The sequence below is a fragment of the Onychostruthus taczanowskii genome, unplaced genomic scaffold (assembly GCF_017590055.1).
Source record: "Onychostruthus taczanowskii isolate IOZ18803 unplaced genomic scaffold, ASM1759005v1 scaffold39, whole genome shotgun sequence".
Classification (NCBI taxonomy): Eukaryota; Metazoa; Chordata; class Aves; order Passeriformes; family Passeridae; genus Onychostruthus; species Onychostruthus taczanowskii.
The window spans coordinates 7,214,898-7,286,986 of NW_024501348.1; the positions used below are offsets into that span (position 1 = coordinate 7,214,898).

A 72,089-nucleotide genomic window follows, 5' to 3' on the forward strand; every position below is an offset into this window, starting at 1 on the left:
CGGCTGAGATAACAAGCGCCTCCTCGCCACCCCGCACGCCCTCCGAGGGAGGAGGAGGCGGAGGAGGAGGAGCGGGTCCCCGCACCGCCCGCACCTGCTCCGGCCGGGGCCGCCGGGCGCCTGCGCGGCCTGGCCGCTCCGCTCCGCGGGGCCGCGCACCGAGCCGGGAGCGCCGAGCCGCGAGCACCGAGCTGCGGAGCCGCGGCCGCCGCCGCGCCGCCCCCCGCCTCCGCGCCCTCCACCCTGCCCGCGGGGCACCGGAGCCGGTGACGGGAGCGAGGCGGAGTCTGGAGGGAAGATACGGAGAGATAGAGATTTAAATCACATCCCCGGCTGTAGAAGGGGCAGCAGCAGCAGCAGCCCCGGCGCAGAGGCACGGACGCACGCGCCGAGAGAGGTCTGCCGGCTCCGCCGCTGCTGCTGCTGCTCACCATGGGTGCCGCCGCCGCCGAGCCCCCCAGCGCCATGGGCCTGGTGTCCAGCGTGGTGAACGACACCCTCGAGTTCTACCGCTGGACCTGGAGCATCCGAGGTAACGCGCCAGGGCGGCCGCGGCCCCGCCATCGCCGTGCCCGGCGCCCCCCGCCCGCTGCCACTGATGCGCTGCGGCTCAAAATGGCTCCATCTCCCGGGAGACGCGGAGCGCGCTCCGGCTCCCCGGGATGGGGCCGCGGCGAGGGCAGACCCCCCCAACTCCCGCCTGCTCCCCTCTCCCCTCCGGGTGCGCTCGGTGCAGTGTTTATTTATCTGCCGTAATCCCGTGTAGCGGCCCGGGGTGCGCGGAGCATCGATCCGCGGCAAGGTGAGCGCGTCCCCCGGGCGCCCGCGGGTGGACGTAGCGAAATCCGCTTCCCAGAGCCCTGATGCTCCGGTTCTCTGCCGCCGCGGCGTGCCTTGGGGTTGTCATACGGGGCTCTGATGTCGGAGGTAAGCGAGGCCCTCCGGTAAATCGTGCCGGAGCTCAGGCGGTCTTTGGCTTCTGCGGCAGGTGGGAGCCCCGCGTCGGCATCGCATGGAGCTCAGAAAAAAAAAAAAAAAAAAAGAAAGAAAAAAAAAAAAAAAAGAGGAAATGATTGTTACCGCCAGTGCAGCAGCTTTTAATTTTATATTAAGTGTGTTTGGGTCAGTCCTGCTGTTTTCCTTTTCCAATGTGCTCCACTCCTGTATTGGCACTCCACGACTGCAATGTGGCAGATGCTGAAGGAAGAGTAAATGTCTTGGAACATGGAGAAATGTGCAAAAGCGGCTTGCAGTGCTGGGACAGCAAATGAGGTGGTACCTTGCTGCAGTGCCCGGTAGCTGTGGAAGTGTTATTGGTCAGCGTGAATGGTTCTGTCTCGTGTGTCAAATGAAAGGAGTCGCTTTCACAGTTGCTATTGTGAGTAGCCACGCGCAGCTGGCAGAAGGATCATTTACTCCCCTGGATGTTTTCTTCATTTTTTCGTTGTCCACGCAGCGATGAGGTTTAGCTATTTTGAAACAGAGCAAAACTGGTGTGCATGTAGCTGTGGATGTATTTCGTGGCAGTGTGATAGGTGGGAATGTGGGGCCTTCATTACAGACGGGAAGCTCACTGCATCAGCAGTCTTTGCTTTTCCGCCCCCCCTCCCTTCTGCCATCTGTCAGATAATAAATTAATCTTATGTTATAGATGGAAGAAGCTCACTTTTTTTTTCACAATTTCCCTTTCCATAACTTCTGTGTATTGCTATATTTTAAAAATTGAGCCTGCATGTGTATTTTTCTCTTCTGTTTTTAAAAACTGCCACAATATGAGAGCAAATAAAAATGCTTGCAGCAGCACTGCATTGTAATCTACCAGTGTTTGCTCTCTGACTCTTGCAACATACAGTTGTCCATAGACTGCCAGGTAATGAATGAAAGAGATGCTATTCTAGTCAATCAATAGCATTTTCAGATGAATATAAATATAGATGTGAGTACAAAGTTGATAACCTTATAGATGACTTGATTTATTTGAAAAAAATACTACAAATTCTGATATGTTTCCTGAACTTCAAAAATGTTATTTAAGTCTGTCAATAGACCATGTCTATTGTAAGCAAAAATGATCAGAGGGGAAAAAATGAAGAAGAAAAAACAAGTAAATGTAAAGAATGTAAGGATAAGTAACTAACTGTGATACTACACATGGAGCAAACTTTTTTCTTTTGCTTCTTTGGAGGATGTTAAGCAGTAGTAGGATGACATTGTTATTGCCCCTAAAATATTGTAAGTCTTACTGATTTACTAATGGAAAATTTTTAATTTTTGCTTTAAGTTTGGCAGCACTGCTGTTAAAGCAGGATTCCATTGTAATGAAGTAATCAGTCATATTTTGTGGAGAGTTTCTTGTTCAGATTTTGGATTGCAGTAGGTCCCTGCAAGGCTAGTTTTGGGTAGAGCCTAAGCCATATGAAAAACACATTACAGTTCTTATTTATACCCAGTAGCATGTGGAACAAGGTTCTCCTGTAGTTTTTACAGTCAGGTAGGGATAGGTGAAACATGTAATATGTCACATTATAGTTACAAGGTAGCTGAGGATAAGAAAGTGTTATTCATGAGGTCTGTGGCTGTTCAGTGAAATAATTTTTAATGCCCCAAGTTCTGCAAAAATATCTGCTCAGTTTGCTGCTTTTCTGCGTGTTTCTTTGTTCAGACAAAAATAATTGTCTCCATTTGCCATCTCTGAGGGAACATACAGCATCCTTCCAGTACCTCAAAGGGGTGCAGGAGAGGGACATTTCAAAAGGGCAGGTAGTGATAGGACAAGGTAATGGCTTCAGACTGAAAGAGAGTAGGTTTGGATAATAGGAAAAAAATTCAATCCTGCAAGGGTGATGAGGTGCAGGAACAGGCTGCCCAGAGAACTTGTGGATGCCCCATCCCTGGAATTGTTCAAGGCCATGTTGGATGAGGCTCTGAAATTCTAGTGAAAGGTGTGTCTGCCCACAGAAGGGTAGTTGGAAGTAGATGATATTTAAGGTCCCTTCCAAACCAAACTATTCTATGATATGTTAAAATTGTGAATTCAGCACTGTAATGAGTTCATGCAACAACCTTTGTGTTAAGAGCTATGACAGTAGTGTTGCTCAACAGAAAACACAAATTATGGCATGCAAGACCATTGCCTAATGTTCAATATCATTAAATAAAAAACTATACCACGCAGCAAAGTTGCTCAACAAATGATGCTATGCAATAGCATTACACAATAAATCATACTGAAACACTACTACACAGCAAAATTACACAACAAAATGTGAAGAAATATTATTCCCACTACTACTCCTACACTTATTCTCTCAATTTCCCACTTCCATTTTTTTATTGAACACCTGTGTGTCTTTAGCCCTGTTCTCTGTATTCAGCAAGATTATCTTGCCAGCAGGTGTTTTCTCCTGCTGCCTTGGACTCCTGTGATGACACTTGTGTAGAACTGTGCCAGAACATCCCACTGAGTCTTGTGCTGCTTTATTTTTGCACATTAAAGATTTGATCGTTTTCCTCCCCTGCTTTGTGCTATTTAAAAAGCAACTGACCTTTTCTGAGACCAAAAAACCCCCAAAAGACCAAGTGTATAATGAGCCTAAATGGATTTTGAGTTGATGTTACAATTTCTTTTGGCATTAAGCATGCTGTCTAAATCTGATTTGTTTGTGGTTTTGGTTTTTTAAGTCTTGCATTTGGGAATAATAGCAGTGTTCTGTGACTTTTTCCCCAAATATATTATCAAATACATTTTCAGCATTAGCTTAATGCTTTTGCTTGTTCATTTGTTGAAAAACTACTTTTATTCTCTCCAGCCTTGACTATTCTCCAGACCCCTTTCATGAAAGCTCAAAATCCATTGTAACCATACATTCACCTAGGAAGCTAAAGAACATAACTTAGGAAGACATAGTCTTCAAGAAGAGCTAGAAAGGTCAAAAACATCTTCTTAGCGGTCATCAAGAGCAAAAAAAAGGTGGTCAGAGGAACAGTTACTATCAGGAAATATGATCTAGGAATTCCATGCCCTTATTTCTGTAAGGGCATGGGACCAGTTCCATGTAATTGCTAGGGCAGGGCTTCCTTCTTTCTCTCAGCTCGAGTAGCTGGTTGGGGTTGGATTTGCCAGGAAGGATTAAGGGTATGATTAGATGACTGAGCAAGTGACTTAAAGGGAGGTTCCAGGCTGAGTCCAGGGGAACTATTAAGATGAATAACTCAGGACACAATCCAGGAAAGAAGAGTGTGGAAATCTCAAAATGTGGGTGAAGAGACCATTGTCAGTTGGGGCAGGGGAATGGGAGACTGTGGCTTGGGAAGAACATTCGTGAAACACTGGACAAAAATATTTATTTAGAGGAGTTACTTAGTTTGAATGTACTGAGCTAAGGAACAGAAGGCTTTACTGACTTTGGGTGAGAATGTTTCTTCTTGGATTTCAAGAGTTTAAAGGAGGCAGGGCCATCCCAGGCCATGTGGGACTGCTTTGGAACAGCAACTATTTACAGCTGTTGCAGTTAATAAGATTACAGACTTTTTCCATCAGTAGGAAAGGAGACAGATACAAACTTTCACTTTAGTGATAGGGCAGTGTTCTACCTAGGATCTTGTTCAGGAGCAGCATCAATGGTAGGTTTTATCAGCTGGGTCAGTAGTGTAAGGCAGTGAGAATGGAGAAGATGGGAAACTTACAGCTGCTTGCCTAAAATGTGAACCAGTGGAGCAGATTGCTTGAGAACACTGATTGCCATGAACACTTTTGCTAGGAGATCTTGGGAATAATTTTAAAATTTTCCAGGAAGTTCAGGTTCATTTTCTTTTTCAGTCCAGGGAACAGAAGCAGAACAACACAGGTTTCTTCTTCCCTTGTACCTTCCCCCCATGGAGAACCCAAGTATGACCAAAGGATCCTGAGTGTGTATACTTGAGAAAAGTTCATGGGGGTGCTTAGCAGAACACTCTGAGTGCAAGTAGTCCCTTGCAGCTGAGGATTTGTGCCAAAGCTGGAGGCAAGTAGAATCCCAGTGAAAGTGCTTCAGAGGATGATGATGGGGAAAGAGAATGAAGGGTGAGATTAAGGTTCATGAAGTCTGTTTCACAGAAACAAAGCAGAATGTGTTCCTAAACTTTCAGAGCGCTGGCTGAGCATCAGATTTGGTGATTTGGCACAATACTTGTCTTGCAGATACAATATTCTTCTCAAGGGAACAGTTTTTTCAGGCTGTGGCCATGACTGGGTAAAACACAAAGATTAGACAGGGAGAAACGTACTGGAAATGGAAAAGCTGTCTAACTGGGCTGGCTGTCTTGTGGCAGAAACACAAAGAAAAAACCTGTGGCAGAAGGAGCATGTGGAGAAATTGACTGTGGAAGTAAAGAATGTTAATGCCTAGATCATATGAGACTGCTGTCAACTAAACTGAGCAATAGGAGCATCCAGTTTATTTGATTCATTTGACATTTAATTGCCAGTTAGTGAAGGGAGGGAATTTATTAGTGAAGAAAAAAAACCGTGCTTGGTATTGAAAGCAATTTGCTGAATGTTTGAGGGAAATTCTACCCCCATTTCATCATCGGGAGATTTTATCAGATTGTACAACTCAAAAGACATAATCAGAACTAAACAGATACCAAGCATTTTTGGAAATGGAAACATCATTCAGAAAAGTACATTAGGGAAGGGGAAATGTCTGCTTAGACATCTTAGGTCAGCAAACTTCAAGACCTTGGTCATAAGGGAGTAGGATCAAGCAAAATGAACTCTATGGATGAGAAGCTGAGTTACGAGTGGAAGACTTCTCTTGCCTAAAATGAAGGAGGAGAAGTTGTAGGGATGATATGCAAATCCCAGCTCCAGGAAAGAAATTAAACAGAAAAAAAACCTTCAAAGAGCACCAGCAAGAATGTAATACAAACTTCTGTTTGAACACTCATCAGCATATTCCAGAAGGAAAAGGAAATCTGTAGACAAAATGACAAGAACATAACTGAATATTTGAAAATTCATTCTAAAACTGTGTAGGTAGCATGTCTTGAAATCTTTGAAGGAAATAAGTTGTTATGAATACTCTTAAAGGAGAATCCATGAGAAAAGATCTGGAAATGGCTGTATACTGATTGCATGACCTTAATACCTACTGCAGAAGGCCAAATGACTAGATGTTTAGAATTCAGCACATAGCAAATTGCTGATGCAGAGTTCTAAGCAAATAATGTTTCTCAGCTGAGGCATCATGAGGTGTATATCAGTATCTGGTCCTGGAGCCCCATACTGCAACCAGACGTGAAGAATTCTTGGGAAGTTGAAATATCCTTGCTGTGAAGCAGATGCATTCATCGTGGAGACTCCACTGCTTAGGTAGCTTGATCGAGGATAGTGGCTGAACTCTTGTTTGTAGGCAGCTGTCTCTAGTTGCGGTGCCTTGTCAGGAGTGTTTGTAGTTGTCACCCTGCACTCGTGCTGTGCTCAGGGTGAAGAGGCTGTGGCAGGGCTGTGGTTATAGATATGAACCACCAGAAGAGGTTGTATTCAAAGCAGCTGTGCTGTGCTGTCCTGTGCAGCCAGGGAAGAGTGTCAAAGGCTGCACAAGGACAGGTAATAGAAGAAGCTTAGGGAACATAGGATGTAGTTCCTTTTAAGGTCTTGTAGATCAGAAGTCATGAGGAGTGGGTGAGGCAAGATTCCACTTTTTCCTCTGCCATTCCAGACAGGTTTTTTGAGATACTTGATTGATTGATTGATTGATTGATTAGGACAGCATTTAGATGAAAGGTGAATGAATGAGAAAACTCCAAACAGATATGGAGGGGACTTTGGGAGGAGGAATTTACTGGGATGCAAAGCTAAGGGGAGAGAAGAGGCTGTTGTGTGTACTGAAGAGTTTTTTTAGGTAAAGCAAGTGGGGTTGAATGAATGCCTGAATGGCCTGAAAAATTGGAGCTAAATGAGAGTTCATTTATCTAAAAAGAATTGACCATGAAAAGAATGACAGCTTTGGCTTTTAAAGAGTGTTGTTATGACTGAGGTGTTCCTGGAGCACAGAAGTTTGGCAGTGTGATTTTAAGGACAGATCTGATCCATAAGGTAGGACTTCTCTGACTAGTAAATATATGACAAGGCCTTGCTTTCTCAAGCTGTATTTGGAAACCAAGTTGGAGCTACCACTGCACTTCATAAGGAACACTTTGAGTGGGTCTGTCTGACTGACACCTCACTTAGGAGGATGTAGATGCTGAATACAGTTCCTGCATCTTGTGTGGTGACAAGTGGGTACAACTATGCTCAATGTTGTCAAACTCAAGTGCTTCTGAGTGTATGAACTTCAAAGTCTTGTGGAATTTTAAGGATGCAAATGAAGGCAGCTCTGAAATTCAGGCTTGGCAATACTTAGGTGTTAGCCCTGTTGGGGTTTTGAGTACTGCACCCTAGCTAGCAGGTAAAGCAATAAGTAGCTGCAAGGCAAGCCTGGAGATGAATAGAGTGCAATGTGGTTTGTATTAACTCATTTTGTGTGTGCTTGGATTTCAAGATAAGCATGAGCTAGATTACCTTTCTCTCGTGGAAGGTGAGGGAGAATAAGTTTGGCTTGCATTTGATGCAAGATAGTGACGCCTGTGGGCATCAATTGGTCTTGGTTTCATTTTGCTTGTGTGCCTGCAACTCAACTTCTTTCTTTAGGCACTTGAATAATTTCAGTGGTTTGATCCTTGACTCCTGTCCTGGAGTCTTCACTCTCTCTGTGGCATTGTGTCTGCTTGTACTATGGGATTCTTGCCTTGTATTGTGTTTGCATGGCAAGGGTTTTCTACTAGGGGGACTATACTAGAAGCTTCCCCCATGTCCAACAGAGCCAATGCCAGCCCATTCCAAGATGGGATTTCTGCATTCCTGCTGCTGGCCAAGGCTGAGCCAATCAGTGATGGTAATAAAATCTCTGTGACAGCAATTCCACCATCAAAAGTGTGGCCAGCAGGTTGGGGCAGGTGAGTCTGTCCTTCTACTCCACTCTTGTGAGATCTTCCACCTCTGGGGTCCCCAGCACTAAAAGGACAATGACCTAACAGAGCAAATCTAGACCAGGGCCACCAAGTTGTTCAGAGGGATGGAGCACCTCTTCTGTGAGGAAAGGCTAGGAGAATTGGAATTGTAGAGCCTGGAAAAGAGAAGGCTTTGGGGTGACCTAATTGTGTCCTTCCAGTATCTGAAAGGAGCCTACAAGAAAAATGGAGAGAAACTTTTTACAAGGGCGTGTGGTGAGAGGATAGGGGGGAATGGCTTCAAACTGGAAGAGTGGAGGTTTAGCTTAGAAATGCTAGGAAAAAATTCTTTATTCTGAGGATGGTGACATGCTGGAACAGGTTGTCCATAGAAGCTGTGGATGCCCCATCCCTGAGAATATTTAAAGCCAGATTGGATGAGGCTCTGAACAACCCAGTCTAGTAGAAGGGGTCCCTGTTCATGATAAAGTTGTTTGAAGTGGATGATCTTTAATTTCCCTTCCAAACCAGACCATTCTGTGATTTTACAATAATATATTTAAGAAGAGGGGGAAAAATGGCACGGAAGTAATTGCAGCCAGAGAAGAGAAGAGTGAGAATATGTGAGACAAACCACACTGCAGACGTGGAGGTCAGGGAAGGAAGGCGAGGAGGTGCTCCACGTGCAGGAGCAGAAATTTCCCTGCACACTCTGTAGACATGGAGGTCAGGGAAGGAAGGCGAGGAGGTGCTCCACGTGCAGGAGCAGAAATTTCCCTGCAGCCCATGGGAAAGACCATGGTGAGGTACCTGTGCCCCTGATGCCTGTGAGGTCCATAAGGATGCAGAGATCCATCTGCAGCCTGTGGAGGAGCCTCACACGAGAGCAGGTGGATGCCGTAAGAAGGCTGTGACCCTATGGAAAGGAAGCCCGTGCTGGAGCAGGCTCCTGGCAGGAAGGATCCCACACTGGATCAGTCTGTGAAGAGCTGCAGTCTGTGAGAAGGACTCAGGCTGGAGAATTTCATGGAGGACTGTCAACTGTGGGAGCAACCTGACACTGGAGCAGGGGAAAGACTCCTCCTCCTAAGGAAGGAGGAGCATCACAAACAGCATGTGATGAACTGACGGTAATCCCTATTTCCCATCTCCCATTGCCACTGGCAGGGAGAAGGTAGAGAATCAGGGGTGAAGTGAAGCCTGGGAAGGAGGGAGGGTTTGGGAGAAGGTGCTTTTCAGGTTTGTTCTACTTCTCATTATACAACTCAAATTTTGATTGGTAATAAATTCAAGTAATTTCTCCAAGTCACATCTGTTTTGTCCATGACCATAACCAATTTGTGACCTCTCCCTGTCCTTCTCACTCTCTACAACTCCCTGAAGGGAAGTTGCAGTCACATCAGGGTCAGTCACTTTCTCCAAGCAGCAGCTGACAGAAGGAGAGGACACAGTCTTAAGCTGCACCAAGGGAAATATAGGTTAGATATTAGGAACAAGTTTTTTACAGAAAGAGTGCTAAAGTTCTGGAATGGTCTGCCCAGGGAGGCATCCCTGGATGTGTTAAACCATCCCTGGATGTGTTTAAAAAAAGATTGGCTGTGGCACTTGGTGCCGTGGTTTTGTTGAGCTGTTAGGGCATGGTTTGGACTCAATGATCTTGAATGTCTCTTCCAACCCAGTGATTCTGTGATTCTGATTAACTTTCATGAGGCTTTTCTTCTATCTTCTCTATCCTATCCAGGTGAGAGGGGAGTGACAGAGCAGCTGCGGTGGGTACCTGGCCTTCAGACAGGGTCAAAACAGCACATCCCTACTTTCACTTTCTGTTTCAGCATAATTGTGAACTCTTGACTGTTTGGTTTGTTTCCATCATATTTTCCTATTCCTCTTACCTATTTCTGCTATGTCTAAAAAGTGTCTTCTTTCAGCTCTTGCATATGTTGTGCTTAATTTGCATGCTTAACTATATTGCTCTATTTTCTTTTTTTATCTGCTTATAGATGTTATCTCCTTGATTCCTTCTCCCAGTTATGACCAATGAGAAAAATTGTTTTAGTGCTTTCTAAATGTTCCTAGAATATTGCTGAAAGCAGTGAATTTGTAATGTCTTTCACTTTTTCTGTTGAGCCAGCAAATCTCTCTGACTTGATTTTATGTCCTCCTATTCTTAGACATCACTGTAACACCTTGTTTTTAAATGGTTTGAGTTAACATAAAAAAAAAAAAAGTAGTAGTTAAATTGACTAGCTGGGCTGTAAATAGGAGACTTCATAATCATATTTTCTACACAGTTTAATATTTAGTGGTTTACCAGAAACAGATGAGCCCAGTAGAAATACTCACATACAGAGTACCCTAAAATGCTTTGATAATTAGGTCAGGTTTTTTCCTACTCTGTCCAATCTCCATTTCAGAGATCCCTAAATTTTTTACCATGAGGGAGAAACTTTATTGCTGAAACCATTAGAGAAGTTTGGGGCCCATGTGTTACATGGAAAGTAACACAATTGTGGAACTGGAAAGACTCAGTTGTAGCAGTTGTTTGGACATGGACATTATGTAGCTTCCAAAGAGACCATTATAGAGCTGTGTACTTAGTGAATGAAAGATTCAGACACTGACCATTCTTTTCATAACTTTCGGGTTAAAAATATTTTGTGATTCAATTCATATTTTGAAATCAGCATTTCAAAATTAGTCTCTTTTTTTTTTTTTGTGCTTGGTTCCTCACCCCCTCAATTTGTTATTTTTGCTAATGTTAAAGGGATGTTGAGGAATTAAGTTCTAAGTGTTTTAGAGTTTTGTTTTTCCTTGGAGGCTTTGACTGATGTATTTGTGTTAAGCTAACAGAAGACCTAATGCATCTCACAACAGTAAATTTACTTCTGCCTCTGAACTTTGAAGAGCTAATGCATTTCAGTAACTCCTTTTGTAGTTTTTAATCAAAACAAAATTCTCATCTCATTCATCCTTCTGTAAAACCGAAGTGATGAGGAGCACCCTTGTGGTGATGCAAACAGGAAAAACAGGTAGTTTATCAGAGAGCTTTCTGTGCAGCTTCTTGCAAATTTTCTCCAGTAGCTTTCTGGTATTATTTTTAGGCAGATTTCACTTGCCATTGCTGGTTTTCATACATCCTCAAGCACTGCATTTAAAAGTCTCTAAATGTTCATCTACAACCCCAAATAGCTGTTACAAGAGCATCAACATAAGTTGTTTATATTTGCTGTGTAGTTAAGCATCACTATCCTTTTGGTGTGTTAGCACATTAGACATGTGCCAGTGCTGAATTTACTATCCTGTGTATGCTGGGTATGTAACACTTTACAGAGGATAAGACCTTGCAGAGTTATTATTGAACTGATATTAATAATCTTTCACATTTTTCAATGAACTTAAGTTTAAACTGAAGGAATCCAGTATCTGTCTTTGGAGAAGTCATCATGCCCTATGATCATCCCCTTCAGCATTATAAAACTCTGGGTGGGCCAATAGACTAATCTGTTATTGCAACATTGAATGTGCATAAATCCTGTGCTTGTATTACTGCCTACTGATACTCCTACAACTATTTCCAGAGTGCCAAACCCCAGCACTTTTGTATTAAGTAGTGACATGTCCAGTCTGAATTCAGATAAATAGTTTTGGCAAAACCCATAAATGTTTGAATAGAAGTTTCAGTAGAAGAAAAGCTTTATGAAGTGTGTTTGGTGCAGTAATTCTATTGCTTTAGAAATATAGAGACATATGCTGGATCATAAAAGTCTGCAACTAGTTTATAAAATTATATTGTACGGTGGGGTTGGGGGTTTTGTGTGCTTTTGTCTGTTTACTCCATAACTTATAATATTTAAGAAAAAGCGTGTAGGCATCACTGCATTGGAAATGCATCTTGCATTTGTGATGTTTGGAAAAGAAGATTTGGCAACCAGAAGAATACTTCATGCCTCAAGGGCTTGTATCTTGCATATCTTGTGTAAGCTTCAGTGAGGATTATATTTTTATTATTGCTTGAAGCAGACCATTTGTACTGTCCCCACAAGTAATCATAATAAATGGAGGAGATAAATATAATTTGAGCAAGGTAATATATTTGGACTTGAAAATCCTGAGACTTGATGGTAAATTGTCATGTGTCCTGAACTTCATAGTAGTTCCATAACTATCCTTGGCTTGAAATGCGTGTATAATGTAATTGTTGTATAGAGGCACAAAGACAATGTGGTATTAATGATTGAGTGATAGGAGTCCTGAGAAGACTAGAATGATGGGAAGACTGGTTAAAATACATCTGGCCTTTTAACAGCTAATTGGGATTTGGCCTTCCCGCTACTTTAATGGGAGTTTATGAAACACATGCACATTACACAGGTGTTCATTAGCTGCAGGAGATGTTGCTCTTAGCTGCTTGGCATTTTGATTTTATGTTGCTGTTTACAGCTTTAAAGAAGACTAAGCAGTCAGTTCCAAGCCCTGAAATTCAAAACAAAGCCACAACTGGTTGTGAGTGGTACCTGTTAGTCTTGCCTCATAGTCCTCTTGGTTTTGGGGCAGGCATCTCTCATTTCTTACCACAACAGGGTTTTGTACAGCAAATTTAGAATATGTGGGTTTCATTGCTTTGATTTCTGGGGTATGTGGTCTCATTATTCATTGTGCTTCAGAGGCTGAATACTCTTATTCTTGCACCTTAGTATTACGTTTTATGGCTTGTTAAAATGACAATGCTTTGCTGTTAAATTTTGATGTCTCTTGTTCTTAACACGAACAAATTAGTTTGTTCCTGACTAGTTAAAGCTCAAGGATAGACAAAGTACTTAACTCAGATTTTTAGATTTGTTATCAAAGATTTAGAAAAACCTTGCTTTCTCTCTACTGATCTACTAATTAATTTTTTAAAATTACTTAAACCAGATCAGCTGTTATGCTTTTTTTTTTGCTGGGTTTTGGGAACCTTTGTCCATATAATGTCCTGTGCATGTCATCCTCATCTTTACCAATTCCATACATGGGAAGAAATTCTTCACTGTGTGGGTGGTGAGGCACTGGAACAGGATGCCCAGAGAAGCTGTGGATGCCCCATCCCTGCAGCTGTTCAAGACCAGGTTGGATGGGGCTCTGAGCAACCTCTAGTGGGAGGTGTCCCTGCTCACGACAGGGTGGTTTGAAGTGGATGATCTTTGAGGTCCCTTCCAACCCAAGGCATTCTATGATTCTCTGATACTCACATCTTTGTTTTCTTGCCAGTTATTACCACCACTGATACTGTGACATTATGATAATACAGAATTTTTTGTGACATAAAGCAGCAGGGGCTTGACTGATTCCTGAGAAACCAGTGCAAGGCCAATTTAAATGTTTGTTGAGTATACAGAGATGAGCCATGAAGATGATTCTATGATAGGAAAATATGCCTGCATGTGAATGAGATGAAGTGTTTCTTTAAGGAAAATTAAAAAAAAAAAGGCAACTAGTGAGTCACCTGATAATTGTTCAAAACTACCCAAATGAGGAATGAAAAGAATGATGGCACCAGGAAAGAAAATCATATGAACTAGTTAATCCTAATTTTTTTGGCCTGCAGAGAGCAACTTCATGCTAGTTAAGTCCAGGAAAGAAACTCATATGAACTAGTTCAAGTTTAATCCTAATTTTTTTGGCCTGCAGAGAGCAACTTTATGCTAGTTAACGTTTTACATCCAGCTGTTATATGTTCTGCTGGGCTTGCTGCCTCTGAAAAGACATATCCTGTACTAAAATGGGAAATTCTTCTAAAAATGATCTCTTGGCTTATACATGTGTTAATGGAAGTTTCATGACCTTTGCTTTGTAGATGATAGTAGATTCTTTCTGAGTTAGGTACAGGTAAGTTTGACCCTGTCAAACTCCTTAGAAATACCCATAGTGCCAGAAGACTGCGGACATTGTCAAGTATGATGGATAAGAAAGAAGCATAAACTGGCCATTCTTTTTGTCCCAGTCATTTTGCTTTCCTGCAGCAATCTGTCTGCACAATCCCTCCAAAGAAGACATGGTCTTTTCTTTTGCCTGAAGCATGGATGAGGCTATAGGGATGTAATTTTAGTTCATGCAGTAGCTTCAACCTGCTATTACAGGATTTCTCGTTAAAGAAACTTTATAAACTGAGATTATTAGCAACAGAACAAGAGCAAATGGCCTGAAGCTGTGTGGGGGGAGGTTCAGGTTGGACATCAGGATAAATTTTTTCACTGGACAGGGTGGTTAGATGTTGGAATGGGCTGCCTCAGGAGTCACTATCCCTGGAGGTGTTCAAGAAATGACTGGACATGGCATTTAGGTGCTATGGTTTAATTGACATGGTGGTGTTCAGTCATAGGATGGACTAGATGATCCTGAAGGTCTTTTCCAATTTTAATGATTTTGTAATTTCACTAATTGAGGATTAGAGTGCAGTTTATGCAATGAATAATCAATAGCAAAGCAGGTAAGTTAATCCAAGCAATGACAACCTAAAAGAAAAATTCATTTGAGGCCATATGAGCAGCTCTATTAAAATAATAGTAAGTGAATTGACATTTTTTAATTCTACAGATTTTCCATCCAAAAATATATGGTCTCTCAATTTTCACTCTGCAGTGCTGCTTCATTATCAGTCTTCAGTCTCAAACTGTGCAGCCCATGTAGTCTTGTACTGTTTTAAAGGCTAATTTTGTAGCTTTAGCTGTTGTTGTTCTGAGGTGTTAGTCAGAGACTGAGCTTTTTTCCTTGCAATTTCTACAAACTGCTAACAGTAAATCTACTTTTAAATTATTCTGATGTATTACTCAGTTTAGTTTAAAAGCATCGGGTCTAATCAAGTGGATGCTTATTCAAGTTTACTTTCAACAGATCCACTCTGCAGTGGTTGTGTACCCAGAGTGAATCTTATATTCACTTGTAAATATTTACATGACTGAACCAGTATTTCTAATAAAAATCTTGGAGAGAAGTATATTGTATATTTATCTGTAGCCAGAAAGAAAAGGGGGAGGGAGGGGATCGCTGAAGCACTGAAATCACTGAAGGGATCTTGTGTGAAAACTTTGTAAACATTTTAAGGTGTGTGAAGTTGTATTTCTCACCTTTTTTTTATATTATATGTGCTTTCATTTTGTAGTTATTTTAATTATAGTGGTAGGGGAACTAACAAGATGTGGGAAATTCTTAGATAATTAAAACACTGTGGTTCATGGAACAATACTCCAATTTGGTAATACTGCTTCACCTCCCTTCTATTATGGAGTTAAAATTTTTACTTTTTAAGGAAATCTTTCTTAAACTTGAGGTTGGCTTTGATAGTACCTTTGTTAAAATAGAGGTGATCTGCAGAGAGCTCTCACAGAAGCACTTTTAAATGCTCGCTGTCATTTCTGCAGTGTCTTTAGAAATGTAATCGGACAGATGGATGTGCTGGATTGGCACTGTAAGTGTCTTTGCGCTGAGAATAGTATCAATAGCTATTAATAACTTTGAAAGTCTCTCCAGATAAATTAGTGAGTACCGACCTTATAGCTAAGGAATACATACGTTGTTAAACTGAAGATTTTCTAAGTATTTATTTTGAACCTAACATGAAGACAGGGAATTGCAATAATCATGTATTTTTGTGATGTAATATTTTCTCTAAAACTGATTTGAAAAGCAAAGATAATCACCACTGTAATGTTTCAAGATTTCTCTAGGTGAATATCAAAGTGACTCTGCTATGCATTTGTTTGCTTATTTTTCATGGGGAAAGAAAAAATTGTTCATAGGCTAAGTAAAATGCAGAAAAATTGAACCATCTAAAATATTCTCTATCAGAAAGGAAACGCTGAACCATGTTTAACAGAAATGCTTACATATTAAAACAATTACCATAGGTTTCTCAAAAGCTTATTGTGATTTTTAATACTAGAATACCATCACTGCAGCTTTACTTGTTGAAATTCATCTTCACTTTCCAGCCATATTTTAGTATAGGTTAATTATGTCCTCTTTGGACATTGCCAGGCAGGATATTCAGTCCTTTTCACTGGTCCTGCTCTTCTGGCTTTGAATGAAGAAATCAAAGTGGTCTATTTGTATTTCTTGTTAATTTCCCCAGAGAAACAATTACATCCTGCAAAGGTAGGTACCTCCGGACAATTTCAATTATTTATATATATATATATATATACATATATATATATATATAATAAATATACGTTCTTATAAATACATAAATGTAAGTTCTTCTGGGTTTTGTCTTTGTAAGGTGTAACTTCAGAATGTATATACACAAAATGACAGGAAAGCCTTGTGTATATACATATTTCCTACTATTTCCTTACATAACAGTTATTTTCTATCAAGAACATGTTAGTAGATGCCTTAGTCTAGGCTGGATTTGTTTTTGCTATAAAGTGCAGCGCTAAGTATTTGTTGTAAAACTTTTCCCACCTTGCCAGAAGAGCACTGTGCTACAGGCTGTGCCACCACAGCAGACATTTTATTTGTGATCGAATTAGAATCTGGGTCTTGGGATTTGAAAGACAAACGCATTAATCCCCTGAAAGATTCAGTCAATCTCTGTCAATTCTAATCAGGTAAAGGCACTGGTCTTTTTGCTTCACAGCAGTTGGAGGGATTTCTTTTAATTCGGGGAGCTGGCCTTTTTATTTCAAGCTTATTTCATCTTTGAGGTGAAAATGTCCCTATTCTGTGTGAAAATACTGCAGGATTTAATTCACTCGTATGTCCCCTTAAGCTATCACAGTTCTCTGTAATTTGCAGAAATCTTTTGTGGTCATCAGCACCAGCTAGTAAGTAGGACACAAAATTATGCTGGTTTTGCTAAAACAGATTGGGGAATGGAAAGGAGGAAAGTGTTGAAGTAGCTTGGAGCATTTGTCGCTTGAGCAGATGACTTAAGATAGTGAATTTATCTTTGAAAGAGACCATCTGAAAGGAAGTTTGGAGCAAGGGTCTGCGTTTTACTGGTTTTTCTGTGTAGAACATGAACAAGCAGGCTTTCCAGGTAAACTGAAATGAAATTTGTTTTGTATAACCTTCTGTGCAATGAGAATGGAGTTGACTTACGATGCAACAAGTTACTTTGCATTATCCAGGAGAGATCCTGTGATGAAAAAATTCAGGGATTAACACTGTCGTGTTTTCTGATGCCACAGTACTAGTTAAAAATAATCATATGCAGAACTCCTAGATGCCTTTAAAATAAACATAAGGTGGTGTTTGTAGTTAGCCCAGGAGAATAGACTGCTCTACTGTTTTGGCCAGGATGTACTCCAGAACTGAATTGCCTACTGTGTTCCCTCTCACAGAAGCATTTTGTCTTTGTAATTACTTGTCCTAGGAGACGTCAGGCCCCCAGAATGGCAATGTTAGATTCCCTGGGCAGTGTGTTACAAGATTTGTATCAGTAATATAAGTTTTTCCTGTAAATACTTCAAGACTTCTCTGAGATGTGGTGGCTCATTGTCCAAAAATCCCTTTGGACAGGGAAAATAATAGGCTGAGACCATGGTATGGAAGAGTAATGGCAGCTTCTCAGGTGCTCTTATGTAGTTGTCAGAGTTAATGAAATATATCTCTTGGTTTTCTCCAGTGAGGTTCTTCAGTTTATAGTATTTGTGGAAACTAGGTGGAAGAATTGTTTACAATGCTGATGAGGTGTGAGGCAAAGCTTACTTTGAGCCGGGGTTTAGTGTAAGTTGTCTCTTTGTCTTTCCTTTCACCCTCTAGTGAATCCTCATTTTTCCATCTAGAAGTCCAGAAATCTTTGTCTCTTGACATAAAAAGAAATCTGGAACAGGTCATGGTTTCCTGCTTTCAGCAGTGGGTGGTAACATTCACCTCCTGGCTAAAATTCAGATCTTCCTCTTTCACATTCCTTTTTATTGCCACTTTAGTGTGTAAAATTATCATGAAACACTGTGTTAAAAAATAGAAAATAGAAGACAGATTCTCTAATGTGTCATTTTATCCTCTTTATATTCCGTATTGCAAGAAACCTGGGAAAGCAGCTGTGTCTCTTGCCTCACCTGCTCTTAACTCTGTACACTGCAGTGAAGGGAGATCTGGATTGGATTAAAGCAAGGCACTCATTGGCTGTTCCCAGAGCTGTCTCTTAACTGACACCTTTCTTGTTTCGTGATGAATCCTTGCCTATTACTTGGTACCAGGTAGATGATTAGGTTCTCTTTTAATTTTATTATTTTCTTTTGTTGTTGTTTTGGGTGGGGGTTTTTTGTGTGTATGTTATTTTTTGTTTTAGATTCAGATTGGTAATCACTAAAAGCAAGAAGGAACTAAATTGTAAAGGATATAAGAGTGTAATAATTGCAATGCAGTAGTGATTTTGAATTTGCTGGGTGGTATTCTCTGTGGTTTCGGGAGCTTGATGAAAAGTTAAGTGGTAGCTGTCTTCTCTCACTCTGTTCAGGTCCTCTTTTTTTACACTCCTCCCTGTAGTCCTTGCCCTGTCTTGCCCTTGGCTCCTTTTGGTGGCTGTGGCCACACTGCTGAATCCCATCATTCTGGCAGCATCAGTGTCCTTTCTTGAAGTTTCCATGCATTAGGGTGAATTTTCTCTTCTGGCATTAACAGCCATAATGGAACCAGGTGGGCTTCCCTTTCTGCTTTTCCATTTCTTTTTAGGCCTCCTAGCATCTTGGAATGTGCAGCTCAATTATTATTAAATCATCTGGAAGTAAGAATAATCTGTGTTCTGCGTGCTCTCTTTCCCTAGATCACAGTACTTGTTGTTTATTAGAAATAGAGGGCCTCATGAAATTTGTTCCTAAAATTAGGTTCTAACAAAGGAAACAAGAAAGAGGTGTGGGAGAAGTAATGACAGCAATGTTCTGTACTTTCTTCATTTTCTTGATAAGAAGGGTTTTCTATCGTGCTGGGTGTATGCCTGGATCAGAAACTAATTTATGGTATAGGGATTTTTCATGGTCTTTGACTTACGGTTCTCTAAAAGAAACTTGTCCTCTAGGTAAATTTCTGGCAGCTGCATTTGCAAGTTTGCCCACACTTGACTGAAGGTATGTATTTGAGATGTTTGAGCTTCCCAAGGAACCCTGTGATGTGATTTCCATGGGAACTGTAACTGGCCTAAGCATCTGGAAAATGATCCAGTCAGTATCATAGAGCTGTGCAGTATCTGAAGTTCTGATAGTTATGAAGTAGTTCCTTTTATCTCTTGCTACAGCTTGATATTAGCCTTCAGGGCAGGGGGGACGTGTGACACATGGGACAACACAGGCACTAAGTTAGGAGGTGTCCCTGCAATCTCGCTTCCCTCCTCTAGCAGAGCTGCCTTCTAATCCTTGATGGCACTGGTTCATCAGGCTAACACTGCTTTTTTCATACTGATCTAGAACTTAATGCAGCATATTCTCAGCTTTGAAATGTGATTAATGTAACTGGATCCTGTGAGTGACTGAAGGAGACTGTAAATAAAACCTTTGTTTCCCACATGGCAGCACAGATTGACTAGAACCATCCCTTTAGATCTCTTTTATTTGGTTGTTTTCTGGTAACACTGTTAGTATTCTGTCTGAAACATGAGACTGACCTACACCAAGCAGCCAAGGTTATCGTCATACAACCTGTATAAACATTATAGGAGACTTTCTAGTGCCTAATTTTAAACTAATAAAAGCTACTGGGTTTATCAGTATTTTGCCAAATTTGTGTATCTTTCATTTGCAGTGATGATGAATATTTGGTTATACTGCCACTGCAGTCATTATTCATCATAAGCAAAATTCGTTTGGGCATTAGTGGGTTGATTTGTGTTTGGGCTCATGTGATTCTGTTTGCTTTATTGTTTTGGCTTGTAGAACTTGACAACAGAGCTTGAATGACAATGAATCTCTCTGTGAGGTAATGTGATATAGTGGGGTTTTTCCTAAAAAAACTATTTCCTTTAACCTTCCTAGAAAGGTTCTACTATAGGTTCTACTATCTGATGCAGTTATTCCAGGAGAAAATAATATTTAACAAATTCAATGCTTAAAGTGATGACGGAATATGTTTTACACAGACCTTGCTGACTCCTTCTGTTTGCTTCATCCCCCAGACAAACGTGTTGATGACTGGCCCTTGATGCAGTCTCCATTTCCAACGCTGACTATAAGCACTATTTATCTCCTCACTGTCTGGCTGGGCCCCAAATGGATGAAGACGAGAGAGCCCTTCCAGCTACGCTTCCTGCTGGTTGTTTACAACTTTGGGATGGTTCTGCTCAACTTCTTCATTTTCAAAGAGGTGTGTATGCCCTCTTGCCAGAGGGAATTCTTACTGAGGTTTGAGGATGCCAAAATGAAAATGATGTTGCGTATTCTTGATGTCTGTTGAGAGTGGATGTTTTGCACAGACTTTTAAAGATGAGTTTGCCTTTGAGGTGAGTATTTCTATAGATAGGGAGTTTGTGTTTTTAGAATAATTGCACTAAATGAGTCCTATAGAGAGAATTTGTGTTTGAGATATTCCAAGTTCGTCTTAGATTTATGTTAATCTAAATACTGGAGAGACTAAAATCTGTAAATTTAACACCTGTAACTGATACTTTTTTTTAATCTTAATAATCCTAAAGGGTATCAGAACGTATCTTCTTAGAAATTGAGCTGTTTACTCTTTCAATGTGTTTATAATATTTAGAAATTCAGATGTCCATTGTCTGTAGTGAGGAAAAGTATCTTGTCTGGAAGTTAGCTTTAAGAATAAAAATGAAGTGAACTATACCTTTAAATAAAAATAAAAGGATACAGACTTCTAATATTTGGGTTGCAATGTTCTGAGTGTGTTACTTGTAATAAATTTCAGTGTTGCTGCATTTTTCCTTTGTTGGATTTTCTGGACAGAGGGAATGAATAGTAACACTGCAGTGGAACAGCTGTGTAGCAGTAGCTAACTGGGATTACTTAACAGTTTGGTAATTATTATTCAAGGATAGCTGTATAGAATGTGGCTGATACTAAGTTTATGATGCTGTGACTGCTCATGGAGATCAGGAGTTGTCTTCCTGGAAGACCTCTGATCATAGGTTTTCAAAATCTGTTTCCAGAAGTAAGCAAATGAACAGAACAGTTAAAATTACAGTATTGCAGAACTGTCTGGTCTGTTCTGTACTTTTGCCAGGAAAAAATTGCCTATCTGATGATGATCTGCATTTTGACCCTTTCCCAGAGCTCCTAGCATAAAATCTTTAATCATAAAATGATTACAGCCTCTCTTTAAGGCATGGCTTAGTAAAATTTAACCATCACACCTTAGTCATCATTTTGTCTAAACTGTTTTCTTGGACTATTCAACTAAGTAGTGTGACAGGTACAAAAGAATTTAATGCTGACATGAAAGCATAGTTGAAGGAAGAGATTAAATCCAATCATCTTGGCAAGCTAAAACTGAAACTCCTGAAATTAGTTCTGCAGTGTTACTGCAATGCCTGGCTTTTTGACATACTCTTTTAAACTTGTTTGTTTCATCCATAAGCTGAATTATACCAAACTTGCAGTCAAATAATTTTCAGACCTATGTTCCTTACAGGATATGTGTTTGTAGCATTTCCAAGTCACTGAACTAACGTAAAACTGAGTGCAGCTGCAAATACATATTTGTTGTTGATATGCTGAAAGCTCATCACTTTATACACAGAGGTTTTAGTTTCCTCCTTTTGCCTAGTAGTAGGTTGTTATTCAGTGGATGTTGAGGCAATGGATACAGCACTTCCAGCAAGTGTCTTTTCTTGACTGTAGAGACTGATAGCAGGAAGGTGTTCAAGTTTCAGTGGTTTCCTGTAACAAGGCAATTTCTGCTTCCAAAGTTTACAATACCACTGTGCCACTATTGTAATCATACGAGTTGTAATGTTATTGTTATGACTAAAATGATACTGCTTGTATTTTGTGAGCAATTGTAAAGTTTCCAGACATTGCTAAGAACAGAATTTGAATGTGAAATGCCATTAAAAGTTATTTAAATAACCATCCTCATGGCAAGCTCTTTTATTCATCTGTGGCAGCTTATGTTAAATATAAGTCATAAAGCACAGTGCTGAATATGCTCATACACTCAATTCAAATTCAGGTCCAAATTTGGAGCAAATTTTGCTTAGACTATACAGAAGTCACAATGAAATAGACCAAATTTTGTTACAGAATCATGAATTTCTTATTCTACTTCAGGGCAGTCAATGGGTGAAGTCAATTTACTGCCTTTTAGCAAGGGAACCTTGGTTGAGTGATCCAGTAGGTCACCGTAGAGATGGGTTGGTTTCTGTAACAGTGCAAATTAAACTTTCCCTGCTCTTCTCTGTTAGTCCTGGATGTGCTTGTGCCCATGTGGGACCACACTGGAGTTCCAGTTAGTTACAGTAGTTTGTAAATGGATTTAGATGATGCAGAAGTAGTTCAGTTTCTTTTCTAAAATAATTTTTGTGGACAGTTCTTTCATTTACCTCCTTTAACACATGTGCAGCAAACAAGTCCAGAGGTTCACAAGGTTTTATATGTTGTAAATAATATGGTAGTCAGTTAGTGGTAAGAGTAGTCAGTGCCTGTCCGTGACAGGTTTTATGAAATCTTATTCTGTCACCCCAATTTATGTCTGCTCCACTGCTGTCTCTCTTTGATCCTTAATAGAGGGATTACTTGGCTTTAAAAGTTCTTTGATCATAACATTTATGAATGCCAAGATAGGTGTTACTTGAACTTTGTACAACTCTAGACAAGTGTACTTCTTTCCAATGGGAACTTGTTCAAATGTCAATTTTATCTTCTCCTGTCCAGGTTTTTGCAACGTGCTTAGTTTGGAAAGGCCCTACAGAAGCATTTCAATTGCTTTAGGCCATTTTTGTTGGCACAAAATGGGGAACTTTTCTTCATCCTTTTCCTCTCACTGTGTTTAGTGGGTATTCAGCTTTGGCTGTTCAAAGTGAGCAGGGGAGGTTCTGGATTTTGATTGTTATACTGTGCTAAGAATTGTAGATCCAAATTATCCAATCCCTGTCTCTTTAATAGTGTTCTCTTGAATCCATACTGGGAATAGCATTTCTGTCAATTGTAGTGAAAGCAATTGGGTATTTTCTGATTCTGAAGCTAGAGCAATCAGAAAGAATATTAGTGTCCACATAGCTTAAGGTCATTCTGGAATTTGTTCTACAAGACTCTAATTATCTGGGCAGATACATGCAGGGAAAAATTAGTACTTTCTTTTGAATTTATAAGAAAAAAATAAGTAGTCTGTAACAATAGGTTGTTAGTACTAAATATTAGCTTTCTTAATAGTATTCTCGGAACTAATAAGAATATTTTAAGTATTTGTGTTCAGTTAAGTTTAATGTAGCAAGAAATTTGCTGGTAATTGTTATAAATATGCTTTATGTATTATATTTCCCCTCATGTATGACTTTAATGTTTTCAGTTGTTCTTGTCATCAAGAGCTCGAGGGTACAGCTATGTCTGCCAGACTGTGGATTATTCAGATAATGTTTATGAAGTTAGGGTGAGTATTGCTTTTTTGTATTTTTATATGAATGTGTGTAATACATAGCACTACGTGATGGTTTAAGCCTTTTTTGAAAACAGTGTTTCCACAGCTGCTGTCAGCAGTGGCTGTATCCCATTACATCCTCACAGGCCACTTCAGGTTTGACTACATCATACGTAGCAGGTTTAATCAAAGTGCATCAGCATATTTGTGCTAACTTGCATCTGACTGCTGCAAGTAAGGGGAGTCTTAAAGGTACCATCCTTGGCTTCATCCACAGTTGTACCATCCAGGGTAAACTTTGTGTACATCCTTTGCTTCCTGGATTTGCTGAAGTTTGGAATGCCAGGGTAACCGCAGTAAAGGTGGTGTGTCCTAGCTAGATCAAAGCAAGTGAGATTTGTCATTTTATCTTGTGGTTGCACTTCACCCATACTGGTGAAGCAACTCTTTGTCTCCTTTTCCCGTGTTTGGCTTTATGAGGTCTCGCTGGCATTTGGCAAATGTATTATCAGTACATTTCATTTTATAATCTTAGATTTCAAATATCTGGGTTTTGGAAAACATCCAAATTAAAAGCAAATTGCAGTTCCTTGTTCATTTTCATAATGGTGTTTATTAGCACACACACTAAACCTTATCTTCCAGCAGAGCTGACATTAGAGAATCTCTCAGCTGTTCATGCAAGTTTCATGTACAGATTAGGACATGTTCCTGAAAATGCAGTGAAAATGTGTTATGTTTATGGTAGTTTGAAAAATGTTTGTCTGTGAGGTGGCTGTTCATGGGCAGTGCTAGTCAAAAGCTTTGCACGTGGCAGGGGTGGTAGTGAGAACAGAATGTTCAAGTCTTACACCTTGTTTATAATGGCTGATATTGCAGAACAGCTCTGCATGTAGATTTTTATTTGCCTTATTGCAGCTGCCAATCTTTCACTTTTGCCAATACAGTGCTCTCACTATGTCAGTCACTAGAATGATTCTGTTAAAAATTTTATGGAAAAACAAGATCTAGCAGAGTACAGCAAATGCTTGACAGGTTTGGGGTTTTTGATAGATAAGCAAAATAGAATGCCCTTGTACTTAGCTGAATGCCATTGAGGACTGGTGTGTAATATATTGGAAGAATTTTTATATTAGCTACATACAAGCAGTACTCTGTTTCATAGCCTCACTTTTGGGTGCTCCCGCTTTGTTTGTGGGAGGCAGTGGAGAGGTCAGACCTGCTCAAAAGAATTATCATCCAGTTTGTTAGTTATGACAAGCACAGCATTATTATACAATGAAATAAAGGCAAAATGACCTGAAGAATGTATTTGTACTATATAATATGGACAGATAGGAAGGATTGCTCTAGCAATATATACTTTTTTACCTTCCTGACTTTTTTTCTTATTTTTTTAAATTTTATAAAATTATTTCCCAGATTTGTGGATTTGCGTAAAACTTATCCCTGAAGTTGAAGTTGCAGCATGTTCAGTTTGCAGCTGAGGGAGTTGAGGAAGGAGTGAAAATGGAGTCCTCTCAAGTTGCTGCAGCAAGTGTATAGTATGTTATCAGTCAAGATTCTTATCTTGATCATTTTCTGGTAGTTCTTTTTGAATGAATTCTCAGTTTAGGAAATAAGTTGCAAGTAGAAAATTTTACTTTCCACAAGTGTGCTTTGTCGAACTGGAATGGAGGATTCTGGGATAGATTTCTGTCCTGCTTTGCAGTATTGCAGTATGTCATGCTCTGGATTTAGAAGGTATGCTGTTTTTTGACACTGTCACAGACCAAAAAAAAACCAAAAGCCAACCCAATCCAAACCTCCTCCAGATTTTGTTCATCATCGTCTTTCACAATACAAACCTGCAAAAGCAATTTTAAAATGTTTTTGCATTTTTGAGTATAGAATTGATAAATATTTTAGCACATCTCTCATGTCCTTTTAATAGATCTAGATACTAAATGTCTAGCATTTATTGGCACCAGGTTTGCTCTGCAGAGAAATGCTGCACTGCAACAGTAGAGTCAATTACAAATGCAATGACCATATTTGCAAGGGAATGAGTAAATAAATCCTGTGTTGCTCAATTAAAGAAGACTGGGACTAGTTCACATGGAAACAGCACTGAGCCCAGAAGGCATTATGGAACATGCTCTGAAGAACAGAGGTTCATATATAACTTTAATTTGGGGCTTTGAAATTTGGAACAAATGTTGAGAAACGTGAAATTAATGGTATATAGTGGTCTAAATGGCAACATAGGAGCCTTGGTAGGGGCCCTGTTTCTGGCTTTTTGGGAATATGCTGCTGTGATGTTGCCATCACATTGAGTGGCCTCTTTTGTGTAAAGCTCTTTATCAAAATAAGGGTTCAAGAAACCATCCTTTATCATTCAAGAGACTACAGAGAGCTCCCAGAAAACTGTTACCAAAAAAAAAAAAAAAAAAAGTTTGGCTATCCTGGATACCAGAGAATGTCCTTTTCTGCCTTTCCAACTCACATCATGTATCAAGACAGTAAGCCAATGATTTTAAGGGAGTAAAGTCAGGGCATGTGGTGGCACTTTCCCTGTACAGTTTAGCAGCTCTGCAACCTGTGGCTCAGAGACCTCTTAAGTCAGACACAGCCTCTTTGGTTTTGCCAGTTTTTAAGGGGATATTTTTCCATGTGTATTTTCTTCAACTGTTTCAGTCTTCTCGCTTTTGCTGATGGTTAATTGTGTAGGTAGTTTACACAAAATGTGAAGAAGCTGGTTCTCCTGCTTACTGTTTTGAATCTACCTACACATATTAATCTCATTCAGGCTTCCGTGACTGTTCTACAAGAAACAATGGACAACTGGAGCAAGCAGGGATGAAAATTAAATTCCCCAGGTGCCAAAACATTTGCTGAAATAAACTCCTTTGTGAATGACTTATCTGCTGAATAGTAGTAGTAGGCAGCCACTGTACTGACTGCTGGCAGGAAGTTGAGTGGTTTTGTTATTAAAAAAAATGTTCATAGTAAACAGGAAAGAAAAGGGGGTAGAAAATCTCTAATAAAGTATTTAGAGGAATCTGCAGATGTAACATGCAAAAACTTTTTTGGTTATAGCTTAAGAGTCAAAATAATAAATGCAATGGGCGGAGATGTTAAATCCATGCTTGGTAGTACTCCTTTGGGAGCTTCAGTATTTGAAGTGAATGATTTCATAACACTGTCTAACTTAATGTATGCTGGTGTGTGTCAGTAGTCATTTCCTCCCTCTGCTTATGTTTGTGTGTCCTTGTTTACCAGGTCAAAGTTCATCTATTTTATTAGCATTTCTAAATAATTTGGAATATGGGGCTGTGTGAATTGGTTCTTATTTTAAGTGCGCTGATTGTAATTATGGAGCCAAGCAATGGTTGTTTTCTGTATTGTAATTGTAATCTGCATTGTTAGTATTTATGTCTAGCGCTTGAGTGGTTTTCTCTTATGAAATAGACATAATATACTTTAAAATTCAGTAAACTTGACTTCACAAGTTCTGTAAACAAAATTCTACAAATGAAAATTCAGTATAAAAAAGTTATTTTAATTTTCACATTGCTGTGACCTTCCAAGAAGTACCTGTCCCTTCACACCCCTTAATGGATAAATATCTCCAACCCGAAATGAGGGGAAAATGCTGCAGAAACAGAGTCCTGTAATAAAACAGCCCTCCAGTCAAAAACCCTGGTGCAGGCAGAGGACATGGGATTGGACCTCTTGTTGACCCCCTTAATCCTAGGCTGTAATGTAATCTTTCTGTGCCATCTGGTGTTTAACAGACTTAGATTGGTACATATGAAAATTACCAGAAAATATATAGTTGTGACTAGTATTGTTCATTACAGGGATGTGCCTTTTTAATGCATGTTTCCTTTTCTTTTCAACTAAATCTTTCTTGCATGCAGTGTCCAAAGGCTAAAGCTTAGGCCATGATTTTTGATGCTTTGCAAAAGAAATTTATTAGTAGCCATCTGCTCCTGACATAGATTACATATCAGTGTGTTGTTTTCTGTTTCTGCCCTTTTTCACTGATTTTATGCATGGCCTCAGGCAAATGACTTGACATTTGTTTCATTTTTTTCTATAAGCTAATGATGAAAACATCTGTAGAAGTCACTGGAAGTACTGAAATAGATCATCAGTACACAAGAGCTGTCAGGTTTGAGAGTAAATGGTAGAAAGTTTGATGATAGTAAGGGAGTAAAGAAGCTGACAGGCAAAAAAATCTACAGGAACACAAAATCAGCAGGTATAATCCTTCAAAGAGTCCTGTTGTTTTTTTTAAATGATGGAAAGCATTTTTGTCTAAAGTTCATATTATTTTTACCCATGAAGTGTAATTGCTTTCTCTGCTAGGTGCAGTTCAGAAGAAGAGCAATGAGATGTGTTATGTGACTTGTCCAAGAAGATATACTGAACTTGTGGCACTTTGGGTATAAGGCAGAAGTATTTTCGTAGGATGTTTAGATTTTGCTCTGTGTTAGAGTAAATTGGCTATTTTGCCTATTGGCTATTTCACTTTTGGTTCCCTTGTTTAATTAACAAAAATGACCATTTACTTTATAAAAGATTTTGTGGCAGTTTGCTTGTGACTGACCTCCTGGTTCTCTAAAAGTTTCTTTGAAGGGAAGGCCTCCAAAGAGCTAAAGCGTTGTAGTGCTGGATTGTCTTCTTATGGCTATACAGTCCAAAGTGTTTATTGTTAACTTATGAAATAAAAAGATGCTTATCTTAATTTATGTAAGAGATGCAACTTTAGCAAAGACCTGTAAGAGATGCTGGACTGTTATGCTAAGCCATTGGGTGTGAGACAAACCTTGATGTGGGTGTTATTAAATACCTGACTACCTGTCCCAGAGGCAGTGCTGGATATTGAGCAATATATATATATGTGTATGTATAAATGATTCTTGCAGCTTGCCTGTGTGTCTGGGAGCTCCAAGATCTGTGGGAGTCACTTTTCTGTCATTAAGCCTCTCTTCAGCTTTAGCTATTAATATCACTTCACATAAAAGTGAAAAAATCTGCCTCCTCTTCCCAAGTTTTGAAGTGGGCTAAATCACATCCAGAGAGAGAGAGAGGGGTGTTCATTAATTGATACATAGAAGGCTGCAGTTTGGCATCAGTAAGATGTGCAGTCCCTCTGGGAAGCTGCAGAGCCTGCAATGCAGATATGCAGCATTCTTCTCCTATGCTGCATTTTTGCTGCTGCTATAATTTCTCCTAAACTGTTCATCAGACCAATTGTGGCTATGACAAACTCAGTCTGTGGAGAGATGTTCTTCTTTCCCACTGGTTTGGAGAGGTGGAGGAAAACACCATGCAGGGGTATAGCATTGCTCTCTACAGCTCTTTATGATTCCCCTTTATCTCACCTAAAACTATGTGTGTGGTTGGGAATGGAAGCTGCTCTGTGTTAACTCTTTTTTCTTTTGTCTTCCCTGTGGACTGAGGGGATGGTGAGGTTATTTCACAGCATATTAAGTTAAGAAAGTCTAGTTTACCATCCACTGAGTCCTGAAAGACAAGGCCAACTTCTTACAAATAGTGTGTTGTGACATTGCCTCCTCTCCTTGCTGGTGGTACCAATTCCAACTCTTTTTTTTTTTTCCCTCTTCACTCTCTGTGTGAGTCACCATCTGGTCCCACCCTTGCATAACAAGCTGGATGACTTACAATGCCAAAACTAGACTTGTTGCTATGTTTTGGGATCTGGGAGGGAGTCCCTACCATCACCATACTCCCGTATCATAGCATTAGCATATTGCTACACAGAGCTTCTGGGCTTTACTTGCTTTGACAATATCCTAATTTCAGCAGGAAGCCCTGTTTATGTTGCATCCTGGGCAAGATGCGCTGTGATGGGTGGATGAGAAAAAGAATTTTGGGTGTGTAGCACTTCCCTGTTGGGTAGATGGATGATACCTGTTCAGTTTGTATGGCTGCTGTGGTCTCTTTTTTTCTACTCCCTGAATAGCAGAGAGCCACAGGGGAATGCTGCTCCACAGAGGGAGTTACGGAGCAGGCCAGGAGAAGCTGAGGGAATATTGCTATAAGGAATGTGAAATCTGTACCGCATCTAACTTTTTTTTGATACCTTTCCACCCATATGCCTGTGGTACTAAAGGTTTCACCTTTGCAACTTCATTTTATCATCATGTTTCTGCCTCATTGTTCTGACCACATCAAAGTGTTTCCTCATTAGAGGGGGAAGCCCTGTGGCAGACTTCTTCTGCAAAGCTGAGGAGAGAATGAGGACACAAACTTCCCGTGCTTAACTGGTAAACTGTTCAGATATGGCAAAGCTTTTAACTATATCAGCTCTTTTTTACAGATGTGATTTGTGAGCAACAGACTCTGAAAAATCTTCTTCCATAATCTTCTTCCATGTCCAGTATAGATGAAAGGAGTGGTTTTTGTTGTTCTCATACTGTCAGATGTTTGGCTTCACCTCACCATTTAAACAAGATTTAGGGAAGGAAGCAGTATCCTTCTCTTACAGTAGCTAGATGGTGAGAACTTTATTCCATTCAGCTTGGAAACACTAAAACTTACATAGTCTCTGTTTTTCATTGCAGATAGCTGCTGCTTTATGGTGGTATTATGTCTCTAAAGGAATTGAATATTTGGATACAGTGTTCTTCATCCTGAGGAAGAAATTTAACCAAATTAGTTTCCTCCATGTCTATCACCATTTCACCATGTTCACCTTGTGGTGGATTGGTATTAAGTGGGTTGCAGGTGGACAAGGTGAGTTCCCTTCCTCTCATATGCTTTTGACTGGGCAGAAGGGAGAATTATTATTGTTTGGGAGCAATAGAAGAAAATTTTATAGATTTAAAAATATAAAACTGTTTATTAATGCATACAGTCTTCTTCTGTGGGAAACATGGGGGAGGAGAAGATAGCAGAGCAATAATCTAATGAATTGCAAAACTTCTTTTCTCTTCCTCATGGGCATCAATTGCAAGCCTGAAGATCTGCCTTCAAAAGTATCTGTATCTGTGTGAAACAGAAAGATGTATGCGTCTTGCTTAACTTCAATTTTTGCAGATACAGAGAGCTGCAAAATCTAATTGTGGGTCACATTCTGTGTGCAAATTTAATGAAGTCAATGGAGATATTTTTTTGGCATTGTATATGAGTTTGAGGTTTGCTTTTATTTTTATTTTATTAAGCACGTATAAAATTCTGAAACCTTCCCTTGGAGGTGAGCCAATAAATCTGTCAATTCTCTTTCAAAACCTATTCACAATGACACAAATCTAAATTCATTATCAGCATTTTTTTTCCCTTGCTTCTTTTCTGAAGCCTCCATCAAACAATTTTGTTTTTGTTTATTGCACTTGCCACACCCTTCATTGCCTACATTATACTCTTGTTCCTGTTTAGCCTTGTCTCAAATTGAAAGCTCTGCAGAGCTGAGGGTACAGGGAAAATGCCCTGTTTCCTTTGATGTGTGCTTTGTAGGCTAGCAACACTGAAAATAGCATGTAGTAAACACAAAATACCATATTATGAACATAAAACTAATATATTGGGTTTGGTGTTTTGTTTTTGGTTGTTTTGAACCACACTAACACTTAATGCATGGGTGGTTTATGCTCCCATTTACTATAGGTATTTAGTACTGAGTGGCCACTTAGATTTCAAGGAAGAAATATGTAAATTTAGTGTCTCTGACTAACTTTTCATTTCCCTCATGTAATATGCAGGAAGCAGGTACTCAGCCAGATGTTTCATGATCTTTATTTGCAACTGCACCTATAAAATGAGATTATTGGAGACTGGATGGTTACTTGTAGTCTTGCTTAGAAATTCCCTGGATATCTCAAAAGGCCCACTCCCTTGTTGCCTTTTCAGAATTTTCATGCAAAATATCTGCGGTTTTTGATACAACAGTTGCAACTATTTCTAAATTTCTTTACGTTTTGGTGTTCTAGCACTTCCTCTTAGTTTCTAGAAACTGCAAAAGGAAAAGGAGCAGTTGCTTTTCTGCATTTATGTAGCACCACTGCATAAATGTGGATAGATCTGTGCTCTTTTATTTTCTAGTTGGTAGCACATTGCTTACATAGACAGTTCTATTATAAACTAGACCCTATTACAACAACTGGGTCCAGACCACACGGGCATCTGAGCTGTTTGATGTCAGCAGCTATTGTCTGTATTGCCCTAATCTTATACATTGGAGCATTTTTGAGCCTCTCTGTCAGTGTAAGAATACCTTAACAAGATATAATATGTTTCTGTTAAATGGCTGCTAATCTTGACAAAACAAAGAGATCTTAGTGCAAATGAATCTGTCAATGTGCATCTAACGTGGATGAGAAAGTTGGATATTTTAAATCATAAATAAACTAAAGATTATTAATTTAGACAAACTCATCTGGCAATGCCTTAAAGTTCTTAAAAAACATGAGTCAAGGCTTGCTTTGTTTGAACATTTTTGGCCTATTTAATCAGATTTCCATGTGAGTTTCTTGACTTTTTGCTGAGAAGTGAACCTTTTGCATTTAAATACAGCTTAAAAGATTTAAAATTCAGAACCTGCTACTTTATACTTTACATTGTCAAATAAAGCTTTTAATAATCCTTTAGAAAAACAGTTGCAGTTACACTACAACAACTAATGTGGAATAGATGTCATTTATGTTTGTTCAACAGAAATATTACGAAAAACTTTGTCATAAGTAGTCACATTGAAGATGTGACATGCTACTTGCATTAACATCTGTTTGTGTCAGCACATGTTGACAGTCAGGTCTGTATTGTACTATTCAGTATTTTGGAGATGGAATCCTGACATGTCCTGTGCTTTGTAATTTTTACTATTAAAAATAATTATACGAGTAATACTAGAAAAGAATCCTCTTTTCTAAAATTACATGATGGTCTTCCCTTCTGTTCCTGGACAGCTTTTTTCGGAGCTCAAATGAATGCATTTATTCATGTCATTATGTACATGTATTATGGATTGGCAGCTTGTGGCCCTAAATTTCAGAAATACCTGTGGTGGAAACGATATTTGACCATATTGCAATTGGTAAGTAATTCCCCTCCTTTTGGGATAAAAGGTGTTGCCTCTTCATGGATTTGCATTTGCAGAGCTTTGGATCAGATGCTGCTCCTTCCAAAAGTTCTCTGCCTGACACTCCTCAATTAGAGTACTTCCTGGAGATGGAAGCATTTATTCGGCTTTGAAAAAACATATGCAACATATATAAGAGTTGTGTGAGTTAAAGTCTAATGCTTCCTTGATGGCTGTTTCAGCTGAGTAACAAAAGCACGTTCAAAATGTAGAGAAAATTCAGATTGATTATTATCTTCTCATTGTCCTGCTTCTGAAAACTGATGCCAGATACTGCAATAAATGTGATGCTCCTGGTCAAGCATGGGTGTGCTTGCGTGAGTGTGACAGCTTCCCTACCACCTCCCAATTCAGCTGTTTTCATTACTTAATGATGCACTCAGACCTACAGAATATATCCACATGTTTTTGATTCTCTATTTTCTGTCTTTCAGGTGCAGTTCCATGTGACTATTGGCCACACAGCCATGTCTATTTATATTGATTGTCCTTTCCCTAAATGGATGCACTGGGGTGTCATTTTCTATGCTGTCACCTTCATTTTCCTGTTTGGTAACTTCTACTATCGGACATATAAGCTGCCCAAGGAACCTGTAAAGAATGGCAAAATAGCAAATGGTGCTGTTGCAAATGGAGTAAGCAAACCAGAAAATAATGCAGTGGTGGAAAATGGAAAAAAGCAGAAAAAGGGAAAAGCAAAAGGAGAGTAACTTGATCCAGGCCTTAACCATTGTTGGCAGTGAGGAACCTCCAGTTTGGTTTATAAAAGGAAGAAAAAAACACTATCTGTACCAATTAACCTTAGGTTACTGAAGAGCTAGAACACAGATATTTTCATTATTTATGAAGATTGTTTTAAGAACAACACTAAAGTTGAATTTCTATTGTAATTATGTAATTATCATGCATATGGTCTCTGTGTAAACTTGTAGACTGCTGGTGTTGGTGAATGTAAGGAAGATTTGCAGTTGATTCCATGTTTAGCAGTCCAAAAGTTAATACTACCATTGATACAGGCAGATTTGTTGGCACCCACATTTCTTGGGGGGGTGGGGGGGAGGGAAAGGAAGTAGCATTTGAATACTTGTGCTTTCTTTCCAGAAAATTATTAAATTTCAAATTATGACGTATTATCTAATCAGAATGTGCAACTTTTCTTCTCCTCCTTGGAGAGTACCTTCAGACAAAATATGTGCTGTCAGAACAGTGTTTGACTTTTCAGACATTACTTGATTTAATTGATGAAAACTGATGCCAGATACTGCAATAAATGTGATGCTCCTGGTCAAGCATGGATGTGCTTGCGTGAGTGTGACAGCCAAATACAGCTTCCCTACCGCCTCCCAATTCAGCTGTTTTCATTACTTAATGATGCACTCAGACCTACAGAATATATCCACATGTTTTTGATTCTCTATTTTCTGTCTTTCAGGTGCAGTTCCATGTGACTATTGGCCACACAGCCATGTCTATTTATATTGATTGTCCTTTCCCTAAATGGATGCACTGGGGTGTCATTTTCTATGCTGTCACCTTCATTTTCCTGTTTGGTAACTTCTACTATCGGACATATAAGCTGCCCAAGGAACCTGTAAAGAATGGCAAAATAGCAAATGGTGCTGTTGCAAATGGAGTAAGCAAACCAGAAAATAATGCAGTGGTGGAAAATGGAAAAAAGCAGAAAAAGGGAAAAGCAAAAGGAGAGTAACTTGATCCAGGCCTTAACCATTGTTGGCAGTGAGGAACCTCCAGTTTGGTTTATAAAAGGAAGAAAAAAACACTATCTGTACCAATTAACCTTAGGTTACTGAAGAGCTAGAACACAGATATTTTCATTATTTATGAAGATTGTTTTAAGAACAACACTAAAGTTGAATTTCTATTGTAATTATGTAATTATCATGCATATGGTCTCTGTGTAAACTTGTAGACTGCTGGTGTTGGTGAATGTAAGGAAGATTTGCAGTTGATTCCATGTTTAGCAGTCCAAAAGTTAATACTACCATTGATACAGGCAGATTTGTTGGCACCCACATTTCTTGGGGGGGTGGGGGGGAGGGAAAGGAAGTAGCATTTGAATACTTGTGCTTTCTTTCCAGAAAATTATTAAATTTCAAATTATGACGTATTATCTAATCAGAATGTGCAACTTTTCTTCTCCTCCTTGGAGAGTACCTTCAGACAAAATATGTGCTGTCAGAACAGTGTTTGACTTTTCAGACATTACTTGATTTAATTGAGAATCTGTTACAGTTTGGTTTTTGTTTTATTATTTTTTCTTGTGTGGAAATATACCTACCTCTTCATCTGCTGAAAAGAATATTGAGCATTAAATAACTGGTTTCTGAAATATGAGTCCTCTAATCTAAATATCCATTAATACTGACTCAGGAGAACGTGTGTTTCCCTGTGGGAGTAAAAGGAATTTTTGGTGGTATCCTTTGATCAAGTCATCATTTTAATGTAAACTGAAATTTTGGAGTGGTACTTTTAGTAGAGCCAAGTCAAGAGTACATTTAAGAATGTGTAAATGTGAACAAATATATTTGTTGAAGCAAGCAAGCAGTAAAAATAGGCCTGCTGCTTGTTGTCCGTAAGCTGCATTAAATCTGTGGCAAGGTAATGCTATGGTGGAGAGGAAACAGCATGTAATTCCATTTAGAAATGTTGTGTGCATGGGTAGTCATGCTAAATACAAGACCAACCATCACTTTATTGGGAGAGAGAATTTGGTTTATTGGGAGAGAGAATAAAGCAAACATAAAACCTTGAAACGTTGCTATTGCTCGATACTTGTCAAAACTCTATTTGTTAGACACTTGCAGACAAAGTATTACTGATAGACAGGCCACCATTGTAAGTCAAAACCGCTAAAATAAGTACAAACTTTTAGATGGATTTTCATTACATAAAGGACTTCTTACCATTCCTTTTGTGAAGAAAATAGGGAAAGATTTATACACCTTCTGAATAATGTGGTTACTAAGAGATACATTTTGAGCTGCTTAGCATGCAATGAGTAGAAGATGGGTGGAATTAGAAACTATATCCTGAATTACTGTGTTCCTTGGCCATCACTGCAAGAGCTGCATTGTTACTGTCCAAATGCATTCCCCAACCCCCCCCTCCCCCCCGAGCTCTGGTCAAAAATATATCCAGAGGTAGCAACAAACATATATCTGGTAAGTGGCACCATTGGTGCAGAAAGAGTACAGGGAACTGTGAGTATAAAGTGGGTGACACGTTAATAGATTTTTGTATCTCAGTCATCCATTGACTGTTTATAATATGCAAGCAGGTTACATATTCTGTGTCTCAGGTTTGTCTTGTTTCTATTTTAAAAAATCTAAACCCAGAAAACAGGTCCTAGGAAAAAGAGTTTGGATATAGTCTGTTGTGCTAAAAAATAATTCCTAATGCTGGAGTTGGTTCAGCTGGAAGGTGGTTCATCCCTAATCACCACCACTGTGGATTTTTGGGCAGAATGTAGAATTGTGAAAAGCTGTCTTTGCTGAACTCAAATGCATGTGACCATTAAGTTTCTTATCTGCTGTGTCTTCTGATTCTTCCAGCCTTTGTAATGATGCTTTTTGCATTTGCATAACTGCGTATTTGAATGGTGTGGCATGGGGAAGAGGGACGGTGATCTACCCTTCCTTCTTGGACAAATGCCACTACCCTTAACCAAGCCAAAATGCTGGCTGACTCAGTAACTTTGGAATAGCTAAACAACTACAGAACAGGTTTACAGCACACCTGCTACTCCAAAGTAGTGACTGGTGTGAGTGCAGTTACCCTGCTGTAATTTCAAGGTCGTTTACCCCACTTTGATTAAAGGGTAGCTTCTTTTTATTTGCCATGGGATGTGGGCAGCTAACTTCTAAATCTGTGTCATTCCTTGAATGGGGTTAGATTGGTTGTTTGCTCTGTCATTCATTCAGTAAGCCAGATCAGCTAAACTGATACTCTTAATGTGATCTAGCTCTGAAACAGCATACTGGGGAGTATTCCAGTACAGGTTCAATGGTGTCTTTGCTACACTTTCCGACTTAAGAAATATGTCTTGCATGATGGTAAATATTTAAATAACTGAAAGTCAAAATTTTTTGCTCCCTCATCATGCATAGAAGTGGATTAAAATTGATTGCAACTTGAACATTGTTATGACAGAACTTGAGTAGAAGTCTACTATCAAATTCTGGGGTAATTGTTAAATTCTAAAAAAACGTGAAAAACTCATTGTGAGAATGCATGTGTTCATACACATCATGTTGTCTGGCCCTGTGCATAAAATCAGTTTGAGAGATTGCCATTTCATGGGGGAAAAAACCCCCAGTTATTAAATTACTGAAACACTGCTGTTTTGAGTACATCTTTTTCAGTATGGCTTTCCTAGGTCTATTTATGATATATTTGATTGTTCATGTAATTCAAGTCCCATTACAATTTTGCATATAATGGCCTTATTAAATGTGCATTTTTGTAGGCATGGTCTTGAGTGCAATATTTCTGTTTCTGACTATGCAGCCAGACTCAGAGAATACAGGGCTCAATTTGTACAGCTTTTTGTTTTTCAAAATATAGGCAATAATGCACATGTGAAATGCTGACAGATTCATTAGAGTCATCGTTGAATCTAACGAAGCTTAAAATGTTGCTGTGAAAATATGTATAAATATGTGTATTTTCTATATGCACAGTACTGAAATTCAAATTATACAATATTTTGCAGTACAATTATTCTTTATAGGGTTATTGGGGTTTTGTTCTTCTAAATCCTTTCAATTTATTGAAAAATTAAATTCAAACTATTTGAAACTTTTCTTTTTTTGCCAACATATGATAATTTTTTGCTAAGAGTTCTGAAGCTCTTGGACCAGAGTCTCTAAATATTTGATGCCATATAAGTAATACCATTTTATTTAGCCTCATCTCTAGCAGTGACAGTTGTTGGATTATTTTAGCACTTTTTCAGTGTAAAATTAAATACAAATTATCTATACATATGTGTATATATGTGTACACATACATGTGTATGTGTGTGTATATATGTATGGGTTCTTAGCAGATTCTTTCAGTATGTGAAGTAAACTATTTCTTGAATGTGAATTGGCAGGAGCTAATAGAATGATTCCTACAGCTCCAGCAGGAAAATGAAGCAGTTTTCCTTCCACAGATCCAATATCAGTCTTGCAAACATAAATAGTATTTGTCAGTTATTTTAGATATAGGATGGCAGAAAAGACAGAGCTGTTTCTACCAGTGTAATAAATATTTTGAGGCATCAGTTGTAGATTCTGAGGGGAGATCTCAACTCAGGGTAGCTGGGGAATTATGCTGTATTATGGTAGGGATCATTTTAGTATGAGTAACTTGCTCCAGGTGAGTCTTTGGAATCATTGCAATCATATTCTCTGTTTAACAGAAAACTTCTAAAAATAAATCATAGAGTCATAAAACCATTGAGGCTGGAGAAGACCATTAAGATGACTGAGTCCAACTATTAATCAAATGTTTCCCTGTAAGTTTAAAAGTGGCCTATTTGATTACAGGACCATCAATTACTTCCAGCTACAGACCAGAAGAAAAAGGTGAAGGCAAAATGAAAATGCTGCACATTTTTTCAGGTTAACCTAAGGGCACATTTCTTCAGAGTAAACACTGCATGTGCTAGGAAGGGAGGTAAGAAAGGACAAATAGTTTTTGTGATGCAAGATCTCAGTCCTAAAATAGCTTACAAGCACTAGCTATCTCTTAAAAACTTGAATAAAACTGTTCATGGTGCATAAAGTTAAACCTTGCAGGACGCTGGTGTGGGCTGAGAGTCATATTTAAAATGAGATGTTTCAGTTAAAATTGAAGAGAATGGGGAGCTAATTAACTATCTGGATAGTGTATTTATCTTGGTTAGAAACACAGACTAATCTAATTTGATACCTAAAGCAAGACACCCATATGACATCTCATTGCACTGCAGTCTGATGCGCCGGCCCCTTTGCTAATGCAAGCAGAGGGAGCTCCGTGGAAATGAGAGGGTTGATTCCCATTTACCTCAGCAGAGTATGTTGAGCACTAAAGAGCAGGGAAAATACTTGCTTTCTGCCAATATCCCAGGAGGATTGAGGGAAATGTATGGTTCAGGGTGCTGCTTTTGCATAAGGTGTTCATGCTTTTGTAAACATTAAAAATAAACATTACTTTTTTCATGCTGTTTGAGTTTGCTTTTATACATTCTGTAGTATGTTTTTTCTGTGTCCCATCTTGCCTCAAGATTCCTGGTAATTTTAGTGTTGTGCAGATTGTGTGATGTAATCTATTTTCTCAAACCAGCAGTTTGAGAAAACCATTTTTTGTGACACATCCTCCTGTTTTAAGGTTACAGGGACTTCCTATTGTTTAATATTGTCCCCAAATAATAGTGGAGTGGCTTTGAAATCACCCTTAGGGAACTGACTGAAAATAGGATGCCCACTTAAACAAAAAAAAAAACCCTAAGTTTCTTTATTTGGTCTTGAAATTGTTAACAGTTAGGAATACAATTACCCATGAAGTTTAGCTTTTGATGGACACTGTGTGGTGTTAGTGAAGTCTCTCATCCCAGAAAATCTGGAGCACTTTTGGCATTAGGTGAAATTCGTGGTTACATGTGCTGGGTACAGTAAGTTCCTTCATTATCTGCCAAGTGTGATCTCTGTAATCAATCTTATAATATCAAGTTGCACCCACGTTGCACTCCTAGAACCTAAGTGAAAATAGCTACTCCAGATGACGAGTAGTAGAGAATCAAGTCTGCCATCATAGCAAAATATGGTGTGGTCAATTATGTCTTGCACAATTCTCAGCTATTGCTTCAATCCACTGCTTACATCCTCCCTGGAATCAGAAAATACACCAAGCGTTCAGAACAGGATTTGTCCTTTAGATGATTAACACATGCCGGGGTAGGCTCTCTCTGCACCCATCTTTCTCATAACTATTCCCCACTAGTAACTAAAAATAAGAATGTGGTCAAATCAGGTTTGTCAGGTGATTGGATAGAATAGACTGGATCCTCTGATGTTCGATTTTCTTTTTTGTATCACTTGCTTCTTAACCTCTGGGAAATAGGGGTTTGGTGGGGGAAGGGTTTTATTACCTGTTTTATTGCTCATCTCAAAGCACTGGGTGAACGTGGGCTACTCTCAGACACACACGTGAAGCATGTACTCAAAGACAGCTTTGAAGGCAGTGCCTTCTATGGGCTAGTGACTTTTATTATGGTTGGGACTTCTAGGTCACCCCATGAATGCAGGCACGCTTTTCTGCTGACTGCCTGACATGTCAGTGGCATCACATTGGACTTAATTACAAAGATACTTATTGATAGGCAAATTGATGTCTCTTGATCATCCAGGCCCCAATTAGTGCACACTATAAAACAGTGCTGGCAGTTCCTGCCAGAGCACCACACATTCAGTGCTGCTGGGGGGGAAAAGCTATTTGCATTTTGATTCAGTAGGTGGGAATTGATACAAGCTCATATGGCATCACTGCTATCTGTCAAATCAATATCAAGTAGGTTTTAGTCTGCTAAACAAAAAGAAATCTTTGATTTTTGAAATGATTCAGTGTTTTCTGTCCTTATCTTTAGCTAGAGAGCTATTGTTCTTGCAGTAGTAGCTAGGTAGCTATTGTTCTTGCAGTAACATTAATTTGTTTGACGAGAAAACCACTGTTATGCTAGTATTTTTTGGAGTGTGTTTATGAGAGAAAACTAGAGAAATACAAGAAACAACCTGGGCCAAAAGCTAGAGAACATGAGGTAGTTGCTCCTCTAGTGTTTGCTGTTGTCCCTAGATGTTGCAGGAGTTAAATTACTATACCTGTTACTGTTGTGTGTTCATTACAGATGCTGTAATGGTATACAAGTAGTGTACTTGTGCATAAGTACATTCTGAAGTACATGAAAGTTTGCTTTGTCTTAAATGACAATCAAAAGAGTGATTTATCTAACTACAAATGCTTAGAGTGAAAGTAATAACAAACATCATACTCCTGCATTGGCAGGACTCTGTATTTTCTCATTATCTTCAGAGCTTCTGAGCAGCTTCTTGCAGTAACACAAAGTCCTCCAAAGCTGAAAATTGCTGTATAGCTGCTAAAAACCTATTTTTGCAGAACTTCTGTTACTGCTTTTTTTCTTCTTTGTACATGTATCTTCAGGTCGGGTGCTTGCTTACTAAATTATTCCAGTGTGGGATGTGTGTCATAGGAATATCTTGTAGCAACTGCAAGTGAGTAAAATGTTAAAATAAACTTTGGGGTGTTTTACAGTCAAGGGTTTCAAATCCATGGCATCATTTGGTACACTGGGTTCACCTCAAATACTGCTCTTGGGCACAGGGTACAGCAGTCTGGGTCTACCCAGCCTGATAGGAATTTTCCTTACCGAACAACAGATGCTCACCTGGAAATTGGTGTCTGACCTGGTTTCCACAAATTTGGCAGATGGCACAGAAGTCCCTGGGCCAAGGAGGAATGGGGTTTTTTTTGTAGTTCTACCTATTCTCAAAACATCAAATTTGGCAGGTGGGGGTGTGGGAACATTTTCTGCTGACAGCATGAGGTACAGATTTTGAAGAAAATGTGTCCCTGGATGCAGTACTTGTAAAGAGCCTAGAATACTTTTCAGTTCTTAGTTGCTTGACATAAACCAAATATGCTGGAGATGCTCCAATTAAATAGGAAAAAACCCACCACATTGTTAGGATTTACTCAGAAAATGAGATTTTAGGTAATAGGTAGCTCTTTACAGAAAAATTCCCCTTTTTTCCTCTTTGCCCACTTCAGTCACCTCATCTGTGCATGCCTTTCTGCTCTGCTAGAGTGGGTCCTTGGATGAAGACTGTGTTGTGTTCAGGGAATAGTTTACTGCTGTGATTTGTCACTGGGGCATGTGAAGTGGCTTTTCTTGCAGTCTGAAATGCCAAATAGTGGCCGTGCATTCTGAGCAGGTTGAATAGTAACAATATCTTTCATTTCATGGTCTCAAAACTGGGTGTTCTGGATACACTAAACTAATAGAAGGAACAGCTTTTATTAAATTTTGTCTTCCTGCTTAACAAATATGGGGCTACAAGGACAAACTATAGTTTTCTATAGGTACACTGTACATTCATAACCAGAGCTTTGGCTGTGAGAAACAGAGAGTTTACTGCGCTATAAAATCAGCTTGTTAGAGATTTTATACTGAGCTCTTCTGTGATGGCAATTTAATAAATACCAGATTTTTATATAGATCTGACTTTTGGGTATTTTTATTTTAAAGTCAGGTAAGTTTTCTTGCACAGGTAAAATCCCTCATTGTGAGTTTTGATGATTTTTGGTATTCTCTAAGTGAAGTTTCACTTATTTCAGTGAGAATTTCACTAAGGATAGTCCATGATGCTAACAGAATTTATAAAATTTGCTTACCATCTAGACCTCACATTGCACACTAGGAAATTTGGAGTATAATAGAAAAATAAGGACCAAAACCTTTAAATTTTTTCCACTTTGGTTTTTTTGTTGTTGTTTTGGTTTGGGTTTGGATTTTTTTTTCTTTTTTGAAGACTTTACAATGAAGGTGTAATTACTTTAGTAAAATACTAGAAGTGGCAACATATTTTGAACCTACAACCTGTTGGCAGAGGCAGAATTCTTACAGAGAAAACTCCACTTTGTGCTGCAGACCAGTGCATGGATGATTTTTTTTCTTGCTTTATGACACTTTATTAAATCTGCTTTTGATAAGGGATGAGATATGAGACTTGTGTGTGCAATGCTTGTAACTCAAACTCTCTTTAATGCCTCTAGTTGCACCAGAACTGTGGAATACCCGTGTGGTACCATCTTGATAAGAAGTTGGCATAAGTTGCCTGTCTCAGAGGTCTGTAAAATCTCCTGGATCCAGAAGGTGTAGTCTGAAGCCCATTGAAAGCTACAGAGGGATTGATTTACAAAAATCTTTGAGTTGAACCATTAGAACAACAATTTCAATTCCAAATTAAGAAAGCCTGTCATTTTTTTTTTTTCCATACTTAGACTCACAGGGTGCCTTTCAAAATATATTTTAGCACATTTTTGGTAGTGAGACCATTTTTCATTCTTTCAACACCTTGAGTCTGACTTTGCCAGCCTTTGGTCCAGCCACTGGCTACCAAGGAGCAGCACTGGGCTCTCTGCAACTCAGGGCAAGTGTTAGAAGATGGCTGCTCAGCTCAGTAGGAGATGCACTAAGTAGAAGGAATCCATTTACTTTGTAATTTGTTTTGTTAGGAATTTTAACTGACTGGGGGAATAAGTGGGTATTTTCATCTGACAAAAATATTCTTAATATTTTCTTCACATTATGTCTTGATGCATGTTTTCATGGGGAGTAGGAGCATGTGCTGTGGGAACAAAGTGATGCACAAAGCATTAGTGTCTGCTTGCTTTTGCATTTCAAGGATGCTGAAAATAACATGATGTCTCAGCCAAGCAAAGGATTTGAGACTCTGTTCTCAATTTAATTTTTGGTGTAGCAATTTTGGCAGCATGACATCTTGAGGCAATGTAATTCTTTGTCTGTTAAAACAGCAGCAGAATGCTGGGCAGTGCCTCCTTCACTGAACAAATTTCCCATTATAAGCATAATGCCAGACACCAAGATTAGCTCTCAACATCATTGTGACCTGGTGAGCAGTCCATTCTGGATCTAAATTAGAAATTTAAACGAATTCCATGATCTGCCACAAAGTCAATATGGTTAACAGCTGTTTTTCAGCACAGTGACTAGGCCAGGATAGAGATTATTAGCTGCAGAAGCTATGTTTAAGAACAAGGAATTCAGGAAAAGACATGAAAAAACTCAACAGATTGCTTGTGTTCTATTTCCTTGATTTCAATAAGTTTTAAAAATCATTTCATTCAATACAACTTTGTCATTTCTTTCAGCATTGAGGAATAAGGTAAAGAAAAGTAAATCCCTGAACTGTGCTCACTGAGGTTATTACTTACTGTTCTTTTTGTGCCCTCTTCTATTCTAGTAGCTAAAGCAACCAAATAAAGAAATGCCTTCATTTTTGCTTATTACTGCTGTTTATATTAAGAAAATAAGTACCAGGTTTTAAATTCCCAGCTGAAGCCTGTTTCTCTTTGATGCCTAGATAAAATAGCCATTACAGTTGTAAAGAATGCTTCAGAGATTGATGATACACTCAATCAGAGGTGAGGGTGGGATAATTAACTATATTTCTTAATTTATTTTTTTCAACAGATTGATGATACACTCAATCACAGGTGAGGGTGGGATAATTAACTATATTTCTTAATTTATTTTTTTCAGCTGTTATAATGCAATCTGAATGTTTATGCAAGAATTTCAGGTCTTGAAGCTGGAAATTCCATAGCAAAAGGAGCATTTTATGTTGGCAAGGAGGAATTCATCCACTCCCAGTGGGATGGCCCTCCTGTCCTATGAAAGTTGAAAGAATAAGAATTCATGGCAATATTCAGCCCTGACCCACTTTTAAAATCTCAATATTCTCATCAGTGGTCAATCCTATTTCTTGGGACTGGTTTACCTTTGTGGACTTATGGGATTGACTGAGCAGCAATTTAAATATGTAAATAAATAAAAATAGCAGACGTTGAATATCTTTTCCAGGTGATTTAGTGGGGAAAGATTCCCATATCTGGAAACTGCATCCACTTGCAAAACATTTTTTGGGTGGCACTTGAATTCAGCAGGTTTGCACAACCTGCGAGCTGTCACCAGATTGCAGGATGAAGGGATGAATACAGGTGAGTGGTGGTGAAGGCACAGACAGCTGCATGATGCACTTCATTACAGTGTTTCCTTGGGAAAACTTGGAGCCCTTCCTAACTGCTGATGTTTTCTAAGGAAGAGCTAAATAATGTTCTGGCATCAATAGGAAGGGCGTTTCTGCAGCTCCACCTCCACGGCTGTAGAGCTTTAACTGATGGGCAATCTTAAAATGGCTTTTCTGGCAGGTGCCTACCACAACAGCAAAAGCTGATGTTTCCAGAGCTCCTCAGCATTGGTAAAAGACCACTCTCAGTTGTTTAGCTTTGGGGTATTCCTTACCTTAACAGGGAAAAGAGACCATAAGAAGACTTACAGTTTACTTTGAATGGCCACTGTGCAAACTGTGAGAGGTTTTGTATGTTTTCCAGTGATTTACAGGCAAGGATGAGAGGACTAAACAAGTTTTGAGCAGACACTCTTTCTGCAGTGTGGTATCATGCCTTAACAATAGTGTTATCCCTCCTGGCAGGGCTATAAAGTAGGGAGATTATTAATTCAACAGTAAAAAACACAGTAGGTAATTTGTGTTAGTCCTAGCTCTTTGTTAATTTTCTTTTTTCCAAAGGGGAAAAAAAAAAGACATTTACAAAGTGGTTGGAATACTTGGTAAACAATCAGAAACAAGACTTGCAAGGACTTGGATAAGGATGACTCTCTCCTTTGATCCTGTTCCTTCTGCAGAGTGGCAGGCTAATACAGGGCTAGTGCTGCATCTACAAGCTCAGTGCAGGACTTATCTCACTGCAGGGCTGGAAATGAGATCCTGCAGCCACTGCTGCCTCCTGGGACATGGTGGTGTGGAGAAACACCGAGAGCTGGCAGAGCTTTTGCTCTCCTGCCCATGCCCAGAGCACCCTGAATGTTCTCGTGCGATGAACGTGCTGCAACGCGTGATTTGTACTGTCATGGCTTTTGCAGTTTCTGGTCTGGGATAAGAGATTGAATTAGTTTGCACAGCATTAAACAGGAATTGTGCTGAGTGCTGAAATCAAATGCCAAATCCCTGTATCTTATTCATTAATAAGACCTTTTTTAATTTGGGATGTAATTAGCTTACATCATAAAAAAACCCTAGATAAGCATTTTCTAACAAACAGCTGAAAAGCAGTCACATAGAAATAGTCATAATTCCTGGAAATGGAGCTAAAATCATTTTGCTTAAAGAGCTTCCAGCATAGCAGCAGTTGTATTAGCCAGAATATCAGAAAGTGTTTATTTTTGTTACATATGTCTAGATGTACACACACGGACACCCACCTTCCCAATCATGGTACTGCACTTTTTACTTTTTCTACAGCTCTTGAAAAGTAAATTGTAAAATGTCCAGCATCTTTCTGGTGTTATTCATGAGCATTCCCAGATACACCAGTTTAGCTGCCTGTGTGCAAGCCCAAAAGCCTTTCCCAGCTGCACAACAGCTCTTCCTTAGCTTTGACTGTCTCTGAGCCATGGGAGGAAGATTTTTATAACGTGACAAAACTCCTCTGTCCTGAAACTCCAGAGCACTTGGAGTAGTACAATGCCAATGATCAGCTAGTTTTATGAGGTGTTTTTATATAAGTATTTTATCACCCTCTAATGAAGACTAATGCTGTGACAGTACCACAGCCAGCAACAAAAAAAAATCTACATATGGAAGTGTTTTGAAAAGCCAGCAACAGCTCAGGCATGAGACTGGTGGCTCATCAACACATGGGGTCCAACTCCTTCACCTTGTCCAGAGGATGAGTGTCCCCACAGGGCTGGCAGTCACCTCTCCACTTCACCCATTCTCTGTGTTTCCTCATTCCCAGCCTAACCCTCAGCTCATGCCCATCTCTCATGGAAAGGATCGACCAGTCTGGCTCCTGCTGCAGCAGCACTGGCTCAGGCAGGAAAACATGCCAAAACCTCACCAAGCAACAGGGAAACATGAGCAGATTTGGTCTTGGTGTTGCCCAGGCTGCCTGTGAAGAGCACTGGCTGTGCAAGGCAGGCCTGCCCCTCGCCTGCTGACAGCCCTTGTTATCTCCCCTGCCATCCTTCCCATCAGCTCATTCTGCTTGGCTCTACCAGTGACTCAGTCTATTAAATGTGCGTCATATTTTATTACAAACCTGAGCTGATTAATTACATGCTGTTAGACAAAAAAAATGCAGGGCAGCTGTAGAGTGGAGTGGTGATGCAATGAAGGTGCAAGCAGAAAAGTTGTCACTTCTGGAAAGGTAGAGAAAAGGATTAAAGAGTTAACATAACCAGAAGAGCTGCTTTCCTAAGTGGATCAGTCACTGGAGGCATTGGGAAAGTATGGCTTCACACGACTGCTGCCATATGAAGCACTGCCACCCACCATGCCAGTGCCTTGCAGCTTCACTTGCAGGCCTGGAGAGAGGGGGAGCTCCTTGTGCCTTTTCAGAAGTAGTCATTGTCATCGGTGCTAATTAAAACCAAAAATGGTGATGCATTTTAGAAAAGATTTTGAAAGTTCTTTTAATGAGGAGCATCTGAGCTGGTATGGGGGGATCCAGAAGGAGAGTTTGGAAACATGGTGCCTCCCTCCTCTGGCCAGCAGTAGAGCAGGAGAAGGAAGTGCCTGCTCATCCTGGCTTTCTGTTTGGGTCAGCACCATAAGTATGCAGTCTAATCAGGAAAGGGCAAGGCACCTCTTCCCAGGAAGAGATGAAGAGTTCCTGGCAGCTCTGTGTCTCAGCTGCTGCCTGTGGGTAGGGAGGACACGCTCCATCCCTTCAAGGGGAAAAGCAAGCATGAGGGAAATGAGTAAGGCCAGGGAGGATGGTGACTTTCCCCTGCCAGATCTGTCTCTTGGGGCACAGGCTGGGATCGCCTGTCTTTCAAACACACACACATACATACATACAAGCACCCTTTAAAAGCAATTTGGAAATTTTGGGTCCAAGGCAAAGGGTTAGTGGTGTGGTTTTTAGAAGCCAGGAACATCAGTAGGTGAGAGCATGACTCATTCAAAAGTCCTTTTGCAAAGGGGAAGTCGGCAGGAATCACTCTGAAATTACCATGGGTGGCAGCTCACACCCTTTGAAGCGCTGGCTAAGCCAATTTATTTTTTGCTATACATGTTTGTTGCTCATGCTTGAAATCACACAGGAAAAAAAAAAAACAAAAACAACCACTTCTGCTTGCTCTGTAAAATAGCCTGTCTGCTTAGTGCTTGAGCTGGCACATCCCTCCCTGGTGGTGGGTTCACCCTGGCTGGATGCACGGTGCCTGCCAAAGCCATTCTATCACTCCCCTCCTTCGCTGGGGCAGAGGAAAGAAAATGCAACGAACAGCTCATGGGTCAAGATAAGGGCAGGGAGAGATCACTCACCAATTCCTGTCCTGGGCAAAACAGACTCAGCTTGGGGAAATTAGTTTAATTTATTGCCAATTAACACCAGAGCAGGGAAATGCAAAATAAAAACAAATTTGAAAACACCGCTCCCCACTCCTCCCTTCTTCCCAGGCTAAACTTCACTCCTGATTCCTCTACCTCCTTCCTCCCAGGGGCACAGGGAATGAGGGCTACAGTCAATTTATCACATGGTTTCTGCCTCTCCTTCCTCCTCAAAATGGAGCTCCTGACACTCTTCCCCTGCTCCAATGTGGGATCTTCCAGGGGCTGCAGGTGGATCTTTGCTCCAGCTGTGGACCTCCATGAGCAGCAGGAGCACAGCCATCTCACCACAGTCTGCACTAAAGGCTGCAGGGGAATCTCTGCTTGGCACCTGGAGCGCCTCCTCCCCCACTTCTCCATGGATCTTTGTGTCTGCAGAGTTGTTCCTCTCCCATATTCTCACTCCTCTCTGGCCAAAATTTGCTCCTGGGCAGTAAATTTTCCCCCTCCTTAAATGTGTTATTGCAGCAGAGCTATCATGGTCACCAGTGGTCTCGGTTTGGCCAGCAGCAGGTCCGTCCTGGAGCTGGCTGCCATTGGCTCTGTTGGGCATGGGGAAGGTTTCTAGCAACTTCTCACAGAAGCCAGCAGTGTAGACCCCTGCTACCAAACCCTCGCTGTGCAAACACAATACACCCTGTTTTCCAATGCCACATGAAATTGGAGTAAGTGAAAGGGAAAAAAAGTCCTCCCTCATTCACCACTACGCTCTCCAAGCCAAACCCACGGACTCACTAACTGGAGAGGCAGCACAAGTGGGAGATGTGCAGAGCTCTCTGACAAGCCAAGGCTATGTGCATTTTGGGGCCAGTTCCTCAGAAAAGCACCTTTATCATTTGGACAACTGGACAACTTCCTCCTGTGGCCCCACATGTCTGGTAGGTGTCTCAGAGCCCTGGCTAAAACAGAGCCGGAAATGGCACAGATTCTTGAATGTATTATTAGCAAATACAAGTGACTCACTTCTTTCAAAACAGCAGTGTTATCAGTGTCTCACTTACCAGAGAGGACAGGTTCTGTGTAACAGAGGAGCCCACGAAGAAATGTACGTCATCATGTGCTGGCTGCATCCCTGGGCACTAGCACTGCAGACTGTCAAACCTTCAAAGCTACTGAAATTATCATTGGATTAGGGAATAGAACATTTTTTAAGAATGGTTACACACTTCCTTTTTTTACTTCAGGAAATAAAATTTAAAAGAATAAAGTTTTTTCAACAACGTAATTATGTCATGTGTTTCATCCTGTACCCTATCTTTGCCTCTTTAATACTTTCAGACAGCTTACTAAGTGATAAACCATATTTTTGTATAGAATTATAGAACAATTTAACCTAGAAAGTCTCTCTGGCAGCCTTCTGACCCAATTTCCTACTCAGGTCAGGACCAATTCTTGATGACCAAGAAGCTCCTCAGATAACCCCTTCCCATTACTGAAAATGTGCCTTTCCAAACATTCACTCTTTGGACACCTTGACTAACCCAGGGACAGGGCAGAAGGGGGCTGGAGGTGTCTCAGCTGGTAGTGGAGAGGGTGAACCTTGGAGGATCTGAAATAAGAGGTAAGGGAGAGGGTCTGAGGATCAGCTGGCCCATGGTTACCTGCCTGCACATAGAGACAGTCTGGTTTTCTTTAAAACATGACAAACTGAGAGCCAGCTACTTTCTGGGAATAATGGTGATTCCCAGAAAAAATAGCAAAACCTCACCCACCAGGATGGTTCAGAAATTGAAAATTCAGAATTTGGCATAAGAACAGGGCATATGAGGCCCAACTCCAGGAGCCATGGCCAAAAGCTCCACAAGAAAAGATGTTAAAAAAGGAGGTGAACTTACAACATGCCACCAGGAGAGCCCCAAAGCCTTTTAAGCTGTGCATATAGAAGTCTATATTCTTTATGAAATTACAACAGACCAGCACAGAACTTGTGCTCCAGAAGAGAAAAGGGATATGCAAAAGGGAAAGCCTGATAGAAACCTGAAAACCAGCAGGCAGCAGTGACATCCTCCTAAGGAGAAGGGTAAGAAAAGGCAGACAGATAAACAGAGATTTCTCTTACACATTTAGAAAGAAGCAAGATGGTATTTTCAAGCATAATGAAAGAAGTGATATTTTTTTAGCTGCTAAGTTATAAGCGAGGACATTAAGAATCTGCAGGTTTAAGTCTTGCAACATACTTGGGAGGCCAGGAAAATCTGCCAACAATATAATTGCCCTACTCATCTTCATTTTGAGAACATCCTGGTGTACCAGGGAAATTCCTGAAGTCTTACAGAGCATTAGCATTAAACCACTGATAAAAGGCATAAAGATGAGCATGCTAATGGCACAACATTTAGTCTGACATGAAATCAAAACAAACTGACAAGACTGCTGACTGACAAGACTGGACTGACAGATGACAGAACAGAAACTAATGCAGCTCAACACTTCAGTGGAAATGTTACTGGTAAATTGTATCAGAAAGAGCAGATAACTCTGGATGAGCAGGGAAGGAGGAAAAAATGAGAAAAAGAAGAGGGGACACCAAGGGCAGAGGAGGAGAAGGAAGGGAGAGGGAGAGGAGGTAGTCCCAGAGCTGAAGCACATATCCACTGCACTGGGGAGGATCCACACCAGAGAAGGTTTGTGCAGAAGACCTGCAGCCCAGGGAGGACCCCATGCTGGAGCAGGGGAAAAGCATGAGAAGGAAAGAGCAGCCTTTATGGACTGACCCAAACTTCCATTCCCACATCTCCCTGTGCAACCTGGGGATGAAAGGAAGTAGAAGAGCTGGGGATGAAGCTGGGCCTGTGAGAAGTACGAGAAGAAAAGTATGATTTTAATGTTTGTTTTTGTTTTTCACTACCAGAATCTATTTTAATTGGCAACTTAAAATATTTTCACCCACCTCCATCAATTGTATTCTGCCTGTGATGCTAACTGGCAAGTTACCAAGCTCCCTGTCCTTCCTGTGACACAAGACCTTTCTCACACATTTTCTGAGGATAAGGGTATTAGTGAGTGAGCAGCCAGGAGGGATTTAGGCTGTTTGGGAAGGTTAACCCACCACATAGAGATCATGGGAAACAAAAAGCAAATGCATTAACTAATTTAGGAAAAACTCCCAGATGATTAATAAAGCTAATAAATAAAGGGTAATGAAGCCAATCATAGGGATATATTCTTGTTTCTCCCAGGAGCCTGTCCTTGGATGCTGTAGGTCAGGGACCCATTTCCATGTCAGGCTAATCCAAAAACTGAAATTGAATGCTATTGGCAGATTGATTTTCCTTGCAGGTATTTTTGGCCTTGTACACATCTACCAGATTTAAAAAAAAAAAAAAATAAATCAAGCAGTTTGTCTGGAAGTATTGATTTTTAATCTTGTTTGCCCTTCGTGATTGATTTAACTAAAGAGAAGGAGCTCTTGTAAGGGTTTGCAACTGTTTGCATGTGCTGTGCTTTCTGTAATCCATCCCCTGTGAACCTTAACTATAAACATAAGGCTTTCCAGAGAGCTGCTGCCAAGGCTCCAGGGGCCAATAAAGAGCTGCGATATGTTTTCCAAAATATCCACTAGAGGGTACTCAATGACCTCCTAGTGGAGACGGTTCGCTGTCTAGAGGCTGGGAAGGGAAGCCGAAAGAAAATGTCCCGGATCGTTGCATTAACAATAGCAGAGCACAGGACAGCGTCGGAAAGCACTCTCAGTAGGATTTTAGAGGAAAGAAAGGTTGGACGAGCTTAAATCCATCAGAACCATATCTGTACCACAGCTCCAGTGCCCCAAACTGGAAATGGGACAATGGGAAACGGGGGTTTGTTGTCCTTTCCTGGGAAGTGTGAGCCCATATCCAGCCCCACTCTGCTGGATGTGGGGCTGGCTGGACTCCAATTCACATACCTGTGACAGAATATTGCTGGGATTTCTTCCTTTATTTCTTTCTTTTGCTGTCTGACCCGCATTTGGGGTGACCTCTGTGCAAGATGGTTCAGCACAGATGAGGTTTCCTGGGAAAAAAAAAAAGTGCATTTTTTCATACTGCTGGGCATTTAGAGAGTTGAAGTGGGATACCGTGGTATAACCACCCATCAATTAAAACAGCAGTGATTATTGTTCTACAGAGATCTGGGGTTTTTTGTTAATCAGTCATGATCAGTTTAAATGGGTCGTCAATGACTGTTCTTTTTTGCTAGAAAATGAGATAATTTTGTCATGCAAATAAGACACAAACAGAGGCTTTATAAACCCACCAAATCCCCTGGTCACAAATTTCTGTGTGTTTTATTCCAGGCTTTTATTTCCCCACTAAATGCTACAAAGGACATGTAAAATGCTAGGCATGGCCTCAGAATGCTGGCCCTGCAAGGATATGCCATTCATCTTTTGCCTTCTGTTTCCAACAAATCAATAATAAGCATCTTATTTCAGTGTTGAAAGAGAAGATTTTTACTATCCAGCAGGACATCTGAGTTATTGACCTTGACTGCTAATTAGTATGTTTGAATGCTCTCACCAGGTTTAGAGCTGAGGCTAAAAAAAACTAATTAAATCAGCAGGGGGCACAATTTCTTCAAAATATCACAGGATTATGCAGCCATGTGCTGGGTATTCTTTCTGTTTCACAGAGCAGAGCTGCCCACCAATTCTATTTCTAAAGATCTAATACGCTTTTTCTGAGTTAACCTGTTCAGGCCCTGAACTTTCCCACAGGAAAACCTCAGGTCTTACCGACATAGTCCATGTTCTGCAAAGGGGTTCTCTGCCCTAGCAATGGGTCAGTCCTCCAGGGCATTGCTTATATCACCCTGGCATTCTTTTTTTCTTCTTTTCCCAAAAGTCCAATTTTCCTGGGGACAGCCCAAGCCTTGGCTGCATTACCATTAGTCTGCAGAATGCTGAAGAAATGCTGATTCACTGCCATGGGTCAAGAGAACCAAGTCCAAAGGTCCCAGGGGGATGCAGGAGGCTTACCTGCACCCCTGAAATCCTTCTTAGCAATAAGCAAACAGGAAATCCTTCTCCCCAGTCCCAGTATTTAGCTTGCACTCCATTATGTCCCATTGCAAATACTCTACTGAAATACACCTTCAGATCAGGTTCAAAACTCAGGGATAAAGCAAAGGTATGGTCAAGGGTAACTGTGGGTGAATAAATTTTATCTACTTTTAGTTCAGGATAATGAATTTTCCCCATTTCTCTAGCACACTGGCGGTGTGTACTTGTCATTTCTTTACCAGTTATGCCCCTAGATGATTTTCACCTGCAGAACAGGCAGGGCAAAACCAGTGAACATCCAGAAGGTGGTCAGTGGAATGGTGCTCTAAGGCAGAACAGTCAGGTCTAATGCTCACAGCAGTATGGACAGATAACAAAAGCTGTCTAGTAAGGACATATCCTTATTTTCTGTATGTCACCTTGGATACTTGATCCAAAGGCTCATGCCACTTTCACTGGAAATTCTCATTCAGATTGTCTCAAGTTCTTGGAAATTCAAGTTCACCTTCAGTCTTTGATCAATGGAGAAGAGGATTCTCTCCTTGACATCAATGAGTGTACATAGATTTGGAGGCTCAGATTGACTGAATTTGCTTTGTCTTGCTATAAAAATTGGCAATAAAGACACAGCTATGCGAGTCAATCAAAGTTCAGAATACAGAATAACCCTAAATATGTGGCTCGTCATGGTTTATAAAGCAATATATTAGTTATTTTAGTAATTACACAGTGTCTTTTTGTTTCATGTAGATTCCTTGCTTTCACTCTAATTAGGCCCCTTTGCTTCAGCATTAATCGCCTTTCATGTGCATCTCCCCCCTTCCTGCTTTTTGATGCCTCAGAAAATGAAATGGGGCTGGTAAGGCGCCTGTCTGGGCTTTGCTGCACATGTCTGAGTGACAACACAATATTTCAGTTTCTGGCAGGAGGAAATCTGCACACTCAAGAAGACTTCCCAGAAGACAAGGAACTTAATCTTTGCTACTTCCCCAGTGTGGATTCCACACAGGTGTGGATTAATGGACATCCACCCTTTTCTGATCTCAGGCATAAATAGGAGCCGACACATCTTACTACCAGTTGCTAAAAGCCTTAGTGACACAATTTTAAAGAGCTATTAAATGCTGAGGAAAAAAAAAATACAAAAAAGTGTTTTCCATTTGGGAAATGTTTTTCAGCCATGTTTATGAAAAAGCAGAGGGGATAGAAGGCGGGCTGCAAAAATCTCTTTTTACTTTGTCCCCAGTGCCTCCAACAAGTGCACATGTAACTCCCCTCCTAAAAATGTATGTGCCAACAACTTCCTTAGGAGAGGTCTCTATCTCCTGACTAGTCAAGACCTGTAGATCAGGCAGAGGGATGCTTATGCCTGCCCACAGCCCCTCTGGCACTTCATGGTAGACATTGTGCCAAATGGGCTGACAGTGCTGGATTGCTCAGTAACGTGGTGTGAGCAAACTGCAGAAGCAATGGCCACAGGAAGAGTATTTCCAATACGGGAGTATATGAAGACAAAAAACCAAAACACAAATAAAAATCTGATTTTTTTTTTTTTTTTTTTTTTTTTTTTTTTTGTCTTCAGGGTTAAGGAGAGAAACAGAGAGTTGATATTCGTCCACCATAAAATCCATACATCTCAAACAATAGATATAGCATAAGGGCAGACACTGATCTCTTTTCTGTGGTGACAGGACCCGAGGGAATGGCCTGAAGCTCTGTCAGAGGAGGTTTAGGTTGCATAAGGTTCTTCCCACAGAGGGTAGATGGGCACTGGAAAAGGATCCCCAGGGAAGGGGTCACAGCACCACGCCTGACAGAGTCCAAGAGGTATTGGGACAATACTCTTGGGCACATGGTGTGACTCTTGGGCATGGCGTAGGGCCAGGAGTTAGACTCAGTGATCCTCATGTGTCCCTTCCAACTCAGCACATTCCATGATTCTTTCAATATTTGGGTGTTCTCGGTAGCTTTTGGATATTTTCTTAAATCCAGCACATTGCAGTTTCTTCTCTTAGATGGTTTCTAGCAGTGCACAATCTTACCAAAGGCTGCACAAGCATTTAAACCCCTTTTTGTCCCTGGCTGTGGCAGCTGGCTGATGTGTGTTTGTGTCCCTCTTGGGATGCTGCTCAGGGGAGGACATTCTTCTGCAAAGGTGGAAGAAGGGTCAGCTTCTGGGTGCTTTGCTGGGTGTCCATGACATAGAACAAGTGTTGAATGCTGGACTTCTCTTTCAAGATGAATGGAAAGCCTCCAGCTACTTCTGCTTCAAGGTAGAAGTAAGAAGCGATTTTCCCTGTGTTCATTTGTTTGCTGACCCTTCACTGAAGATCATCATCATCACCTCATGTTTAAAGATAGGTGACCAAAACTGTCTAAAACATTTGAATACAGGAGTACTACTGACCCATGAAGAGGCTCTTTCTCATTTTTCTATCCCAGTCCTTTCTGTGTTTTGCTGAAGATGCCTAGATCAGAGCCTGCTGTTGGATTATAGTCCCAAAGATTGCCCACATTTTGTCCAAAAAAGGCAGTTTCACAAAGAGATGAAAAAGAGGACAGACAGCTCAACATATTTCTGTGAAGGCTCATTGTCTCATACTGACAACAGCCAATTTTCTCTTTTATCTTGCTTCATAAGTGCCTTTCTTTTGCTAGTTTTTCCTGGAGTTTCCATAGTTCAGGAAAGACAGATTTACCTAAAACAATGCTGTACTCTTCAAATTTTTAACTCTGTGCTCTGTACTTTCGAGGTCTCTAAATGTGTTTTAAAATGGTCGACAAGTTTGCATTTTTCCTGTCTCTTATTTCCATTTCTCCTTTTACTAATATATGTGTCACCTTTCTCTTTTTTTTCTGCTTCAGTTTTGTTTTCCCCCTGTAAAAAGCTGAAGAAATCTCTTCTATGTAACCCCTGATCCTTAGCCAAAATCATGACTAGTATGTGATGTGTGGGTGGATATACAAACACTTGAAAGTCTCTGTAACTTATATCATGTGAGCCACTTCCCATTTTACTCTTTATTTAGCAAAATTTACTAGCATTGCTTATTTTTCAGCATTTCAATATGTTTCTCAGCAAATGTTATGTACAAGATAATCATCATGTAAAATACTTAAGTCCAGATCTATGCTTAAAACATGTCTGGCACCAGTCTTTGGCATAAATATATACACATATATTTACACATGCATACTATATGTATACAGAAAGAGAACCACTGCATCCAAGCTGTCCACGGGAGCAATGCCATTGGGAGCCGCAGAGATTAACCAAGATATTTCCTGGCAACGTCCTTGCTTTTGGGAGAGAGCAAGGGCGTTGACCTGGAGCAAATCCCAGACTTTATACCACGGTGCTCACACCTTTTTCACACCACTCTTAGGTGTCACCCACACCTGGGATTGCTACATCTTAACCATCAGTTTGGCAGTTCAGGGCCAGAGCTCCAGGATCTGGAAACAAAAAGGAGAAGCAGCAGAGTGGGGAGGGGATCTGGGCAGGCTGAATCTCATGGGGACTCCTGTTGGTTTTGGAGACCTGCAGCAGAACAGCATTCCCTTAGAGATATTTCGTCCCAATTTTAAAACCTGAGGCTGTTAGGCTGGCACCCCTCTTATCATACACATCCATTGCGCTGAATTTTTTGAAGCAAAACGAGCGATATTAGAGCAGAGATGGGTTTCTTGCTCTACTAGATTATGTCGTCATATTGATGTATGGACACCCAGGAACGCATCTGTCTTGATTTATTCATTCCTAGTGGGCAATGCTCTCTTTGTTTTCCAACTTCTCAGCAATGCAGGCCATTAATTAAAATGTATGGCTCTCTCAAGTGTTATTTTAATTGCATTTCAAGTCCAACCTACAGGGCTGGCAAATAATAAAACTGGCTATTATGTCCATTCTGAAATGCTAAAAGATATAGGGGGAACAGACAACTCCTGCAATTTATTTGCAGCCCCACACTGCTCAGTTCCTGAGAGTGCCATTTGTTTGATTAATGGATGTTGGGTTTTTTGTGTAAAAATCAACACTTTTAATATTGTTTTCCATCCGAAACTATTTGTGCCTTGCTTGTGGATTAAAGAGAAACTTCTTTAGCATGTCTCCCACATCTTGGTGAAACCGTCACTCAGAGCAGCCTCTCCTGACCTGGAAAGACAGGAGCTGTTCCAGGCACTTTGCATGTATGTGGCTCGGTTGCCTGCTCATTTGTGACTGTATTACTCCATTGCCTTCCCTGAAATTCCTTCTCAAGGAATCTCTCCTGGCCTTCTCATCTTCCTTCTCCCTCCTCTTCACCTCTTCCCACCCGTTTTGATTGGATGGGCAGTGTGGAAAGCCCAAGTGCCCACCCACGGCAGCCTGAGGTGCTGCAGGGAAGCTCAGACAGCCAGCAGAGGCTCAGGGTCCCATTAGCCAGGGTAACAGGGTAGAGGTTCACACCTCAGCTCCCAAACCTGGTAGGATCATTAATACTTTCACTTTCATATTCAAATAGCTGTGATCAAACCCCACATTTTCAATGGTCCACCTGCTACCTCCTCCTGCCCCACAGGTGCCAGGGCCCACTGCAGAGGGGACATCTCTACAGGAAGAAGCCCCCAGAGGTGTTGAGACCAGGATGTCACTGTCATCTCATGTGGCCCCTTCCATGGAGACCTCCAAGCAGCTTGTCTCATTCCCACTCAGCATGCATCTGTAGAGCTCTAAACTTTCCCTCCTTGGTCAGTATTGTCTTATCAGGGTTTCTTATCACTCCTGATAGTGATATTATCACTCCTGATAGTGAGATTAAATAATTATGTTTTGGTTGAGCAGCTGCATCCTACTTGTGATCACTACTGACTGCATTAGAAACACCTCCTATCTACATGCCACTTGTCTGTCTTAACAGGAAAATCGAAAGTTGTGGGATTGAAAGTTCTTCTCGGAACACACAGTACCTTTTCTTACTACAGGTATCAAATATTTACATATATATTTAAAATAAAAGAAGAGCTTTCCAATAAGAAAGTCTAGCTCTTGCTCTTTGTACCACTCACTTCTCCAGCCTCACTTCTTTCATCTTGGCTGGTGCAAAGCAGCTGAAACCCCCGCTCAGACTCAGCCCATCCTCACAGAAAAGTTACTAGGACTGGGGAAAAGCTGTACAATCTGCTTGCAGGCGCAGCAGTGGAAGGCTTGCCAAGCAGTTTACTTTCTGCCAAGGGGATGCTTCGGGCTTCAGGAAGCTCCTGATTGTTTCTGTAACCTGGGACATGACACAGGTGCTGCTGACAGGATCAGCAGTTGTGTTTAAGCTCCAGCCTGCCTCTGTAAACTCAGAAAGCAGCCTTCCTCTTACTCATTTTCAAAAGGTCACTGACAGCATTTCACAGCTTCACATAGGGATGGTAATTCACAGAGTTTCAAGAGGCTAAAGGTTGTAGAGGATGAAGAGGCACATCCATTTATTTTTAAGTCAGGATGTTGATGTGTATTTGTGGGAGCTGTAGCTTCAACAGAAGTCACTATATTCACTCCTTCCCTGCTTACATGTCCTGAGCATAGCAGACATATCTGCCTATTGACTTCATATTCATATATATAAATATTAGGGTTCCTAAATCATGGTTGTAGAGGAAATGTTTTTCTTTCGTAACTATTAGCCTGAGCAGCCCATTTGGATGCAGCTCACTCTGCACCCTCATGAATTTTATAACACTCCTAGGAATAAATAGATTAGTCCTGGGTTTAAGAGTGCAGCTGGTATCAAAAATGATAAGCAGATGAAGAGAGACCATTGACTTTGTCAAGAAGAATCTGTGTGATACACATATGAGCAGCTGAAATGGGGAGTGCCTGATGCCTGCTCTGACATCCCATTACCAAGTATATGCCATGCTTATCACTATGAAACAAGGTGGGGTTAGCAGGGTTTCATGTTAAACCCTGGAATTCTCATGCTGGGTCTTCCCATTTTCCCATTCTCCATTTGACCTTTAGACCATTTTGACAGGCAAATGGTTTTTGTTTTTTGGTTTTTTTTTTCAATCCTGTTGCAACTGATACTTCTTTGTCTTGCACTGTATAGTAGCTTTGCTGCCAATTTCATTGCTTGTTTCATAATATTTGGTCAGACCTGACACCTATCTGTTACCTGGTAAAGCTTGTCCCCTTCCTCTTCCCCTTCAGAAGAGCATTCCTGACTTAGACAATAGCAGATTTCTGTTTTATTGAGATTTCCTCACCATCTTCTATCAAGATGAACAAGAGCTAGCTAATACAGAGAAGAGCATGCCCAGTACTTACCAGACAATTTGAATTTGTCTAGTATTCCTTTAAATATTCTAATCAGATGAATGTGAGGGGAAAGCTTGGTCTCATTAATCGGTACACTGAAAGTGTTCATGGATAAGCTCCTGAGGGAAGAATTGCAGGATGTGGGTTATTTTAGGCAGCATTTGCCTGCCTGTGCAGAACTGAAAATGCTCGTGATCTACAACACTTGACAAATAAAAATTTGAGCAATTACGTGGAGACAAGAAAACCTATGTATTCTGCGCTGAATTATAAATCACACTGCACGGACAGGTGCAAGGGAGCAATTGCACTGGCTAACAAAAGGCCAAACAAGTCCAATTACATAACAATGACCTCAAATCCAACTTTTAATCTCCTCTCAGACCCTCACCACTATGAGGAAGGGAAAATCTTTGAATGTTTAATACACCATCAAGCATTTAAAATGTATTAAATAAATTAAACACCCAGGAGCCTCAAGAACTTAAAACCCGTGCTATTTTGGACAAATTAAAGTTGGCTATGAATGAATGTTCGCTTCCCTTTCATAGGTTGCTTCTTAACTTGATGACATGTAATCCCAAACCTTTTCCCAGTGCAATGCACCTTGGCAGGCTTGGTTGGACCAGTCAGATGCTGAGGTACAGTCAAATTGCTTGAGCATACACTAGATAGATGTGTCGGGTTTCTGAAAGCACATTTTAGGTCGGTGATTATCATAACTTATCAGCTGATTTACTTACTAACAACATCAGCTATGTTGCCTGCCAGGCTGCCATTTGACAAAAGCTCCCTTTGATGGCTCCTGCTCTGCCTTTTCTCTCAGCAATCCCAAACCCATGTTACCTCCTCAGTGTTGCCTCCACGGCTTTTTCAGGGCCATAAAATGATGCTGATATAGGCCTTAGGTGAACCTTCTTTAATGGATTCTCTTAGGCAGATGGATTCCTCGGTGTGGCTCACTGTATGGCCCCAGATGCTGAAGCACTGCTGTGATTTGCCCTCTAGCTCTGAGATTTGGGCTGGCCCTCACCTCTTCATCTTTCCCCATGTTGCCTGAGTGATCCTGGACATTGGGTACAAACCACAAGAGTCTGTGTTAGAGGTTTATCTCAGCTGTAATTTCCAGCCCATTTTAGAGGCACTTGAAAGAAGCTCTTTGGGATGTGCTTATGGAAAGGAGCAGCTTTGGGGCAGCTTCTTCTGACCAAACCCAGGACATCCTCCAATAATGAACTGGAGAGTACCATGGCTCCCAGCTGGGACCCTGTAGCCTTCATCCCACAGAGCCAATGACAGGATGGGCTGACAGATCAGAGCTACTGGATGTGGGAGTCCCTGGAGAATGCTCCAAATTTCCCACAAGAGTGGTGTAGGAACATACCTACCTGCTCACTTACCACTGCATTTCCACAATGACAACAGCAAGCTCACATCAGCTTGAAAGCTAAGGAAGGGAGACTAGGAGACCTTTTTTAATGCTGTGGTGCTGTATTTTACCTGTTTATTTCTTTTGAACACCTCCACACCTTCACTGCAGGCTGCAGAAAGGAGCCCCTACAGGAGCAATCTGGAATTAGTGTCAAGGAATGGCACAATTTCAAAACAGTTGATTGGGTCTTATCACAAGAGTTAGTATTACCTATCTCTAAGAACCTTAATTTTTAAGCTTCTAAAATTTGCTGTACATGCTGGGCAGTGATAAAATAGGCAACAAAACCACAGCTGAAATGTTTGGACTGATGAGCCTCTATGATGTACAGCTTTAATGAAAAATTATGGAGGTTGGCAATACAGTTAAAATTAATGGATTTAAATAAAGTAATAGATTTCTACTTAAATACCAAGGATTATTCATAAAGAAATGTTTGAAATCTCCACTAGCCTCTTCAAAAATCTGTCATAGCCTTACTGCTTATGCATAGGTATTTTCTTCATGATGATGCAGGTATCTTAGTGTTTAGAGACACCAAATTTATAAGAGATGTACATGCCACAGAAAAATTAATTCCCAGAGATTTTGTATGAACTGTGGGCACAGAAGGGATGAAGGCAATTGTGAACAGTGTAAAGTGGCACAAAAGTAAAAACCATGTTCTGCAGCTGCAAAAAACATTGTAATTGTTGCTTTGGAGACATCTTGATGATACTGCAGTTGTGACCGTGAAATCAGCTGAGGTTTAGAACAGAATAACACAGTAGAAGGATAAGAGGATTTTGTGGGCTGCAATTTATTTATTTGAACATTTCATTGCTCAGAACTTACCCCCAGAGCAATCTAATATTGCATGGAATGATGGTCCACCTACACTCATCTCAGCTCCATTGTATACTATGATTTAAGGAACAAAGACAACAACTTAAAGGGTATTTTGTTACTGCTGCTCTAACAGAGCTAAAAAAAATAACATTAGAGAGGTTAGAGATGCTGCTTGATAAAATGGCTTTAGGCTCAAAGAGGCTAGATTTAGATTTGAAATAGTGAAGAAATTCTTTACTGTGAGGGTTGTGAGGCACCGGAACAGGCTGCACAAAGAAGCTGTGGATGCCCCATCCCTGGAAGTGTTCAAGGCCAGGTTGAAGGGGCTTTTAACAACCTGGTCTAGTGAAAGCCATCACTGCCCACAGCAGCAGGTAGAACTAGGTGATCTTTAAGGTTGCTCCCAACTCAAACTATCCATGATTCTATGACAAAGTAATCCTCCAAGTTTACTCTACCTGTGGTACAAATGAGGTTAGAGATGTAGTAGCAAAAGACATGAAGTTTGATTCAGTGTTAGAAAAATGGCAGGTTTAATTAAGAAAGAAATCACCCTAAAAGACATTTTATCAAGGTATTAATTATGAAATGTATGGTGATTGTATATAAGCTATATTGAGGGAGAAATTTTGAAACACCTGGAAGGGACCTTTGGTTAGTGGCAGCTAATGCACACCCCAAGACAAGACAGAAAAAGTGAAATGGGACCCTGTGTTATTGTAAGTCCCTTCTTCTCAGCATAATAAGCCAAAATATACAAATAAGTGGCCAATTACCTTCCTCTCCTCCAAAAGAAGATAAAGATTTTTTCCCACTAGCAGAAAAATGATGTGCGATAATTGTTACATCTGTAATCTCAAAATGACCAAAACCACCAATTACTATAGCAAGACACTTGAAATGCCCTATTTTGGGAAATACTATGTTTCTAAATAGGGATGTATAATTAGAGTCTGTCACTATGCATCTGTGCACATAGAAATAAATACTAAAAGCAGAGAAGTGTCTGGAGTCCAAATGTGAGAGGACCTATAAACCAAGGATGGGTTTCTGGTAAGCATTACCGAGCAGGAGCACACCACCACACTTTTGCACATTTCAGGGTTGTTGTTTTCCATTTGCAGTGTCCTTCCCATTATTGCTCACATATATTCCCTTTACAGAGGGGTGGTGGTTTGCACCATGTCTCTGATAGTATCGTGCCATAGTCAAGCTGTCTGCTGTGCCACAAAGGTGAAGTTTTCATATCTTCCACACCAGAAAGCACTGAGTGAATCAGACCTGCAGAAACCCAGGGTGGACACACCTTGACCTCTGCAGTTCAGGGACAAAGGGAAAATGTCACACAGCCTGGATGTCTAACCTAACTTGCCCTGCTCCTTCTCTAGAGTAGCATATGGCAATAGAGAATCTACATCACCCATTGCTATCTTCTTCTGTGGTCTGAACAGGTCCTTTTGTGACTACTGGCTGCTTCATATTTATTTTACTTCTAATTAATAAAGCAGGTTACTTGAAAATAGAAAGTTAGGATCTCAGCTTTCTGTAGTTTTGCTTTTGCTGTGTTGTTTGGGGACTCATTCCAGGAAATGGAGAAGCCATCTTCTGCCACCATAAATCTAGTTCACTGTGCTCATGCTTCTGAACAGGCTGCAGGATTTACAAGGAGGATGGAGATGTCCCATTTTATTTCACTGGGATACTGAACCCAAGGTACCAGAAGCTGTGGTCGCAGTCCAGTGCCTTGGATGTCAGAAAGGACAGGGGAAAATACCCAGCTAGAGCATCTCCTTCTGACTCCAGGCAGGGCAGAACTTTGTCACTACCTGAGGGGTTATGAGGGGCTCCTTAGATACATACACACTTGAGCAAGGCTCCTCCTCTCCCCTGCTCTTGCAGCAAGCTTGCCTCAGGCCAGCCCTCAGTAGGATGCTGGAACACTCTGTGCCTCAGAAGGGCTGGAAGCAAGGCCATCCGTGCCTCTCTGCTGCTGCAGGCACCTTGTGAAGATAAGTTAATTAATGTTTGTGAAGGAGGCACATTATGAGGTAATGAATGCCACAGGAAAAAAATTATTAGGAAATTAGCATTTGAGAACAGGACTTGGCTGGGGAGCAGTAAATAGGGCCTGGAGCCACATGTTCAACAGCAAGGAAAAACAAAGTACTGAGCACCTTGGTCCCAAAGCAGGGCTGGTTCTTCCTCAGATCAGAACCAGGCAGCAGCCCATGGGAAAACCAAGCAGGAGCATTAAGAGCCTGGCACAGGCAGCAGCACTGCCCCAGAGGGGCCACTGCATCTCCTTGGAGTGCTTTTAATGCAGCTCCACCTGCATGTGGCACTGTGGGAGTGTGTGTGTGATGGAATCACCCAAGGAGAAGTAAAGCAAAGCATGCTGAGATGATGCTGCAACCTCCCACTCCCCATGAGCCAGGGGACAGTGCCAGATGGTGCAGGAGGTCCACAGCAAGATCTGGCGCTGGGATTCTCTGTATTCCCATTCACATCAGGGCTGTCACATGGCCTTAAGCACTGCTGGAAACTCATACAAGAGAGGGTAATTTCAGCCTTCATTCTGTAAGTAGCATTTTGTTTGCTGAAGGGACTGAGTGGGGAAATGAAATCCAGCATAGAAATGTATTTCTGTGATGATGAGAGCTCACAGTGAGTTAATCATGCCAGCAGCATACTTTGAACTATTACCCAGCAGCCTTTGTCTCACTACCATAGCATTTTATTAGACTTGGAGCTCTCCCTTGGAAATACTGTTTGTATGAAGCGGGGAGGGAAGAAAACTGTTGTGACTGCAGTGAGCCAGATGACCTGATTTACCTCACACAGAAATTTGGATATCTAAAACGATCAAGGAAATATCATGCAGGTACCTCCGAGATTTATTTAGAAGTTTAATGTGAAAACCACATTTCAAATCAGAGAGGGGAGGAAGGCAGAAATACTCTAAGTCATGAAAGAATACTGATTTGTTTCTGTGTGAATCTCACATGTAGGGGGACACAGCTTCCCACTGGCACCTCAATGCAGCATGGAGTGGATGTTAAAGGCACATAAACACGTTCTCGGCAAAAGTACTGCGTGGATTTAAATCAAATGAAACCAGCTTTCAGGAGAAGTGCTGAGAGCGCAATAACAAATGATTCTATTAGCATTAATGCAGTCAGCTTGTGCTATTTATAATGTAAATATCATCTAAGTATAAGAATTGCCTCATTGGCAAAACAGAGGTAAAATTGCCATTCATCACGTTTTAAAATAGCCTATCACACAATATGTACTCAGTAACTACAAATGAATGATGTTCTTAACATAAAGATGATTAATATTGGGCAGATATCTGTTATGTGTTTTTTTGCTGATGGAAAACATAAATATTTTGGACCAAACATAAAAACTCTGAGTGTATAAAGAAGTGTTTACATTAATCCACCAAATAATTTCTTTTATTCCTTCAGGGATTAGGGCCTTTAAAAGCACATAAAAGAAATATGATTATATCTTTTTTATTTGACGTTTGAAATATACCAGAAAAGCCATATATACACTTATGTTTTCCCACTGCTGCAACAAACAACCCCAGGGGCTTGAAATACACACCAGTCCAAGCATAAAACCTGACCACCATCCCCAGTCCTCAAATGCTGACATTATTTTGATTTGGGATACTGAGATGCTTTTAGTATTCAGATGGTGCTCTTCCAATGTTGTCAGCAGAAGGGCAGCCAGAAGGTGAAGGAAAGACCTTTTTCTGGAGTAATTATGTGAAATAATACAAATATCTCCTTCCAAAGGCTGTTTGAATGTAGGAATGTGGAGCAGATGTAACCCCCAAAGCAGAGGGGCCCAACCTCCTGTCCCCACCACATTTGGCACAGGCAGTCTCCCAGTCACCACTATCCCACCTTCCCCGTGGTGAATTGGGAATGTGTTTCCTCTGGGGACCTGAAAGAGCCCAATGCCACTAGGCTACTCAGAGCTTTATGTCCCATCTCATCAGTGGGAGGATTTTCAAACCAGTTATTTCCCCACCTGCCTTGTCTTCAAGATCCTACACACCCAAGAAACTGTCTCAGAACCTCTCTGCTGAGCCAAACAGAAGACACAGATTCTCACCCCACATAACAGAAGCATGGTTGTAAATCCTGGCTTCCCCAGTTCAACCTAAAACATTAATCTCAAAAAATACCTTATTCCTTGGTCATTGATGAGGGTGAACCTCTCCACCAGAGCAATGCTGCTCTGCTTTGGGGATCACTGACACAGAACATGTGTGATGTGTTCTTTACATCATGACTCAGACTATTGCATGAAAAATCAATTCCAACACATTATGTCATTGCAAGTAGGGCAGCTGATGTACCTACTTACCTTCTCTCATCCCACCCCTACACTTTTAAAATTCCTCTTTGGAAGCAGATGGCTTTCTGCATTCAGCTGGAGGTTATGTCAGAATTTATGTTACACATGGTTAGAAAGCAGTGTAAGTTTATTCATGGCCAGTTTGCATCACTTATTCTTGTGCCCATGTCGTCTGTGCTTGAATAACTCCATTCAGGAAGCCCCAGGAGAGATGAGAGCCCCATCAGGAATTCTTTCACTCCCATTTTAACTCATTATTCTCATAAGTAGGGAACAAAGTTTGACAGATACGATGACTATCAGACAAAACCAATTCACTCACACAAATCACTTGGAATTATTTAGATTTCAAATAATGCTCAGGGACAATGGAACATTGTTCTGAAATTCATGGCAGAATAAAACAGCCCTTAACACCACTACTGCTCCAGACAGTGACACTTAGAGGCACTTGCTCTACAAACTACCATGCCTTGTAATTCTGCCTTCTGTGCCACTGAGTCTCTCACTAATTCAAAGGACTTGGCACAACTCAGCAGAATAAGCAAGGCAGGCTGGTAATGATGTAAGAAAAATACCAGTGGTGATGCCTCCTCTTCATTTTGAGCACACGCTTGGTCCCCGCTCAGTTCTCAGAAGAGGTTGAAAACCATCCACTACCAGGCACCACACCTGCTTTTTAAAAATGCAGCATGTCCCATTCCCCTGAGCCAAAGGGGTTGTGCAGAGCCCAGATCCACTGACCCCTCCAAACAGCACAAGGATGTGCCTGGTGATGCTACTACCACATACCTGAAGAGAAGGCAGGACCCTGGAGGCACCTGAGCCTCCCTTTGCTCCATCAGCCTTCCAGAGATCTTCCAGGGAATCACTGCCGATAATGAAGTGCAGTTTGTCATGGATCTGCTGCAATTTCCAACCCAAAGATTTTCAAAATCTATTTCATCATGAGGCTCACCATTATGGAAACAAAAAGTAGTTTCGGACTGCTAGTTGGGGTTTTTTTTTGTGCAACCACGTCATCCAACACTTCAGATTTTTCTACAAGAAGGTTGGCTGGGTTTTCTTTGTTTTCATTCTCAGTTTACATGATGTTTTTTGTATAAAAATGTTCTTAATTAAGAGCTTTATATATAACGTCCATATGCAAAGGACTCTACCTCAACATGTTTGACAAAGCTGCTGACAGTAGGCAATAAAAGGAGATTACAGTGTTACAAAGGACAGAACTGTCACTGCCAGCACTTTTAAGGAGTATGAAAATGCATAGCCAAAACATTGCTCTTGAATAATCGCTCTGAAACAGATTGTTCCCTCTAACCTATTATGTAGCCTAGAAAAAATTAACTATGTTGTTGATGTGACTTGTGGAGACACTACAAGGATCATCCTCTGCTGCCCAGGGAATCCTCCACACTTCATAGACATTTGTGCCAGTAATGCCTACTGCAGGGATGGGGAAGAGAAAGAAGGGTTTGAATATTAGGAGGCTCAAATAAACTTATTCCTGGATAGGCTTTTCTTATCTCTATAGTCTGACGGAATAAATTTTACAAATGACAGAGAGAAGGGAGGGATAAAGCCAGATTGTGACCCCTATCACCCACACCCCCACAACTACAGATATAAGGGATATAATTTTCAATACAGCAGGAATAAGTATGGTACAAAAAAAAATATAACTTTCAGTTTGGCTTAGTTTGTTGTTTGTAAGGACTCTCATAAACACTGCCTAACTTCCAACAGATACAGGTTTCCTGTAAATATTTTGCTCCTGAGACACTTGTGCACCTGCCTCTGCCACCTGATTTGAGATACTCTGATGTCTGTGACCTTTGTCTCTGCTAATAATTCTTAGCAACACTTCAGATGTGTTCCTGGCTGAGGCTGGAGAAGCTCCTGGACACCCACTGCCTTGGCAGATGGGGATTTCACTTGCTATTTCACCTGCTAGGCCTGGCCCCGAGGCATTTTGGAGAACACCAGCTGCCTTGAGCCTCTCCAGCACCCCACTGCAGAAGGGTTGCAGAGGAAATCACCTTTTCCCATGCTTAGTTCCCCTTGTGAATGAAAAGGACCTGCAAGAGTCAGGTGCACTGACTCTCTAGTAAAAATCTGCTTGAACCAGAACATGTCCCAGATTATCTCTCTGGGTCAAAATTGCATGCCAGTACACATCTTCCCTCCTGTGGTTATTTAAGGGGAGGTGAAACACACATCCTCAATGCCTCAGCTGCACATCTAAGGCATCATACCCTCTGCCTTCTCTTTTGCTAGATGGGTGGCAGTCACTTGAGTTGCTACTCTTCACATAAGCAGCAAAGAACCATTTATCATGCAAAGAAAATTGTGTGTGCCGCTGCCCTGCTTTCCAAAGGTGGTCCTGTATGTACTGTGATTTATTCCATTTGTGTGTAATTTGAATAATTAGAGCTGGGTTGTGAAATTTATCCAAAAGAAAGAGAAAAAAAAATGGGATCTGCACTGAGGATATTGTATTACTGTAACTGAAGATGAGAAACTTGCTTTAGTTGGGTTGGTATGGACAGACAGATTTAGCCACAAGCCTTCCAGGCAAAAGAAGGCTAGTGCTCCTCTAAAATTCTCGAATCTTTCTTTTGCTTCTCCCACTAGAAAAGCAAAAGAAAACATGAGCATTCAAAGAGTGCATCTAAATTCACAGTGAAATGAAATTCAGAATTGCTTCCTTTTATAGCTGATTGCTGGAAAATAAGCTGAAATAACAGTATCTGGAATAAAAATAATTGAAATAGGCACTGTGGAGTAAACTTTCCCTTTTTCCCTAACTACCTCAGTTATAGGATACTTTATAAGGTGGTTGCCTTTCAAGGAAAATCAGGTTTCAGCATTGCCATTTCTTTGTGACTTAGCAGAAAAAAACCCTCACAGGAACACCTGGCAAAGCAATCTGACTGTTTTCCAGCAGAGATAACACATGCTAATGGGGCAGTGCTCTCAGTGAGATGCTGAGAGCAGGTTGTATCCCTGGCTTTTATGAAAGATACCTTTCAATCACGCAGTTTACTTTCATGCTGCTTTGGCCACGGCAGTCAACAGAAAATCATGCCAAATGGATTAGAAGAATAGAGTGACATAGATCCAGCCTGAGAAGTGACTTTTTGAGCTATTTGACAAGAAATGGAGGGTAGGACTGTAAAGATAAGTTAATTTAGCATTTCAAAGTTGTAATTATAAATGATGAGTACACTTGGAAAATGGAAAATACTTGAAAAAATCATCTCTCAGAGGAGGAAGAGTGACCCAGCAAGAGCACAGGCCTCACTGAGTTACCCAAAAATGAAAATAAGTGTAAGAGGATACAAATAACAAATATGTGAAAGACACTGACGAAGAGAAAGGGAATTACTCTTTCTCATTTGTCCTTGTACCTCCCATCTAATTGTCTTTTTACATTGACTTGCTTGCTGGGCTGTCTCCTTTCCTGGCCAATGTGCCCAGGTGGCCAAGAAGGTCAATGGCATCCTGGCCTGTATCTGCAATGTGTGGCCAGCAGGAGCAGGACAGGGATTGTGTCCCTTGGCACTGGTGAGGCCACACCGCAAATCCTGTGTCCAGTTCTGGGCCCCTCACTGCAAGAAAGACATTGAGGGGCTGGAGTGAGTCCAGAGAAGGGCAATGGAGCTGTGAAGGGTCTGGAGCACAAGTCCTGTGAGGAACGACTGAGGGAGCTGGGGATGTTCAGCCTGGAGAAATGGAAGCTCAGGGGTAACTTTATCACTGCCTACAACTGCCTGAAAGGAGGCTGCAGCCAGCTGCGGGTCCGTCTCTTCTCCAAGTAACAAGGAATAGGACAAGAGGAAATGGATTCAAGTTGTGCCAGGGGAGGTTTAGACCGAGTATTAGGAAAAAATTATTTAGAAGGGTTCTCAAGCATGGGAGCAGATGTCCAAGGAAGTGTCAGAGTCACCATCCCAGAAGGCATTTAGAAGCTGGGCATCTGTGGCAGCTTGGGGACGTGGTTTAATGGTGGACGTGGTAGTGCTGGATAAATGGTAGGACTGGATGATCATATAGGTGTTTTCCAACCAAAATCATTGTATGATTCTAACTATCTGATTTATTTTTTTTACTGTTGCTTTTCCTCTTGATGCCAAGAAAGTGAAACATAGAAATGCAAGATACTAAAATCATGCCAGAAATACAAATCTAGTAAATATTCTGATGAAATCTAGAAGAAAAGTGAAAACACAAACATATAAATAGTGTTGTGTATAATATATATAACATTATGTAAACAAAATAAATGATATATGGTATAAAAATAGATATCTATGTGTAGATTTGGTCATTAAATTCTAGATTAGAAATAATAAATTATTGAAATGAAGCTATTATCAGAATTCAAATGAACCAGACTCACAGATGTATAAAGCTATCTTTCCAATGGATAATTAAGCAGAATATCACTAAATAAATCAGAACCCTGAGGTGCCTGCAAGCAAAGACCCATTTATCATGGCAGGACTTAGAAACCAGAATATCAGCGACAACCTCTGGAGACAGTTCAAAATAAATGAATAAATAGAACTAATCCATATGCTTTTGGACAAATGCGAATCATTTGTACCTGAACAAACTGAAGCATTCCTGGGTTCCAGCATAGGGAAATTTGTCCTTGTTCTCTACTATCCACACCTACTGGTTCTTATTTCAGTGTAAAATGAGAAATAGAGTATGATTTCATTTCACAAGAGCATTATTTTTTCCTAGGAAAAACTGAGACATATCAGAAAAACCAAACAGGACAAAAACAACAGTCCTTCATAACATCTTGGATTTGTGGCACTCTCAGAAAGAAGTAGTTGCCATCCAAAATCAGAATTGCATAATATACTGGCTTCATGCAAAGCTGGATTAATTAGTCCTGCTCAAATCAGGAACTCTGCTCCATTATTCCCTTTCTCCGGTTCATTTTCTGACTTCCATTCTGCCATTGCTCACTGAGGCTCTCACTGCAAACAGGACCAGGGAGATGAGGAGCAGCAACACTCCTGCAGTGTCAACAAACTGGGGACGGAAAAGCCATGGAGGGGAACAAGTGGTATCTACCAAAGGCATTTGTGTGGAGGAAATTTGTCGAGCCAGCGTCACAGTGAACAGCAATGCTTCCTGTAGGAAACTCTATGAGAGAAAAAAACTCCAAAACACTCCAGAAGGTCCTTCAAGACACAGAAGTGTGGTGGTCATCCATGCCTGGCCACTGCAACACAGACATAGCTGAAAGTCTCATTCTGCTGCTCTCCTACAAGTGTGAAATTCATTACTCTGTAATAATGGGTGAATGATAAGAAAAAATGATAAGAAATATAAATGCTAGAATGTTTAATTTTATTTTACTTTTTACTTTATTTTCAGGGACAATACCACTTCAAAACAAGGGGAAAAAAGTCACAGCACAGGTGGAAAGAGACGTGGACAGTTAAAACTCTCCAAAACTGAATCCAGTGAGGAGCATGATGCAACAGGCTTCTTCAACTGTATCACTAGAAAAGAATGCAGGGGATATATGGGCCTGCTGAGGAATTGTACAGGAGAACTGGTGACAGAGGAAATGGGAAAAACCAAGCTTGATGCCTTCTTTCCTTGGTTTTTATGGGTAAAACGAGTCTTCAGGAATCCCAGGTTCCCAGGGCTGGTGGGAAAGTCTAGAGCAAGGAAGACCAGGTTCGGTATCATTTCAAGGATCTGGGCACACACAAGTCCATGCACCCATCAGCGCTGAGGGCACTGGCCAGTGTCATTGTGAGATCAGTCCCGGTCATCTTTGGAAGGTCATGGCAAGTGGGAGAGGATCCTGAGGACTAGAAGAAAACAAATGCGAGTCCCATCTTCAAGCAGGGTAAGAAGGAGGATTCAGAGAATTACAGGCTGGTCAGACACACCTTCATCTCTGGAAGGTGATGAAAAAAGCCGGTGTCCTTAATACCTTCTTTGCCTTGATCTTTTCCAGTTAAACCAGACCTTAGAAATACCTGGGACTGGATGTGGCTTCCTCCTTGAAGGGAAAAGGAATTAAAAGACCTAATATTACACCAAGCAAATGGTCACTGTTAGTGTCCTTTTCTGAAATATAGATAAATATTCCAATTGAGGATACTAAAGGTTGTATAATTAATATTTTTAAAGGTAACTTGAACAAGTATGAAAATGCATCATATCACACTGACTTTTCAAGATAGAGGCATAGTTCTACTCCACTCTACCAAGACAGTCCCTTAAAATTTACACACATATATTTTTAATCTAAATGTAATATAATGTACAGGAAACTTCGTGCTTTAGGGCATTCAATGAGCGCCATGGAAAAGAAATCTCTGGCCTTTACCTGAATTTATTGTTATTAGTTCTTCTGAAAAATGGAC

General features: G+C 40.6%; 1 protein-coding gene across 1 annotated transcript; it reads left to right on the top strand.

Annotated features, from left to right (window-relative positions):
• The first annotated feature begins 264 nt into the window (after window positions 1-264).
• On the top strand, window positions 265-33,742 carry ELOVL4 (ELOVL fatty acid elongase 4). The gene is made up of 6 exons (XM_041412369.1): window positions 265-532; window positions 20,063-20,250; window positions 23,407-23,487; window positions 30,051-30,222; window positions 32,391-32,518; window positions 32,998-33,742. The coding sequence occupies exons 1-6, from the start codon at window positions 433-435 to the stop codon at window positions 33,271-33,273; spliced, it is 945 nt and encodes a 314-aa protein (XP_041268303.1). The 5' UTR covers window positions 265-432; the 3' UTR covers window positions 33,274-33,742.
• Window positions 33,743-72,089: the final 38,347 nt, after the last annotated feature.

Coding starts and splice junctions, on each gene's coding strand:
- ELOVL4 (XM_041412369.1), top strand. CDS start 433: ATGGGTGCCGCCGCCGCCGAGCCCCCCAGCGCCATGGGCCTGGTGTCC. Junction 23,488..30,050: donor ATAATGTTTATGAAGTTAGG/GTGAGTATTGCT, acceptor TTTTCATTGCAG/ATAGCTGCTGCTTTATGGTG. Junction 32,519..32,997: donor ATTTGACCATATTGCAATTG/GTAAGTAATTCC, acceptor TCTGTCTTTCAG/GTGCAGTTCCATGTGACTAT.